Below are 56697 nucleotides of genomic sequence, written 5' to 3' on the forward strand. Positions count from 1 at the left end.
ATCTGTTCTGTGACGGGATTATTACAGCCGTGTTACTCTCCCTGTCTGTTCTGTGACGGGATTATTACAGCCGTGTCACTCTCCCTATCTGTTCTGTGACGGGATTATTACAGCCGTGTTACTCTCCCTATCTGTTCTGTGACGGGATTATTACAGCCGTGTTACTCTCCCTATCTGTTCTGTGACGGGATTATTACAGCCGTGTTACTCTCCCTATCTGTTCTGTGACGGGATTATTACAGCCGTGTTACTCTCCCTATCTGTTCTGTGACGGGATTATTACAGCCGTGTTACTCTCCCTATCTGTTCTGTGACGGGATTATTACAGCCGTGTTACTCTGACCCCTATCTGTTCTGTGACGGGATTATTACAGCCGTGTTACTCTCCCTGTCTGTTCTGTGACGGGATTATTACAGCGTGTTACTCCTCCCCTATCTGTTCTGTGACGGGATTATTACAGCCGTGTTACTCTCCCTATCTGTTCTGTGACGGGATTATTACAGCCGTGTTACTCTCCCTATCTGTTCTGTGACGGGATTATTACAGCCGTGTTACTCTCCCTATCTGTTCTGTGACGGGATTATTACAGCCGTGTTACTCTCCCTATCTGTTCTGTGACGGGATTATTACAGCCGTGTTACTCTCCCTATCTGTTCTGTGACGGGATTATTACAGCCGTGTTACTCTCCCTATCTGTTCTGTGACGGGATTATTACAGCCGTGTTACTCTCCCTATCTGTTCTGTGACGGGATTATTACAGCCGTGTTACTCTCCCTATCTGTTCTGTGACGGGATTATTACAGCCGTGTTACTCTCCCTATCTGTTCTGTGACGGGATTATTACAGCCGTGTTACTCTCCCTATCTGTTCTGTGACGGGATTATTACAGCCGTGTTACTCTCCCTATCTGTTCTGTGACGGGATTATTACAGCCGTGTTACTCTCCCTATCTGTTCTGTGACGGGATTATTACAGCCGTGTTACTCTCCCTATCTGTTCTGTGACGGGATTATTACAGCCGTGTTACTCTCCCTATCTGTTCTGTGACGGGATTATTACAGCCGTGTTACTCTCCCTATCTGTTCTGTGACGGGATTATTACAGCCGTGTTACTCTCCCTATCTGTTCTGTGACGGGATTATTACAGCGTGTTACTCTCCCTATCTGTTCTGTGACGGGATTATTACAGCCGTGTTACTCTCCCTATCTGTTCTGTGACGGGATTATTACAGCCGTGTTACTCTCCCTATCTGTTCTGTGACGGGATTATTACAGCCGTGTTACTCTCCCTATCTGTTCTGTGACGGGATTATTACAGCCGTGTTACTCTCCCTATCTGTTCTGTGACGGGATTATTACAGCCGTGTTACTCTCCCTATCTGTTCTGTGACGGGATTATTACAGCCGTGTTACTCTCCCTATCTGTTCTGTGACGGGATTATTACAGCCGTGTTACTCTCCCTATCTGTTCTGTGACGGGATTATTACAGCCGTGTTACTCTCCCTATCTGTTCTGTGACGGGATTATTACAGCCGTGTTACTCTCCCTATCTGTTCTGTGACGGGATTATTACAGCCGTGTTACTCTCCCTATCTGTTCTGTGACGGGATTATTACAGCCGTGTTACTCTCCCTATCTGTTCTGTGACGGGATTATTACAGCCGTGTTACTCTCCCTATCTGTTCTGTGACGGGATTATTACAGCCGTGTTACTCTCCCTATCTGTTCTGTGACGGGATTATTACAGCCGTGTTACTCTCCCTATCTGTTCTGTGACGGGATTATTACAGCCGTGTTACTCTCCCTATCTGTTCTGTGACGGATTATTACAGCCGTGTTACTCTCCCTATCTGTTCTGTGACGGGATTATTACAGCCGTGTTACTCTCCCTATCTGTTCTGTGACGGGATTATTACAGCCGTGTTACTCTCCCTATCTGTTCTGTGACGGGATTATTACAGCCGTGTTACTCTCCCTATCTGTTCTGTGACGGGATTATTACAGCCGTGTTACTCTCCCTATCTGTTCTGTGACGGGATTATTACAGCCGTGTTACTCTCCCTATCTGTTCTGTGACGGGATTATTACAGCCGTGTTACTCTCCCTATCTGTTCTGTGACGGGATTATTACAGCCGTGTTACTCTCCCTATCTGTTCTGTGACGGGATTATTACAGCCGTGTACTCTCCCTATCTGTTCTGTGACGGGATTATTACAGCCGTGTTACTCTCCCTATCTGTTCTGTGACGGGATTATTACAGCCGTGTTACTCTCCCTATCTGTTCTGTGACGGGATTATTACAGCCGTGTTACTCTCCCTATCTGTTCTGTGACGGGATTATTACAGCCGTGTTACTCTCCCTATCTGTTCTGTGACGGGATTATTACAGCCGTGTTACTCTCCCTGTCTGTTCTGTGACGGGATTATTACAGCGTGTTACTCTCCCTATCTGTTCTGTGACGGGATTATTACAGCCGTGTTACTCTCCCTATCTGTTCTGTGACGGGATTATTACAGCCGTGTTACTCTCCCTATCTGTTCTGTGACGGGATTATTACAGCCGGTGTTACTCTCCCTATCTGTTCTGTGACGGGATTATTACAGCCGTGTTACTCTCCCTATCTGTTCTGTGACGGGATTATTACAGCGTGTTACTCTCCCCTATCTGTTCTGTGACGGGATTATTACAGCCGTGTTACTCTCCCTATCTGTTCTGTGACGGGATTATTACAGCCGTGTTACTCTCCCTATCTGTTCTGTGACGGGATTATTACAGCCGTGTTACTCTCCCTATCTGTTCTGTGACGGGATTATTACAGCCGTGTTACTCTCCCTAGTCTGTTCTGTGACGGGATTATTACAGCCGTGTTACTCTCCCTATCTGTTCTGTGACGGGATTATTACAGCCGTGTTACTCTCCCTATCTGTTCTGTGACGGGATTATTACAGCCGTGTTACTCTCCCTATCTGTTCTGTGACGGGATTATTACAGCCGTGTTACTCTCCCTATCTGTTCTGTGACGGATTATTACAGCCGTGTTACTCTCCCTGTCTGTTCTGTGACGGGATTATTACAGCCGTGTTACTCTCCCTATCTGTTCTGTGACGGGATTATTACAGCCGTGTTACTCTCCCTATCTGTTCTGTGACGGGATTATTACAGCCGTGTTACTCTCCCTATCTGTTCTGTGACGGGATTATTACAGCCGTGTTACTCTCCCTATCTGTTCTGTGACGGGATTATTACAGCCGTGTTACTCTCCCTATCTGTTCTGTGACGGGATTATTACAGCCGTGTTACTCTCCCTATCTGTTCTGTGACGGGATTATTACAGCCGTGTTACTCTCCCTGTCTGTTCTGTGACGGGATTATTACAGCCGTGTTACTCTCCCTATCTGTTCTGTGACGGGATTATTACAGCCGTGTTACTCTCCCTGTCTGTTCTGTGACGGGATTATTACAGCCGTGTTACTCTCCCTGTCTGTTCTGTGACGGGATTATTACAGCCGTGTTACTCTCCCTATCTGTTCTGTGACGGGATTATTACAGCGGTGTTACTCTCCCTATCTGTTCTGTGACGGGATTATTACAGCCGTGTTACTCTCCCTATCTGTTCTGTGACGGGATTATTACAGCCGTGTTACTCTCCCTATCTGTTCTGTGACGGGATTATTACAGCCGTGTTACTCTCCCTATCTGTTCTGTGACAGGATTATTACAGCCGTGTTACTCTCCCTATCTGTTCTGTGACGGGATTATTACAGCCGTGTTACTCTCCCTGTCTGTTCTGTGACGGGATTATTACAGCCGTGTTACTCTCCCTGTCTGTTCTGTGACGGGATTATTACAGCCGTGTTACTCTCCCTGTCTGTTCTGTGACGGGATTATTACAGCCGTGTTACTCTCCCTATCTGTTCTGTGACGGGATTATTACAGCGTGTTACTCTCCCTATCTGTTCTGTGACGGGATTATTACAGCCGTGTTACTCTCCCTATCTGTTCTGTGACGGGATTATTACAGCGGTGTTACTCTCCCTATCTGTTCTGTGACAGGATTATTACAGCCGTGTTACTCTCCCCTATCTGTTCTGTGACGGGATTATTACAGCCGTGTTACTCTCCCTATCTGTTCTGTGACGGGATTATTACAGCCGTGTTACTCTCCCTATCTGTTCTGTGACGGGATTATTACAGCCGTGTTACTCTCCCTATCTGTTCTGTGACGGGATTATTACAGCCGTGTTACTCTCCCTGTCTGTTCTGTGACGGGATTATTACAGCCGTGTTACTCCCCTATCTGTTCTGTGACGGGATTATTACAGCGTGTTACTCTCCCTATCTGTTCTGTGACGGGATTATTACAGCCGTGTTACTCTCCCTATCTGTTCTGTGACGGGATTATTACAGCCGTGTTACTCTCCCTGTCTGTTCTGTGACGGGATTATTACAGCCGTGTTACTCTCCCTATCTGTTCTGTGACGGGATTATTACAGCCGTGTTACTCTCCCTATCTGTTCTGTGACGGGATTATTACAGCCGTGTTACTCTCCCTATCTGTTCTGTGACGGGATTATTACAGCCGTGTTACTCTCCCTATCTGTTCTGTGACAGGGATTATTACAGCGTGTTACTCTCCCTATCTGTTCTGTGACGGGATTATTACAGCCGTGTTACTCTCCCTATCTGTTCTGTGACGGGATTATTACAGCCGTGTTACTCTCCCTATCTGTTCTGTGACGGGATTATTACAGCCGTGTTACTCTCCCTGTCTGTTCTGTGACGGGATTATTACAGCCGTGTTACTCTCCCTATCTGTTCTGTGACGGGATTATTACAGCCGTGTTACTCTCCCTATCTGTTCTGTGACGGGATTATTACAGCCGTGTTACTCTCCCTATCTGTTCTGTGACGGGATTATTACAGGCGTGTTACTCTCCCTATCTGTTCTGTGACGGGATTATTACAGCCGTGTTACTCTCCCTATCTGTTCTGTGACGGATTATTACAGCCGTGTTACTCTCCCTATCTGTTCTGTGACGGGATTATTACAGCCGTGTTACTCTCCCTATCTGTTCTGTGACGGGATTATTACAGCGGTGTTACTCTCCCTATCTGTTCTGTGACGGGATTATTACAGCCGTGTTACTCTCCCTATCTGTTCTGTGACAGGATTATTACAGCCGTGTTACTCTCCCTATCTGTTCTGTGACGGGATTATTACAGCCGTGTTACTCTCCCTGTCTGTTCTGTGACGGGATTATTACAGCCGTGTTACTCTCCCTGTCTGTTCTGTGACGGGATTATTACAGCCGTGTTACTCTCCCTGTCTGTTCTGTGACGGGATTATTACAGCCGTGTTACTCTCCCTATCTGTTCTGTGACGGGATTATTACAGCCGTGTTACTCTCCCTGTCTGTTCTGTGACGGGATTATTACAGCCGTGTTACTCTCCCTATCTGTTCTGTGACGGGATTATTACAGCCGTGTTACTCTCCCTATCTGTTCTGTGACGGGATTATTACAGCCGTGTTACTCTCCCTATCTGTTCTGTGACGGGATTATTACAGCCGTGTTACTCTCCCTGTCTGTTCTGTGACGGGATTATTACAGCCGTGTTACTCTCCCTATCTGTTCTGTGACGGGATTATTACAGCCGTGTTACTCTCCCTATCTGTTCTGTGACGGGATTATTACAGCCGTGTTACTCTCCCTATCTGTTCTGTGACGGGATTATTACAGCCGTGTTACTCTCCCTATCTGTTCTGTGACGGGATTATTACAGCCGTGTTACTCTCCCTGTCTGTTCTGTGACGGGATTATTACAGCCGTGTTACTCTCCCTGTCTGTTCTGTGACGGGATTATTACAGCCGTGTTACTCTCCCTATCTGTTCTGTGACGGGATTATTACAGCCGTGTTACTCTCCCTATCTGTTCTGTGACGGGATTATTACAGCCGTGTTACTCTCCCTATCTGTTCTGTGACGGGATTATTACAGCGGTGTTACTCTCCCTATCTGTTCTGTGACGGGATTATTACAGCCGTGTTACTCTCCCTATCTGTTCTGTGAGGGGATTATTACAGCCGTGTTACTCTCCCCTATCTGTTCTGTGACGGGATATTACAGCCGTGTTACTCTCCCTATCTGTTCTGTGACGGGATTATTACAGCCGTGTTACTCTCCCTATCTGTTCTGTGACGGGATTATTACAGCCGTGTTACTCTCCCTATCTGTTCTGTGACAGGGATTATTACAGCCGTGTTACTCTCCCTATCTGTTCTGTGACGGGATTATTACAGCGGTGTTACTCTCCCCTATCTGTTCTGTGACGGGATTATTACAGCCGTGTTACTCTCCCTATCTGTTCTGTGACGGGATTATTACAGCCGTGTTACTCTCCCTGTCTGTTCTGTGACGGGATTATTACAGCCGTGTTACTCTCCCTATCTGTTCTGTGACGGGATTATTACAGCCGTGTTACTCTCCCTATCTGTTCTGTGACGGGATTATTACAGCCGTGTTACTCTCCCTATCTGTTCTGTGACGGATTATTACAGCCGTGTTACTCTCCCTATCTGTTCTGTGACGGGATTATTACAGCGTGTTACTCTCCCTATCTGTTCTGTGACGGGATTATTACAGCCGTGTTACTCTCCCTATCTGTTCTGTGACGGGATTATTACAGCCGTGTTACTCTCCCTATCTGTTCTGTGACGGGATTATTACAGCCGTGTTACTCTCCCTGTCTGTTCTGTGACGGGATTATTACAGCCGTGTTACTCTCCCTATCTGTTCTGTGACGGGATTATTACAGCCGTGTTACTCTCCCTATCTGTTCTGTGACGGGATTATTACAGCCGTGTTACTCTCCCTATCTGTTCTGTGACGGGATTATTACAGCGTGTTACTCTCCCCATCTGTTCTGTGACGGGATTATTACAGCCGTGTTACTCCCCCTATCTGTTCTGTGACGGGATTATTACAGCCGTGTTACTCTCCCTGTCTGTTCTGTGACGGGATTATTACAGCCGTGTTACTCTCCCTGTCTGTTCTGTGACGGGATTATTACAGCCGTGTTACTCTCCCTTTCTGTTCTGTGACGGGATTATTACAGCCGTGTTACTCTCCCTATCTGTTCTGTGACGGGATTATTACAGCCGTGTTACTCTCCCTGTCTGTTCTGTGACGGGATTATTACAGCCGTGTTACTCTCCCTGTCTGTTCTGTGACGGGATTATTACAGCCGTGTTACTCTCCCTATCTGTTCTGTGACGGGATTATTACTGCCGTGTTACTCTCCCTATCTGTTCTGTGAGGGGATTATTACAGCCGTGTTACTCTCCCTATCTGTTCTGTGACGGGATTATTACAGCCGTGTTACTCTCCCTATCTGTTCTGTGACGGGATTATTACAGCCGTGTTACTCTCCCTATCTGTTCTGTGACGGGATTATTACAGCTCAGGTTACTCTCCCTATCTGTTCTGTGACGGGATTATTACAGCCGTGTTACTCTCCCTATCTGTTCTGTGACGGGATTATTACAGCCGTGTTACTCTCCCTATATGTTCTGTGACGGGATTATTACAGCCGTGTTACTCTCCCTGTCTGTTCTGTGACGGGATTATTACAGCGGTGTTACTCTCCCTATCTGTTCTGTGACGGGATTATTACAGCCGTGTTACTCTCCCCTATCTGTTCTGTGACGGGATTATTACAGCGGTGTTACTCCCCCTATCTGTTCTGTGACGGGATTATTACAGCCGTGTTACTCTCCCTATCTGTTCTGTGACGGGATTATTACAGCCGTGTTACTCTCCCTGTCTGTTCTGTGACGGGATTATTACAGCGGTGTTACTCTCCCTATCTGTTCTGTGACGGGATTATTACAGCCGTGTTACTCTCCCTATCTGTTCTGTGACGGGATTATTACAGCCGTGTTACTCTCCCTATCTGTTCTGTGACGGGATTATTACAGCCGTGTTACTCTCCCTGTCTGTTCTGTGACGGGATTATTACAGCCGTGTTACTCTCCCTATCTGTTCTGTGACGGGATTATTACAGCGGTGTTACTCCCCCTATCTGTTCTGTGACGGGATTATTACAGCCGTGTTACTCTCCCTATCTGTTCTGTGACGGGATTATTACAGCCGTGTTACTCTCCCTATCTGTTCTGTGACGGGATTATTACAGCCGTGTTACTCTCCCTATCTGTTCTGTGACGGGATTATTACAGCCGTGTTACTCTCCCTATCTGTTCTGTGAGGGGATTATTACAGCCGTGTTACTCTCCCTGTCTGTTCTGTGACGGGATTATTACAGCCGTGTTACTCTCCCTATCTGTTCTGTGACGGGATTATTACAGCCGTGTTACTCTCCCTATCTGTTCTGTGACGGGATTATTACAGCCGTGTTACTCTCCCTGTCTGTTCTGTGACGGGATTATTACAGCGGTGTTACTCTCCCTGTCTGTTCTGTGACGGGATTATTACAGCCGTGTTACTCTCCCTATCTGTTCTGTGACGGGATTATTACAGCCGTGTTACTCTCCCTGTCTGTTCTGTGACGGGATTATTACAGCCGTGTTACTCTCCCTATCTGTTCTGTGACGGGATTATTACAGCCGTGTTACTCACCCTATCTGTTCTGTGACGGGATTATTACAGCCGTGTTACTCTCCCTATCTGTTCTGTGACGGGATTATTACAGCCGTGTTACTCTCCCTGTCTGTTCTGTGACGGGATTATTACAGGCGTGTTACTCTCCCCATCTGTTCTGTGACGGGATTATTACAGCCGTGTTACTCTCCCTATCTGTTCTGTGACGGGATTATTACAGCCGTGTTACTCTCCCTATCTGTTCTGTGACGGGATTATTACAGCCGTGTTACTCTCCCTATCTGTTCTGTGACGGGATTATTACAGCCGTGTTACTCTCCCTATCTGATCTGTGACGGGATTATTACAGCCGTGTTACTCTCCCTATCTGATCTGTGACGGGATTATTACAGCCGTGTTACTCTCCCTGTCTGTTCTGTGACGGGATTATTACAGCGGTGTTACTCTCCCTATCTGTTCTGTGACGGGATTATTACAGCCGTGTTACTCTCCCTGTCTGTTCTGTGACGGGATTATTACAGCCGTGTTACTCTCCCTATCTGTTCTGTGACGGGATTATTACAGCCGTGTTACTCTCCCTGTCTGTTCTGTGACGGGATTATTACAGCCGTGTTACTCTCCCTATCTGTTCTGTGACGGGATTATTACAGCCGTGTTACTCTCCCTGTCTGTTCTGTGACGGGATTATTACAGGCGTGTTACTCTCCCTATCTGTTCTGTGACGGGATTATTACAGCCGTGTTACTCCCCCTATCTGTTCTGTGACGGGATTATTACAGCCGTGTTACTCTCCCTATCTGTTCTGTGACGGGATTATTACAGCCATGTTACTCTCCCTATCTGTTCTGTGACGGGATTATTACAGCCGTGTTACTCTCCCTATCTGTTCTGTGACGGGATTATTACAGCCGTGTTACTCTCCCTATCTGTTCTGTGACGGGATTATTACAGCCGTGTTACTCTCCCTATCTGTTCTGTGACGGGATTATTACAGCGGTGTTACTCTCCCTATCTGTTCTGTGACGGGATTATTACAGCCGTGTTACTCTCCCTATCTGTTCTGTGACGGGATTATTACAGCCGTGTTACTCTCCCTATCTGTTCTGTGACGGGATTATTACAGCCGTGTTACTCTCCCTGTCTGTTCTGTGACGGGATTATTACAGCCGTGTTACTCTCCCTATCTGTTCTGTGACGGGATTATTACAGCCGTGTTACTCTCCCTGTCTGTTCTGTGACGGGATTATTACAGGCGTGTTACTCTCCCTATCTGTTCTGTGACGGGATTATTACAGCCGTGTTACTCTCCCTATCTGTTCTGTGACGGGATTATTACAGCGGTGTTACTCCCCCTATCTGTTCTGTGACGGGATTATTACAGCCGTGTTACTCTCCCTATCTGTTCTGTGACGGGATTATTACAGCCGTGTTACTCCCCCTATCTGTTCTGTGACGGGATTATTACAGCCGTGTTACTCTCCCTATCTGTTCTGTGACGGGATTATTACAGCGGTGTTACTCTCCCTGTCTGTTCTGTGACGGGATTATTACAGCCGTGTTACTCTCCCTATCTGTTCTGTGACGGGATTATTACAGCCGTGTTACTCTCCCTGTCTGTTCTGTGACGGGATTATTACAGCCGTGTTACTCTCCCTATCTGTTCTGTGACGGGATTATTACAGCCGTGTTACTCTCCCTATCTGTTCTGTGACGGGATTATTACAGCCGTGTTACTCTCCCTATCTGTTCTGTGACGGGATTATTACAGCCGTGTTACTCTCCCTATCTGTTCTGTGACGGGATTATTACAGCGGTGTTACTCTCCCTGTCTGTTCTGTGACGGGATTATTACAGCCGTGTTACTCTCCCTATCTGTTCTGTGACGGGATTATTACAGCCGTGTTACTCTCCCTGTCTGTTCTGTGACGGGATTATTACAGCCGTGTTACTCTCCCTGTCTGTTCTGTGACGGGATTATTACAGCCGTGTTACTCTCCCTGTCTGTTCTGTGACGGGATTATTACAGCCGTGTTACTCTCCCTGTCTGTTCTGTGACGGGATTATTACAGCCGTGTTACTCTCCCTATCTGTTCTGTGACGGGATTATTACAGCCGTGTTACTCTCCCTATCTGTACTGTGACGGGATTATTACAGCCGTGTTACTCCCCCTATCTGTTCTGTGACGGGATTATTACAGCCGTGTTACTCTCCCTATCTGTTCTGTGACGGGATTGTTACAGCCGTGTTACTCTCCCTATCTGTTCTGTGACGGGATTATTACAGCCGTGTTACTCTCCCTATCTGTTCTGTGACGGGATTATTACAGGGTACATGTCCCTGTTTTAACGAAACGCGTGGGATACTGATGACTGTAAGGGGTGACATTTATACCTCTATTTAGGAACTAATCCACATGCTACACGTTTGGAGGATTTGGGCACACACGACTTTCTGCCCCTCTGTGCCGATTTGAACCACGGAGCCTCCGTACAGACCGTGTGACGCGGTAAGAGTGACGTCACACCAGGAAGCTGAAGCCGTGAGAAGTACAGAGTTCCCACAGCTGCGGTGCTTCCAAACTAATGGCTAACGGGGGGACCGGTGAGCGAGCAGGACAGCGGGTACTGGAGCTTCCACACATTACCGCGCTTTGCTGCTCGGCCAGAGGCGGATCCGTGCCGGTAACATGTGCCGGTAACATGTGCCGAAATTCATGTACTGCCCGAGTTTAATTGATTTTTTGTACGTGCAATAATACCACCTTCATTATTTATTCATTTTTAATATATTGATTTCACTATGAGTCGCGCGCTGTGTTTCCTTCTTTGTGTTTATTAGGGAGGACAGTGTGTGCGTGCGTGTACGTGTGTGCGTGCGTGTACGTGTGTATACGTGCGTGTGTGTGTACGTGTGTGTGTACGTGTGCGTGTGTTTGTGTGTACGTGTGTGTACGTGTATTTGTGTGTGTTTGTGTGTGTGTGTGTGCGTGTGTGTGCACGTGCGTGCGTGTGTGTGTGTGCACGTGTGCGTGTGTGCGCGTGTGTTTGTGTGTGCGTGTGTGCGTGCGTACTGTACGTGCGTACTGTACGTGTGCGTGTGTGCGCGTGCGTGTGTGCGCGTGCGTGCGTACGCTCACCATGACACAGGTGCTGGATGTTGTGGTCTTGGCTCCAGTCTGTCTCATTAAAGCCTGTAACTGCTGCAGCAAAGACCTGGGGGCAGAGAGGTGACATGAGAAACAGATCTGGGGACAGAGAGGTGACATGAGACACAGACCCGGGGACAGAGAGGTGACATGTGACAGACCTGGGGACAGAGAGGTGATGTGAAACACAGACCTGGGGACAGAGAGATGACATGAGACACAGACCCGGGGGCAGAGAGGTGACATGTGACACAGACCTGAGGGAAGAGAGGTGACATGTGACACAGACCTGGGGGCAGAGAGGTGACATGTGACAGACCTGGGGATAGAGAGGTGACATGAGACAGTGACCCGGGGACAGAGAGGTGACATGAGACAGTGACCCGGGGACAGAGAGGTGACATGAGACAGACCCGGGGACAGAGAGGTGACATGTGACACAGACCCGGGGACAGAGAGGTGACATGAGACAGACCTGAGGACAGAGAGGTGACATGAGACAGTGACCCGGGGACAGAGAGGTGACATGAGACAGACCCGGGGACAGAGAGGTGACATGAGACAGACCCGGGGACAGAGAGGTGGCATGAGACAGACCCGGGGACAGAGAGATGACATGAGACACAGACCCGGAGGCAGAGAGGTGACATGTGACACAGACCCGGGGGCAGAGAGGTGACATGAGACACATACCCGGGGACAGAGAGGTGACATGTGACACAGACCCGGGGGCAGAGAGGTGACGTGTGACACAGACCCGGGGACAGAGAGGTGACATGAGACAGACCCGGGGACAGAGAGGTGACATGAGACACAGACCCGGGGGCAGAGAGGTGACATGTGACACAGACCCGGGGACAGAGAGGTGACATGTGACACAGACCCGGGGACAGAGAGGTGACGTGAGACACAGACCCGGGGGCAGAGAGGTGACGTGAGACACAGACCCGGGGACAGAGAGGTGACATGAGACAGACCCGGGGACAGAGAGGTGACATGAGACACAGACCCGGGGACAGAGAGGTGACATGAGACAGACCCGGGGTCAGAGAGGTGACATGAGACAGACCCGGGAACAGAGAGGTGACCTGAGACAGACCCGGGGACAGAGAGGTGACACGTGACACAGACACGGGGACAGAGAGGTGACATGTGACACAGACCCGGGGGCAGAGATGTGACGTGTGACACAGACCCGGGGACAGAGAGGTGACATGAGACAGACCCGGGGACAGAGAGGTGACATGAGACACAGACCCGGGGGCAGAGAGGTGACATGTGACACAGACCCGGGGACAGAGAGGTGACATGTGACACAGACCCGGGGACAGAGAGGTGACGTGAGACACAGACCCGGGGGCAGAGAGGTGACGTGAGACACAGACCCGGGGACAGAGAGGTGACATGAGACAGACCCGGGGACAGAGAGGTGACATGAGACACAGACCCGGGGACAGAGAGGTGACATGAGACAGACCCGGGGTCAGAGAGGTGACATGAGACAGACCCGGGAACAGAGAGGTGACCTGAGACAGACCCGGGGACAGAGAGGTGACACGTGACACAGACACGGGGACAGAGAGGTGACATGTGACACAGACCCGGGGGCAGAGATGTGACATGTGACAGACCCGGGGGCAGAGAGGTGACATGAGACACAGACCCGGGGACAGAGAGGTGACATGTGACACAGACCCGGGGGCAGAGAGGTGACGTGTGACACAGACCCGGGGACAGAGAGGTGACATGAGACAGACCCGGGGACAGAGAGGTGACATGAGACACAGACGCGGGGACAGAGAGGTGACATGAGACAGACCCGGGGACAGAGAGGTGACATGAGACAGACCTGGGGACAGAGAGGTGACATGTGACACAGACCCGGGGGCAGAGATGTGACATGTGACAGACCCGGGGGCAGAGAGGTGACATGAGACACAGACCCGGGGACAGAGAGGTGACATATGACACAGACCCGGGGGCAGAGAGGTGACGTGTGACACAGACCCGGGGACAGAGAGGTGACATGAGACAGACCCGGGGACAGAGAGGTGACGTGAGACACAGACCCGGGGGCAGAGAGGTGACATGAGACACAGACCTGGGGACAGAGAGGTGACATGTGACACAGACCCGGGGGCAGAGAGGTGACATGAGACAGACCCGGGGACAGAGAGGTGACATGAGACAGACCCGGGGACAGAGAGGTGACATGAGACACAGACCCGGGGACAGAGAGGTGACATGAGACAGTGACCCGGGGGCAGAGAGGTGACATGAGACAGACCTGGGGGCAGAGAGGTGACATGTGACACAGACCCGGGGACAGAGAGGTGACACGTGACACAGACCCGGGGACAGAGAGGTGACACGTGACACAGACCTGGGGACAGAGAGGTGACACGTGACACAGACCCGGGGACAGAGAGGTGACACGTGACACAGACCCGGGGACAGAGAGGTGACATGTGAGACAGACCCGGGGACAGAGAGGTGACATGTGACACAGACCCGGGGGCAGAGAGGTGACGTGAGACACAGACCCGGGGGCAGAGAGGTGACATGTGACACAGACCCGGGGACAGAGAGGTGACATGTGACACAGACCCGGGGACAGAGAGGTGACATGTGACACAGACCCGGGGACAGAGAGGTGACATGAGACACAGACCCGGGGACAGAGAGGTGACATGTGACACAGACCCGGGGACAGAGAGGTGACATGTGACACAGACCCGGGGACAGAGAGGTGACATGTGAAACAGACCCGGGGACAGAGAGGTGACGTGAGACACAGACCCGGGGACAGAGAGGTGACCTGTGACACAGACCCGGGGACAGAGAGGTGACGTGAGACACAGACCCGGGGACAGAGAGGTGACGTGTGACACAGACCCGGGGACAGAGAGGTGACGTGTGACACAGACCCGGGGGCAGAGAGGTGACGTGTGACACAGACCCGGGGACAGAGAGGTGACGTGTGACACAGACCCGGGGACAGAGAGGTGACGTGTGACACAGACCCGGGGGCAGAGAGGTGACGTGTGACACAGACCTGGGGACAGAGAGGTGACATAAGACAGACCCGGGGACAGAGAGGTGACATGAGACACAGACCCGGGGACAGAGAGGTGACATGAGACAGACCCGGGGACAGAGAGGTGACATGAGACAGACCCGGGGACAGAGAGGTGACATGAGACAGACCCGGGGACAGAGAGGTGACATGAGACAGACCCGGGGACAGAGAGGTGACATGTGACACAGACCCGGGGACAGAGAGGTGACGTGTGACACAGACCCGGGGGCAGAGAGGTGACGTGTGACACAGACCCGGGGGCAGAGAGGTGACATGAGACAGACCTGGGGACAGAGAGGTGACATGAGACAGACCCGGGGACAGAGAGGTGACATGAGACAGACCCGGGGACAGAGAGGTGACATGAGACAGACCCGGGGACAGAGAGGTGACATGAGACAGACCCGGGGACAGAGAGGTGACATGAGACAGACCCGGGGACAGAGAGGTGACATGAGACAGACCCGGGGACAGAGTGGTGACATGAGACAGACCCAGGGGCAGAGAGGTGACATGAGACAGACCCGGGGACAGAGAGGTGTCATGTGACACAGACCTGGGGACAGAGAGGTGACATGTGACACAGACCCGGGGACAGAGAGGTGACGTGAGACACAGACCCGGGGGCAGAGAGGTGACGTGAGACACAGACCCGGGGACAGAGAGGTGACCTGAGACACAGACCCGGGGACAGAGAGGTGACATGTGACAGACCCGGGGGCAGAGGTGTGACATGTGACACAGACCCGGGGGCAGAGATGTGACATGTGACAGACCCGGGGGCAGAGAGGTGACATGTGACACAGACCCGGGGACAGAGAGGTGACATGTGACACAGACCCGGGGACAGAGAGGTGACATGAGACACAGACCCGGGGACAGAGAGGTGACATGAGACAGACCCGGGGACAGAGGTGACATGAGACAGACCCGGGGACAGAGAGGTGACATTAGACACAGACCCGGGGACAGAGAGGTGACGTGTGACACAGACCCGGGGACAGAGAGGTGACATGAGACAGTGACCCGGGGGCAGAGAGGTGACATGAGACAGACCCGGGGACAGAGAGGTGACATGAGACAGACCCGGGGGCAGAGAGGTGACGTGTGACACAGACCCGGGGACAGAGAGGTGACATGTGACACAGACCCGGGGACAGAGAGGTGACATGAGACAGACCCGGGGACAGAGAGGTGACATGTGACACAGACCCGGGGGCAGAGAGGTGACATGTGACAGACCCGGGGACAGAGAGGTGACATGAGACAGACCCGGGGGCAGAGAGGTGACACAGACCCGGGGACAGAGAGGTGACATGAGACAGTGACCCGGGGACAGAGAGGTGACATGAGACAGTGACCCGGGGGCAGAGAGGTGACATGAGACAGACCCGGGGACAGAGAGGTGACATGAGACAGACCCAGGGGCAGAGAGGTGACACAGACCCGGGGACAGAGAGGTGACACGTGACACAGACCAGGGGACAGAGAGGTGACACGTGACACAGACCCGGGGACAGAGAGGTGACACGTGACACAGACCCGGGGACAGAGAGGTGACATGTGACACAGACCCGGGGACAGAGAGGTGACATGAGACAGACCCGGGGACAGAGAGGTGACATGTGACACAGACCCGGGGACAGAGAGGTGACATGAGACAGACCCGGGGACAGAGAGGTGACATGTGACACAGACCCGGGGGCAGAGAGGTGACGTGTGACACAGACCCGGGGACAGAAAGGTGACATGAGACACAGACCCGGGGACAGAGAGGTGACGTGTGACACAGACCCGGGGACAGAGAGGTGACGTGAGACACAGACCCGGGGACAGAGAGGTGACATGAGACACAGACCCGGGGACAGAGAGGTGACATGTGACACAGACCCGGGGGCAGAGAGGTGACGTGTGACACAGACCCGGGGACAGAGAGGTGACATGAGACAGACCCGGGGACAGAGAGGTGACATGAGACAGACCCGGGGACAGAGAGGTGACATGAGACACAGACCCAGGGACAGAGAGGTGACATGAGACAGTGACCCGGGGACAGAGAGGTGACATGAGACAGACCCGGGGACAGAGAGGTGACATGAGACAGTGACCCGGGGGCAGAGAGGTGACATGAGACAGACCCGGGGACAGAGAGGTTACATGTGACACAGACCCGGGGACAGAGAGGTGACATGTGACACAGACCCGGGGACAGAGAGGTGACGTGAAACACAGACCCGGGGACATAGAGGTGACGTGAGACACAGACCCGGGGACAGAGAGGTGACGTGAGACAGACCCGGGGACAGAGAGGTGACATGAGACAGACCCGGGGGCAGAGAGGTGACATGAGACACAGACCCGGGGACAGAGAGGTGACACGTGACACAGACCCGGGGACAGAGAGGTGACACGTGACACAGACCCGGGGACAGAGAGGTGACATGAGACACAGACCCGGGGACAGAGAGGTGACATGTGACACAGACCCGGGGACAGAGAGGTGACATGTGAGACAGACCCGGGGACAGAGAGGTGACATGAGACAGACCTGGGGACAGAGAGGTGACATGAGACAGACCCGGGGACAGAGAGGTGACATGAGACAGACCTGGGGACAGAGAGGTGACATGAGACAGACCCGGGGACAGAGAGGTGACATGAGACAGACCCGGGGACAGAGAGGTGACATGTGACACAGACCCGGGGACAGAGAGGTGACATGTGACACAGACCCGGGGACAGAGAGGTGACGTGAGACACAGACCCGGGGGCAGAGAGGTGACCTGAGACACAGACCCGGGGGCAGAGAGGTGACATGAGACACAGACCCGGGGACAGAGAGGTGACATGTGACACAGACCCGGGGGCAGAGATGTGACATGTGACAGACCCGGGGACAGAGAGGTGACGTGAGACACAGACCCGGGGACAGAGAGGTGACATGAGACACAGACCCGGGGACAGAGAGGTGACATGTGACACAGACCCGGGGACAGAGAGGTGACATGAGACACAGACCCGGGGACAGAGAGGTGACATGTGACACAGACCAGGGGGCAGAGAGGTGACATGTGACACAGACCCGGGGACCGAGAGGTGACATGAGACACAGACCCGGGGACAGAGAGGTGACATGAGACACAGACCCGGGGACAGAGAGGTGACATGAGACACAGACCCGGGGACAGAGAGGTGACATGTGACACAGACCCGGGGACAGAGAGGTGACATGTGACACAGACCCGGGGACAGAGAGGTGACATGAGACACAGACCCGGGGACAGAGAGGTGACATGTGACACAGACAGGGGGCAGAGAGGTGAAGTGTGACACAGACCCGGGGACAGAGAGGTGACATGAGACACAGACCCGGGGACAGAGAGGTGACATGAGACAGACCCGGGGACAGAGAGGTGACATGAGACAGACCCGGGGACAGAGAGGTGACATTAGACACAGACCCGGGGACAGAGAGGTGACATGAGACAGACCCGGGACAGAGAGGTGACATGAGACAGACCCGGGGGCAGAGAGGTGACATGTGACAGTGACCCGGGGGCAGAGAGGTGACATGTGACAGTGACCCGGGGGCAGAGAGGTGACATGAGACAGACCCGGGGACAGAGAGGTGACATGAGACAGTGACCCGGGGGCAGAGAGGTGACATGAGACAGACCCGGGGACAGAGAGGTGACATGAGACAGTGACCCGGGGGCAGAGAGGTGACATGAGACAGACCCGGGGACAGAGAGGTGACATGAGACACAGACCCGGGGACAGAGAGGTGACATGAGACAGACCCGGGGAAAGAGAGGTGACATGAGACAGTGACCCGGGGGCAGAGAGGTGACATGAGACAGACCCGGGGACAGAGAGGTGACATGAGACAGACCCGGGGACAGAGAGGTGACATGAGACACAGACCCGGGGACAGAGAGGTGACATGAGACAGACCCGGGGACAGAGAGGTGACATGAGACAGACCCGGGGGCAGAGAGGTGACACAGACCCGGGGACAGAGAGGTGACATGTGACACAGACCAGGGGACAGAGAGGTGACACGTGACACAGACCCGGGGACAGAGAGGTGACACGTGACACAGACCCGGGGACAGAGAGGTGACATGTGAGACAGACCCGGGGACAGAGAGGTGACATGTGACACAGACCCGGGGACAGAGAGGTGACGTGAGACACAGACCCGGAACAGAGAGGTGACGTGTGACACAGACCCGGGGACAGAGAGGTGACGAGTGACACAGACCCGGGGGCAGAGAGGTGACATGAGACAGACCCGGGGACAGAGAGGTGACATGAGACACAGACCCAGGGACAGAGAGGTGACATGAGACAGACCCGGGGACAGAGAGGTGACATGAGACAGTGACCCGGGGGCAGAGAGGTGACATGAGACAGACCCGGGGACAGAGAGGTGACATGAGACAGACCCGGGGACAGAGAGGTGACATGAGACACAGACCCGGGGACAGAGAGGTGACATGAGACAGACCCGGGGACAGAGAGGTGACATGTGACACAGACCCGGGGGCAGAGATGTGACATGTGACAGACCCGGGGACAGAGAGGTGACATGTGACAGACCTGGGGACAGAGAGGTGACATGAGACAGACCCGGGGGCAGAGAGGTGACATGAGACACAGACCCGGGGACAGAGAGGTGACATGTGACACAGACCCGGGGGCAGAGAGGTGACGTGTGACACAGACCCGGGGACAGAGAGGTGACATGAGACAGACCCGGGGACAGAGAGGTGACATGTGACACAGACCCGGGGACAGAGAGGTGACATGTGACACAGACCCGGGGACAGAGAGGTGACATGTGACACAGACCCGGGGACAGAGAGGTGACGTGAGACACAGACCCGGGGGCAGAGAGGTGACGTGAGACACAGACCCGGGGACAGAGAGGTGACATGTGACACAGACCCGGGGACAGAGAGGTGACATGTGACACAGACCCGGGGACAGAGAGGTGACATGTGACACAGACCCGGGGGCAGAGATGTGACATGTGACAGACCCGGGGGCAGAGAGGTGACATGAGACACAGACCCGGGGACAGAGAGGTGACATGTGACACAGACCCGGGGGCAGAGAGGTGACGTGTGACACAGACCCGGGGACAGAGAGGTGACATGAGACAGACCCGGGGACAGAGAGGTGACATGAGACACAGACCCGGGGACAGAGAGGTGACATGAGACAGTGACCCGGGGGCAGAGAGGTGACATGAGACAGACCCGGGGACAGAGAGGTGACATGAGACAGACCCGGGGACAGAGAGGTGACATGAGACAGACCCGGGGACAGAGAGGTGACATGAGACACAGACCCGGGGACAGAGAGGTGACATGAGACAGACCCGGGGACAGAGAAGTGACATGAGACAGACCCAGGGGCAGAGAGGTGACACAGACCCGGGGACAGAGAGGTGACATGTGACACAGACCAGGGGACAGAGAGGTGACATGTGACACAGACCCGGGGACAGAGAGGTGACACGTGACACAGACCCGGGGACAGAGAGGTGACATGTGAGACAGACCCGGGGACAGAGAGGTGACATGTGACACAGACCCGGGGACAGAGAGGTGACATGAGACACAGACCCGGAACAGAGAGGAGACGTGTGACACAGACCCAGGGACAGAGGTGACATGTGACACAGACCTGGGGACAGAGGTGACATGTGACACAGACCTGGGGACAGAGAGGTGACATGTGACACAGACCTGGGACAGAGAAGTGACACAGACCCGGGGACAGAGAAGTGACACAGACCAGGGACAGAGAAGTGACATGAGACAGACCCAGGGACAGAGAGGTGACACGTGACACAGACCCGGGGACAGAGAGGTGACAAGTGACACAGACCCGGGGACAGAGAGGTGACACGTGACACAGACCCGGGGACAGAGAGGTGACATGAGACACAGACCCGGGGACAGAGAGGTGACATGTGACACAGACCCGGGGACAGAGAGGTGACATGTGACACAGACCCGGGGACAGAGAGGTGACGTGAGACACAGACCCGGAGGCAGAGAGGTGACGTGTGACACAGACCCGGGGACAGAGAGGTGACATGAGACACAGACCCGGGGACAGAGAGGTGACATGTGACACAGACCTGGGGACAGAGAGGTGACATGAGACACAGACCCGGGGACAGAGAGGTGACATGTGACACAGACCCGGGGACAGAGAGGTGACATGTGACACAGACCAGGGACAGAGAAGTGACATGAGACAGACCCAGGGACAGAGAGGTGACACGTGACACAGACCCGGGGACAGAGAGGTGACATGTGAGACAGACCCGGGGACAGAGAGGTGACATGAGACAGACCTGGGGACAGAGAGGTGACATGTGACACAGACCCGGGGGCAGAGAGGTGACGTGAGACACAGACCCGGGGACAGAGAGGTGACCTGTGACACAGACCTGGGGACAGAGAGGTGACGTGAGACACAGACCCGGGGACAGAGAGGTGACGTGTGACACAGACCCGGGGACAGAGAGGTGACGTGTGACACAGACCCGGGGACAGAGAGGTGACGTGTGACACAGACCCGGGGGCAGAGAGGTGACGTGTGACACAGACCCGGGGACAGAGAGGTGACGTGTGACACAGACCCGGGGACAGAGAGATGACGTGAGACAGACCCGGGGACAGAGAGGTGACATGTGACACAGACCTGGGGACAGAGAGGTGACATGTGACACAGACCTGGGATAGAGAAGTGACATGAGACAGACCCAGGGACAGAGAGGTGACATGTGACACAGACCCGGGGACAGAGAGGTGACACGTGACACAGACCCGGGGACAGAGAGGTGACATGTGACACAGACCCGGGGACAGAGAGGTGACATGTGACACAGACCCGGGGACAGAAAGGTGACATGTGACACAGACCTGGGGACAGAGAGGTGACATGAGACAGTGACCCCGCACAGTGACCCTGACCCACAGTGACCCTGACCCGCAGTGACCCTGACCCGCAGTGACCCTGACCCGCAGTGACCCTGACCCGCAGTGACCCTGACCCGCAGTGACCCCGCACAGTGACCCTCACATGTTTTGCTTCTGCAGCTGTTGGACTTTCTTTTGTAGCTCCTGGTTATGTGCAGTGCAGACAGTGACCCTATAGTGAGAGAGGAGGCACAGCATTACACTATGTATAGCTTTATACACATCAGTGTACTCCCAGCTTTACACAAGAGGCACAGCATTACACTATGTATAGCTTTATACACATCAGTGTACTCCCAGCTTTACACAAGAGGCACAGCATTACACTATGTATAGCTTTATACACATCAGTGTACTCCCAGCTTTACACAAGAGGCACAGCATTACACTATGTATAGCTTTATACACATCAGTGTACTCCCAGCTTTACACAAGAGGCACAGCATTACACTATGTATAGCTTTATACACATCAGTGTACTCCCAGCTTTACACAAGAGGCACAGCACAGTACATGACAGACATTAGGAAAGGAAATCCCTGCCCCAGAGAGCTTACAATCTAAGAGGTCTGATGGGAGAGTTACAGGGAGACCGCAGGTGAGGGAGTAAGTGCTGTAGATAGCAGTGCTTGGCCACAATGACTGTGGGACTGTTAGATATGAGTCCAGGCTATTGATATGCTGCATTTAAAAAGGTGAGTTTTAATGTTTGACTTAAAGGTGGGGAGAGGGGGTGCTCAGCGTTTACGGAGTGTGAGGGTCAGTGAGGGAGAAGGGTTTAAAGCGAGAGAGGATTAGAGGTAAAGGGGGCGGGGAGGAGACCGTTATGGGCAGAGCGCAGGAGATGAGCGGGGGGACAGCGAGAGCAGAGCGGATATATGTAGGGAGGAGCAGATGAATGAAGAGCCGTGAAGGGGAAGGAGGAGAACTTTGTAGGTGATCCGAAACTTGATGGGAAACCAGGAGAGAGATTTAAGGAGGAGGTGAGCAGATACTGTTGTGGGAGAAAAGGAAATTATTCAAGCAGCAGAGTTTGGGATAGATTGCAAAGGAGGAAGTTGTGAAGCAGGGAGCCTGTTAGGAAGTGTGCTACAATAATCCAGGTGGGAGAGGATAAGGGCATGCATTGGAGGTTTTGCAGCAGATTGATAAAGGAAAGGGCGGATCTTGGCAATATTACGGAGGAAGAAGTGACACACAAAAGCCATAGCGTGAATGTGAAAGGAGAATGAAAGGCATGAGTCAAATGTAACTCCTAGGCATGTGCTTTGTGACAGAATAGATGGTAGAACCATTTATGGTGATGGGAAAAGGTGATATTAGGCCAGATTCAGGAGGATATACGAGGAGATCAGTTATAGACATCCACGAGGATATAGCCAAGCGGCAACCCGAGACCTGGGACTGGATTGCAAGAGTGTGGTGTGGTGGATATATATCTGCATAGAAATTATACTTAAAGCCAAAGGATGAGATCACCAGGTGATAGTATGTAGTGAGAGGTCCCAGAACAGAGCCCTGAGGTATACCAACACACAGATCAACAGGAGACGAAGACATGTTAGCAACACAGCTGGAGCATGTGCGATGGGAGAGGTGTGATGGTAACCAGGATAGAGCTGGGTGATGGCTACCAAGAGAGTGTAAAGTATGAAAGAGAAGCGTGATCAACAATATCGAAGGGAGCTGAGAGATCGAGCAGGATTACTAAGTAAGAGGGACCGCGGGAATTTTCTATATGTACATCATTGGTTACATTGGGAAAGGCAGATTGTAAAGGGTCCAGGGGAGCATGTGATTTAAGAACATTGATCACACGGGAGATCACAAGACGTTCTAGCAATTAGGAGGCAACTGGCAGGAGGGATACAGGGTGGTAGTTAGTAAGGCACTGTGAACGCAGCTTCTCAGGGGTACCCCAGGGGCAACAAGAACTGCAGACAGGTTCAGTGAGTATCAAGGAATCTTTATTGCGAGGGCACAAGGAGATGGCACATTAGCAAGCGGCTTCCGCGTGATCTGGGGTGGGGTAATAATACCACCCCCAGTATGTATACCCTCGGTTACAGCAGATAAGGCGGCACTGCCCTATTACAATCTAAAAACCCGACATAGGCTTTATCTGAGCTTGGTTAGCATAAAATACTCCCTCCCATATATTTGTTTTTAGCAAAGTTAAGTTTTAATCTCTCTGGGAAGCACATGATATTCTGAAATAGTCTCAGAGCAAACCTTGCCCACTGGCACATTCCTTCATACAGAACGGGAACAATCACAAAGTGCGTCAGGGTACTGATACATTGTATCGCTATAATTCTGGGCGTACTGCCACAGGCGCAGCCTTGGAACTGCTATCGTCAGCGAAAAGTCACCTTTATCCACAAACACTGACCCCACGTCTGCATAAATCAGAAGAGACTAAATGGATGACCAGTAACCCCAGACCCGCTTTCTTCTGTATAGCCCCTCTGTCCATAACTCTTCCACACCCGGTCAGGGTAAGCCTTCAGAAGCTACTAATAACGCACTCACCTCTCTACATTTATACACGCTCAAATGGGCTGAAGATTTAAATATTATTATTGATAGCGATAACTGGGAGGATATCTGGGAGTATGCAGAAAAAACCTAAATTTGCACCACGACAAAAGAAAATATATGTAAAATTATATTCCACTGGTATCTGGGGGCAGTGACTGGGTAATATGTCAGTGTGTAAGATACACGTATACTCTGGGGGTAGTGACTAGGTAATATGTCAGTATGTAATATACACGTATACTCTGGGGGCAGTGACTGGGTAATATGTCAGTACGTAATATACACGTATACTCTGGGGGCAGTGACTGGGTAATATGTCAGTGTGTAATATACACGTATACTCTGGGGGCAGTGACTGGGTAATATGTCAGTGTGTAATATACACGTATACTCTGGGGGCAGTGACTGGGTAATATGTCAGTGTGTAATATACACGTATACTCTGGGGGCAGTGACTGGGTAATATGTCAGTGTGTAATATACACGTATACTCTGGGGGCAGTGACTGGGTAATATGTCAGTACGTAATATACACGTATACTCTGGGGGTAGTGACTAGGTAATATGTCAGTGTGTAATATACACGTATACTCTGGGGGCAGTGACTGGGTAATATGTCAGTGTGTAATATACACGTATACTCTGGGGGCAGTGACTGGGTAATATGTCAGTGTGTAATATACACGTATACTCTGGGGGTAGTGACTAGGTAATATGTCAGTGTGTAATATACACGTATACTCTGGGGGCAGTGACTGGGTAATATGTCAGTGTGTAATATACACGTATACTCTGGGGGTAGTGACTGGGTAATATGTCAGTGTGTAATATACACGTATACTCTGGGGGTAGTGACTGGGTAATATGTCAGTACGTAATATACACGTATACTCTGGGGGCAGTGACTGGGTAATATGTCAGTGTGTAATATACACGTATACTCTGGGGGCAGTGACTGGGTAATATGTCAGTGTGTAATATACACGTATACTCTGGGGGTAGTGACTAGGTAATATGTCAGTGTGTAATATACACGTATACTCTGGGGGCAGTGACTGGGTAATATGTCAGTGTGTAATATACACGTATACTCTGGGGGCAGTGACTGGGTAATATGTCAGTGTGTAATATACACGTATACTCTGGGGGCAGTGACTGGGTAATATGTCAGTGTGTAATATACACGTATACTCTGGGGGCAGTGACTGGGTAATATGTCAGTGTGTAATATACACGTATACTCTGGGGGCAGTGACTGTGTAATATGTCAGTATGTAATATACACGTATACTCTGGGGGCAGTGACTGGGTAATATGTCAGTATGTAATATACACGTATACTCTGGGGGCAGTGACTGGGTAATATGTCAGTGTGTAATATACACGTATACTCTGGGGGCAGTGACTGGGTAATATGTCAGTGTGTAATATACACGTATACTCTGGGGGCAGTGACTGGGTAATATGTCAGTATGTAATATACACGTATACTCTGGGGGCAGTGACTGGGTAATATGTCAGTATGTAATATACACATATACTCTGGGGGCAGTGACTGGGTAATATGTCAGTGTGTAATATACACGTATACTCTGGGGGCAGTGACTGGGTAATATGTCAGTGTGTAATATACACGTATACTCTGGGGGCAGTGACTGGGTAATATGTCAGTGTGTAATATACACGTATACTCTGGGGGCAGTGACTGGGTAATATGTCAGTGTGTAATATACACGTATACTCTGGGGGCAGTGACTGGGTAATATGTCAGTGTGTAATATACACGTATACTCTGGGGGCAGTGACTGGGTAATATGTCAGTGTGTAATATACACGTATACTCTGGGGGCAGTGACTGTGTAATATGTCAGTATGTAATATACACGTATACTCTGGGGGCAGTGACTGGGTAATATGTCAGTATGTAATATACACGTATACTCTGGGGGCAGTGACTGGGTAATATGTCAGTGTGTAATATACACGTATACTCTGGGGGCAGTGACTGGGTAATATGTCAGTGTGTAATATACACGTATACTCTGGGGGCAGTGACTGGGTAATATGTCAGTATGTAATATACACGTATACTCTGGGGGCAGTGACTGGGTAATATGTCAGTATGTAATATACACATATACTCTGGGGGCAGTGACTGGGTAATATGTCAGTGTGTAATATACACGTATACTCTGGGGGCAGTGACTGGGTAATATGTCAGTGTGTAATATACACGTATACTCTGGGGGCAGTGACTGGGTAATATGTCAGTGTGTAATATACACGTATACTCTGGGGGCAGTGACTGGGTAATATGTCAGTATGTAATATACACGTATACTCTGGGGGCAGTGACTGGGTAATATGTCAGTGTGTAATATACACGTATACTCTGGGGGCAGTGACTGGGTAATATGTCAGTATGTAATATACACGTATACTCTGGGGGCAGTGACTGGGTAATATGTCAGTGTGTAATATACACGTATATTCTGAGGGCAGTGACTGGGTAATATGTCAGTGTGTAATATACACGTATACTCTGGGGGCAGTGACTGGGTAATATGTCAGTACGTAATATACACGTATACTCTGGGGGTAGTGACTGGGTAATATGTCAGTACGTAATATACACGTATACTCTGGGGGCAGTGACTGGGTAATATGTCAGTGTGTAATATACACGTATACTCTGGGGGTAGTGACTGGGTAATATGTCAGTACGTAATATACACGTATACTCTGGGGGCAGTGACTGGGTAATATGTCAGTATGTAATATACACGTATACTCTGGGGGCAGTGACTGGGTAATATGTCAGTGTGTAATATACACGTATATTCTGGGGGCAATGACTGGGTAATATGTCAGTGTGTAATATACACGTATACTCTGGGGGCAGTGACTGGGTAATATGTCAGTGTGTAATATACACGTATACTCTGGGGGCAGTGACTGGGTAATATGTCAGTGTGTAATATACACGTATACTCTGGGGGCAGTGACTGGGTAATATGTCAGTGTGTAATATACACGTATACTCTGGGGGCAGTGACTGGGTAATATGTCAGTGTGTAATATACACGTATACTCTGGGGGCAGTGACTGGGTAATATGTCAGTATGTAATATACACGTATACTCTGGGGGCAGTGACTGGGTAATATGTCAGTATGTAATATACACGTATACTCTGGGGGCAGTGACTGGGTAATATGTCAGTATGTAATATACACGTATACCCTGGGGGCAGTGACTGGGTAATATGTCAGTGTGTAATATACACGTATACTCTGGGGGCAGTGACTGGGTAATATGTCAGTGTGTAATATACACGTATACTCTGGGGGCAGTGACTGGGTAATATGTCAGTACGTAATATACACGTATACTCTGGGGGCAGTGACTGGGTAATATGTCAGTACGTAATATACACGTATACTCTGGGGGCAGTGACTGGGTAATATGTCAGTATGTAATATACACGTATACTCTGGGGGCAGTGACTGGGTAATATGTCAGTATGTAATATACACGTATACTCTGGGGGCAGTGACTGGGTAATATGTCAGTGTGTAATATACACGTATACTCTGGGGGCAGTGACTGGGTAATATGTCAGTGTGTAATATACACGTATACTCTGGGGGCAGTGACTGGGTAATATGTCAGTACGTAATATACACGTATACTCTGGGGGCAGTGACTGGGTAATATGTCAGTGTGTAATATACACGTATACTCTGGGGGCAGTGACTGGGTAATATGTCAGTGTGTAATATACACGTATACTCTGGGGGCAGTGACTGTGTAATATGTCAGTATGTAATATACACGTATACTCTGGGGGCAGTGACTGGGTAATATGTCAGTATGTAATATACACGTATACTCTGGGGGCAGTGACTGGGTAATATGTCAGTGTGTAATATACACGTATACTCTGGGGGCAGTGACTGGGTAATATGTCAGTGTGTAATATACACGTATACTCTGGGGGCAGTGACTGGGTAATATGTCAGTATGTAATATACACGTATACTCTGGGGGCAGTGACTGGGTAATATGTCAGTATGTAATATACACATATACTCTGGGGGCAGTGACTGGGTAATATGTCAGTGTGTAATATACACGTATACTCTGGGGGCAGTGACTGGGTAATATGTCAGTGTGTAATATACACGTATACTCTGGGGGCAGTGACTGGGTAATATGTCAGTGTGTAATATACACGTATACTCTGGGGGCAGTGACTGGGTAATATGTCAGTATGTAATATACACGTATACTCTGGGGGCAGTGACTGGGTAATATGTCAGTGTGTAATATACACGTATACTCTGGGGGCAGTGACTGGGTAATATGTCAGTATGTAATATACACGTATACTCTGGGGGCAGTGACTGGGTAATATGTCAGTGTGTAATATACACGTATATTCTGAGGGCAGTGACTGGGTAATATGTCAGTGTGTAATATACACGTATACTCTGGGGGCAGTGACTGGGTAATATGTCAGTACGTAATATACACGTATACTCTGGGGGTAGTGACTGGGTAATATGTCAGTACGTAATATACACGTATACTCTGGGGGCAGTGACTGGGTAATATGTCAGTGTGTAATATACACGTATACTCTGGGGGTAGTGACTGGGTAATATGTCAGTACGTAATATACACGTATACTCTGGGGGCAGTGACTGGGTAATATGTCAGTATGTAATATACACGTATACTCTGGGGGCAGTGACTGGGTAATATGTCAGTGTGTAATATACACGTATATTCTGGGGGCAATGACTGGGTAATATGTCAGTGTGTAATATACACGTATACTCTGGGGGCAGTGACTGGGTAATATGTCAGTGTGTAATATACACGTATACTCTGGGGGCAGTGACTGGGTAATATGTCAGTGTGTAATATACACGTATACTCTGGGGGCAGTGACTGGGTAATATGTCAGTGTGTAATATACACGTATACTCTGGGGGCAGTGACTGGGTAATATGTCAGTGTGTAATATACACGTATACTCTGGGGGCAGTGACTGGGTAATATGTCAGTATGTAATATACACGTATACTCTGGGGGCAGTGACTGGGTAATATGTCAGTATGTAATATACACGTATACTCTGGGGGCAGTGACTGGGTAATATGTCAGTATGTAATATACACGTATACCCTGGGGGCAGTGACTGGGTAATATGTCAGTGTGTAATATACACGTATACTCTGGGGGCAGTGACTGGGTAATATGTCAGTGTGTAATATACACGTATACTCTGGGGGCAGTGACTGGGTAATATGTCAGTACGTAATATACACGTATACTCTGGGGGCAGTGACTGGGTAATATGTCAGTACGTAATATACACGTATACTCTGGGGGCAGTGACTGGGTAATATGTCAGTATGTAATATACACGTATACTCTGGGGGCAGTGACTGGGTAATATGTCAGTATGTAATATACACGTATACTCTGGGGTCAGTGACTGGGTAATATGTCAGTGTGTAATATACACGTATACTCTGGGGGCAGTGACTGGGTAATATGTCAGTGTGTAATATACACGTATACTCTGGGGGCAGTGACTGGGTAATATGTCAGTACGTAATATACACGTATACTCTGGGGGCAGTGACTGGGTAATATGTCAGTACGTAATATACACGTATACTCTGGGGGCAGTGACTGGGTAATATGTCAGTGTGTAATATACACGTATACTCTGGGGGCAGTGACTGGGTAATATGTCAGTGTGTAATATACACGTATACTCTGGGGGCAGTGACTGGGTAATATGTCAGTGTGTAATATACACGTATACTCTGGGGGCAGTGACTGGGTAATATGTCAGTGTGTAATATACACGTATACTCTGGGGGCAGTGACTGGGTAATATGTCAGTACGTAATATACACGTATACTCTGGGGGCAGTGACTGGGTAATATGTCAGTATGTAATATACACGTATACTCTGGGGGCAGTGACTGGGTAATATGTCAGTATGTAATATACACGTATACTCTGGGGGCAGTGACTGGGTAATATGTCAGTGTGTAATATACACGTATACTCTGGGGGCAGTGACTGGGTAATATGTCAGTATGTAATATACACGTATACTCTGGGGGCAGTGACTGGGTAATATGTCAGTGTGTAATATACACGTATACTCTGGGGGCAGTGACTGGGTAATATGTCAGTGTGTAATATACACGTATACTCTGGGGGCAGTGACTGGGTAATATGTCAGTGTGTAATATACACGTATACTCTGGGGGCAGTGACTGGGTAATATGTCAGTGTGTAATATACACGTATACTCTGGGGGCAGTGACTGGGTAATATGTCAGTGTGTAATATACACGTATACTCTGGGGGCAGTGACTGGGTAATATGTCAGTATGTAATATACACGTATACTCTGGGGGCAGTGACTGGGTAATATGTCATTGTGTAATATACACGTATACTCTGGGGGCAGTGACTGGGTAATATGTCAGTATGTAATATACACGTATATTCTGGGGGCAATGACTCGGTAATATGTCAGTGTGTAATATACACGTATACTCTGGGGGCAATGACTGGGTAATATGTCAGTGTGTAATATACACGTATACTCTGGGGGCAGTGACTGGGTAATATGTCAGTGTGTAATATACACGTATACTCTGGGGGCAGTGACTGGGTAATATGTCAGTGTGTAATATACACGTATACTCTGGGGGCAGTGACTGGGTAATATGTCAGTATGTAATATACACGTATACTCTGGGGGCAGTGACTGGGTATTATGTCAGTATGTAATATACGCGTATACTCTGGGGGCAGTGACTGGGTAATATGTCAGTATGTAATATACACGTATACTCTGGGAGCAGTGACTGGGTAATATGTCAGTGTGTAATATACACGTATACTCTGGGGGCAGTGACTGGGTAATATGTCAGTACGTAATATACACGTATACTCTGGGGGCAGTGACTGGGTAATATGTCAGTATGTAATATACACGTATACTCTGGGGGCAGTGACTGGGTAATATGTCAGTATGTAATATACACGTATACTCTGGGGGCAGTGACTGGGTAATATGTCAGTGTGTAATATACACGTATACTCTGGGGGCAGTGACTGGGTAATATGTCAGTGTGTAATATACACGTATACTCTGGGGGCAGTGACTGGGTAATATGTCAGTATGTAATATACACGTATACTTCGGGGGGCAGTGACTGGGTAATATGTCAGTACGTAATATACACGTATACTCTGGGGGCAGTGACTGGGTAATATGTCAGTACGTAATATACACGTATACTCTGGGGGCAGTGACTGGGTAATATGTCAGTGTGTAATATACACGTATACTCTGGGGGCAGTGACTGGGTAATATGTCAGTGTGTAATATACACGTATACTCTGGGGGCAGTGACTGGGTAATATGTCAGTGTGTAATATACACGTATACTCTGGGGGCAGTGACTGGGTAATACGTCAGTGTGTAATATACATGTATACTCTGGGGGCAGTGACTGGGTAATATGTCAGTACGTAATATACACGTATACTCTGGGGGCAGTGACTGGGTAATATGTCAGTACGTAATATACACGTATACTCTGGGGGCAGTGACTGGGTAATATGTCAGTATGTAATATACACGTATACTCTGGGGGCAGTGACTGGGTAATATGTCAGTGTGTAATATACACGTATACTCTGGGGGCAGTGACTGGGTAATATGTCAGTGTGTAATATACACGTATACTCTGGGGGCAGTGACTGGGTAATATGTCAGTGTGTAATATACACGTATACTCTGGGGGCAGTGACTGGGTAATATGTCAGTACGTAATATACACGTATACTCTGGGGGCAGTGACTGGGTAATATGTCAGTGTGTAATATACACGTATACTCTGGGGGCAGTGACTGGGTAATATGTCAGTGTGTAATATACACGTATACTCTGGGGGCAGTGACTGTGTAATATGTCAGTATGTAATATACACGTATACTCTGGGGGCAGTGACTGGGTAATATGTCAGTGTGTAATATACACGTATACTCTGGGGGCAGTGACTGGGTAATATGTCAGTGTGTAATATACACGTATACTCTGGGGGCAGTGACTGGGTAATATGTCAGTGTGTAATATACACGTATACTCTGGGGGCAGTGACTGGGTAATATGTCAGTATGTAATATACACGTATACTCTGGGGGCAGTGACTGGGTAATATGTCAGTACGTAATATACACGTATACTCTGGGGGCAGTGACTGGGTAATATGTCAGTACGTAATATACACGTATACTCTGGGGGTAGTGACTGGGTAATATGTCAGTACGTAATATACACGTATACTCTGGGGGTAGTGACTGGGTAATATGTCAGTGTGTAATATACACGTATACTCTGGGGGCAGTGACTGGGTAATATGTCAGTATGTAATATACACGTATACTCTGGGGGCAGTGACTGGGTAATATGTCAGTGTGTAATATACACGTATATTCTGGGGGCAATGACTGGGTAATATGTCAGTGTGTAATATACACGTATACTCTGGGGGCAGTGACTGGGTAATATGTCAGTGTGTAATATACACGTATACTCTGGGGGCAGTGACTGGGTAATATGTCAGTGTGTAATATACACGTATACTCTGGGGGCAGTGACTGGGTAATATGTCAGTGTGTAATATACACGTATACTCTGGGGGCAGTGACTGGGTAATATGTCAGTGTGTAATATACACGTATACTCTGGGGGCAGTGACTGGGTAATATGTCAGTATGTAATATACACGTATACTCTGGGGGCAGTGACTGGGTAATATGTCAGTATGTAATATACACGTATACTCTGGGGGCAGTGACTGGGTAATATGTCAGTATGTAATATACACGTATACCCTGGGGGCAGTGACTGGGTAATATGTCAGTGTGTAATATACACGTATACTCTGGGGGCAGTGACTGGGTAATATGTCAGTGTGTAATATACACGTATACTCTGGGGGCAGTGACTGGGTAATATGTCAGTACGTAATATACACGTATACTCTGGGGGCAGTGACTGGGTAATATGTCAGTACGTAATATACACGTATACTCTGGGGGCAGTGACTGGGTAATATGTCAGTATGTAATATACACGTATACTCTGGGGGCAGTGACTGGGTAATATGTCAGTATGTAATATACACGTATACTCTGGGGGCAGTGACTGGGTAATATGTCAGTGTGTAATATACACGTATACTCTGGGGGCAGTGACTGGGTAATATGTCAGTGTGTAATATACACGTATACTCTGGGGGCAGTGACTGGGTAATATGTCAGTACGTAATATACACGTATACTCTGGGGGCAGTGACTGGGTAATATGTCAGTACGTAATATACACGTATACTCTGGGGGCAGTGACTGGGTAATATGTCAGTGTGTAATATACACGTATACTCTGGGGGCAGTGACTGGGTAATATGTCAGTGTGTAATATACACGTATACTCTGGGGGCAGTGACTGGGTAATATGTCAGTGTGTAATATACACGTATACTCTGGGGGCAGTGACTGGGTAATATGTCAGTACGTAATATACACGTATACTCTGGGGGCAGTGACTGGGTAATATGTCAGTATGTAATATACACGTATACTCTGGGGGCAGTGACTGGGTAATATGTCAGTATGTAATATACACGTATACTCTGGGGGCAGTGACTGGGTAATATGTCAGTGTGTAATATACACGTATACTCTGGGGGCAGTGACTGGGTAATATGTCAGTATGTAATATACACGTATACTCTGGGGGCAGTGACTGGGTAATATGTCAGTGTGTAATATACACGTATACTCTGGGGGCAGTGACTGGGTAATATGTCAGTGTGTAATATACACGTATACTCTGGGGGCAGTGACTGGGTAATATGTCAGTGTGTAATATACACGTATACTCTGGGGGCAGTGACTGGGTAATATGTCAGTGTGTAATATACACGTATACTCTGGGGGCAGTGACTGGGTAATATGTCAGTGTGTAATATACACGTATACTCTGGGGGCAGTGACTGGGTAATATGTCAGTATGTAATATACACGTATACTCTGGGGGCAGTGACTGGGTAATATGTCATTGTGTAATATACACGTATACTCTGGGGGCAGTGACTGGGTAATATGTCAGTATGTAATATACACGTATATTCTGGGGGCAATGACTCGGTAATATGTCAGTGTGTAATATACACGTATACTCTGGGGGCAATGACTGGGTAATATGTCAGTGTGTAATATACACGTATACTCTGGGGGCAGTGACTGGGTAATATGTCAGTGTGTAATATACACGTATACTCTGGGGGCAGTGACTGGGTAATATGTCAGTGTGTAATATACACGTATACTCTGGGGGCAGTGACTGGGTAATATGTCAGTATGTAATATACACGTATACTCTGGGGGCAGTGACTGGGTATTATGTCAGTATGTAATATACGCGTATACTCTGGGGGCAGTGACTGGGTAATATGTCAGTATGTAATATACACGTATACTCTGGGAGCAGTGACTGGGTAATATGTCAGTGTGTAATATACACGTATACTCTGGGGGCAGTGACTGGGTAATATGTCAGTACGTAATATACACGTATACTCTGGGGGCAGTGACTGGGTAATATGTCAGTATGTAATATACACGTATACTCTGGGGGCAGTGACTGGGTAATATGTCAGTATGTAATATACACGTATACTCTGGGGGCAGTGACTGGGTAATATGTCAGTGTGTAATATACACGTATACTCTGGGGGCAGTGACTGGGTAATATGTCAGTGTGTAATATACACGTATACTCTGGGGGCAGTGACTGGGTAATATGTCAGTATGTAATATACACGTATACTTCGGGGGGCAGTGACTGGGTAATATGTCAGTACGTAATATACACGTATACTCTGGGGGCAGTGACTGGGTAATATGTCAGTACGTAATATACACGTATACTCTGGGGGCAGTGACTGGGTAATATGTCAGTGTGTAATATACACGTATACTCTGGGGGCAGTGACTGGGTAATATGTCAGTGTGTAATATACACGTATACTCTGGGGGCAGTGACTGGGTAATACGTCAGTGTGTAATATACATGTATACTCTGGGGGCAGTGACTGGGTAATATGTCAGTGTGTAATATACACGTATACTCTGGGGGCAGTGACTGGGTAATATGTCAGTGTGTAATATACACGTATACTCTGGGGGCAGTGACTGGGTAATATGTCAGTACGTAATATACACGTATACTCTGGGGGCAGTGACTGGGTAATATGTCAGTATGTAATATACACGTATACTCTGGGGGCAGTGACAAGGTAATATGTCAGTATGTAATATACGCGTATACTCTGGGGGCAGTGACTGGGTAATATGTCAGTATGTAATATACACGTATACTCTGGGGGCAGTGACTGGGTAATATGTCAGTATGTAATATACACGTATACTCTGGGGGCAGTGACTGGGTAATATGTCAGTGTGTAATATACACGTATACTCTGGGGGCAGTGACTGGGTAATATGTCAGTATGTAATATACACGTATACTCTGGGGGCAGTGACTGGGTAATATGTCAGTGTGTAATATACACGTATACTCTGGGGGCAGTGACTGAGTAATATGTCAGTGTGTAATATACACGTATACTCTGGGGGCAGTGACTGGGTAATATGTCAGTGTGTAATATACACGTATACTCTGGGGGCAGTGACTGGGTAATATTTCAGTGTGTAATATACACGTATACTCTGGGGGCAGTGACTGGGTAATATGTCAGTACGTAATATACACGTATACTCTGGGGGCAGTGACTGGGTAATATGTCAGTATGTAATATACACGTATACTCTGGGGGCAGTGACTGGGTAATATGTCAGTATGTAATATACACGTACACTCTGGGGGCAGTGACTGGGTAATATGTCAGTATGTAATATACACGTATACTCTGGGGGTAGTGACTGGGTAATATGTCAGTGTGTAATATACACTTATACTCTGGGGGCAGTGACTGGGTAATATGTCAGTACGTAATATACACGTATACTCTGGGGGCAGTGACTGGGTAATATGTCAGTACGTAATATACACGTATACTCTGGGGGCAGTGACTGGGTAATATGTCAGTATGTAATATACACGTATACTCTGGGGGTAGTGACTGGGTAATATGTCAGTATGTAATATACACGTATACTCTGGGGGTAGTGACTGGGTAATATGTCAGTGTGTAATATACACATATACTCTGGGGGTAGTGACTGGGTAATATGTCAGTGTGTAATATACACGTATACTCTGGGGGCAGTGACTGGGTAATATGTCAGTGTGTAATATACACGTATACTCTGGGGGTAGTGACTGGGTAATATGTCAGTGTGTAATATACACGTATACTCTGGGGGTAGTGACTGGGTAATATGTCAGTGTGTAATATACACGTATACTCTGGGGGTAGTGACTGGGTAATATGTCAGTGTGTAATATACACGTATACTCTGGGGGCAGTGACTGGGTAATATGTCAGTATGTAATATACACGTATACTCTGGGGGCAGTGACTGGGTAATATGTCATTGTGTAATATACACGTATACTCTGGGGGCAGTGACTGGGTAATATGTCAGTGTGTAATATACACGTATACTCTGGGGGCAGTGACTGGGTAATATGTCATTGTGTAATATACACGTATACTCTGGGGGCAGTGACTGGGTAATATGTCAGTATGTAATATACACGTATACTTCGGGGGGCAGTGACTGGGTAATATGTCAGTGTGTAATATACACATACACTCTGGGGGCAGTGACTGGGTAATATGTCAGTGTGTAATATACACGTATACTCTGGGGGGAGTGACTGGGTAATATGTCAGTACGTAATATACACGTATACTCTGGGGGCAGTGACTGGGTAATATGTCAGTGTGTAATATACACGTATACTCTGGGGGCAGTGACTGGGTAATATGTCAGTGTGTAATATACACGTATACTCTGGGGGCAGTGACTGGGTAATATGTCAGTGTGTAATATACACGTATACTCTGGGGGCAGTGACTGGGTAATATGTCAGTGTGTAATATACACGTATACTCTGGGGGCAGTGACTGGGTAATATGTCAGTGTGTAATATACACGTATACTCTGGGGGCAGTGACTGGGTAATATGTCAGTACGTAATATACACGTATACTCTGGGGGCAGTGACTGGGTAATATGTCAGTATGTAATATACACGTATACTCTGGGGGCAGTGACTGGGTAATATGTCAGTATGTAATATACACGTATACTCTGGGGGCAGTGACTGGGTAATATGTCAGTGTGTAATATACACGTATACTCTGGGGGCAGTGACTGGGTAATATGTCAGTATGTAATATACACGTATACTCTGGGGGCAGTGACTGGGTAATATGTCAGTGTGTAATATACACGTATACTCTGGGGGCAGTGACTGGGTAATATGTCAGTGTGTAATATACACGTATACTCTGGGGGCAGTGACTGGGTAATATGTCAGTGTGTAATATACACGTATACTCTGGGGGCAGTGACTGGGTAATATGTCAGTGTGTAATATACACGTATACTCTGGGGGCAGTGACTGGGTAATATGTCAGTGTGTAATATACACGTATACTCTGGGGGCAGTGACTGGGTAATATGTCAGTATGTAATATACACGTATACTCTGGGGGCAGTGACTGGGTAATATGTCATTGTGTAATATACACGTATACTCTGGGGGCAGTGACTGGGTAATATGTCAGTATGTAATATACACGTATATTCTGGGGGCAATGACTCGGTAATATGTCAGTGTGTAATATACACGTATACTCTGGGGGCAATGACTGGGTAATATGTCAGTGTGTAATATACACGTATACTCTGGGGGCAGTGACTGGGTAATATGTCAGTGTGTAATATACACGTATACTCTGGGGGCAGTGACTGGGTAATATGTCAGTGTGTAATATACACGTATACTCTGGGGGCAGTGACTGGGTAATATGTCAGTATGTAATATACACGTATACTCTGGGGGCAGTGACTGGGTATTATGTCAGTATGTAATATACGCGTATACTCTGGGGGCAGTGACTGGGTAATATGTCAGTATGTAATATACACGTATACTCTGGGAGCAGTGACTGGGTAATATGTCAGTGTGTAATATACACGTATACTCTGGGGGCAGTGACTGGGTAATATGTCAGTACGTAATATACACGTATACTCTGGGGGCAGTGACTGGGTAATATGTCAGTATGTAATATACACGTATACTCTGGGGGCAGTGACTGGGTAATATGTCAGTATGTAATATACACGTATACTCTGGGGGCAGTGACTGGGTAATATGTCAGTGTGTAATATACACGTATACTCTGGGGGCAGTGACTGGGTAATATGTCAGTGTGTAATATACACGTATACTCTGGGGGCAGTGACTGGGTAATATGTCAGTATGTAATATACACGTATACTTCGGGGGGCAGTGACTGGGTAATATGTCAGTACGTAATATACACGTATACTCTGGGGGCAGTGACTGGGTAATATGTCAGTACGTAATATACACGTATACTCTGGGGGCAGTGACTGGGTAATATGTCAGTGTGTAATATACACGTATACTCTGGGGGCAGTGACTGGGTAATATGTCAGTGTGTAATATACACGTATACTCTGGGGGCAGTGACTGGGTAATACGTCAGTGTGTAATATACATGTATACTCTGGGGGCAGTGACTGGGTAATATGTCAGTGTGTAATATACACGTATACTCTGGGGGCAGTGACTGGGTAATATGTCAGTGTGTAATATACACGTATACTCTGGGGGCAGTGACTGGGTAATATGTCAGTACGTAATATACACGTATACTCTGGGGGCAGTGACTGGGTAATATGTCAGTATGTAATATACACGTATACTCTGGGGGCAGTGACAAGGTAATATGTCAGTATGTAATATACGCGTATACTCTGGGGGCAGTGACTGGGTAATATGTCAGTATGTAATATACACGTATACTCTGGGGGCAGTGACTGGGTAATATGTCAGTATGTAATATACACGTATACTCTGGGGGCAGTGACTGGGTAATATGTCAGTGTGTAATATACACGTATACTCTGGGGGCAGTGACTGGGTAATATGTCAGTATGTAATATACACGTATACTCTGGGGGCAGTGACTGGGTAATATGTCAGTGTGTAATATACACGTATACTCTGGGGGCAGTGACTGAGTAATATGTCAGTGTGTAATATACACGTATACTCTGGGGGCAGTGACTGGGTAATATGTCAGTGTGTAATATACACGTATACTCTGGGGGCAGTGACTGGGTAATATTTCAGTGTGTAATATACACGTATACTCTGGGGGCAGTGACTGGGTAATATGTCAGTACGTAATATACACGTATACTCTGGGGGCAGTGACTGGGTAATATGTCAGTATGTAATATACACGTATACTCTGGGGGCAGTGACTGGGTAATATGTCAGTATGTAATATACACGTACACTCTGGGGGCAGTGACTGGGTAATATGTCAGTATGTAATATACACGTATACTCTGGGGGTAGTGACTGGGTAATATGTCAGTGTGTAATATACACTTATACTCTGGGGGCAGTGACTGGGTAATATGTCAGTACGTAATATACACGTATACTCTGGGGGCAGTGACTGGGTAATATGTCAGTACGTAATATACACGTATACTCTGGGGGCAGTGACTGGGTAATATGTCAGTATGTAATATACACGTATACTCTGGGGGTAGTGACTGGGTAATATGTCAGTATGTAATATACACGTATACTCTGGGGGTAGTGACTGGGTAATATGTCAGTGTGTAATATACACATATACTCTGGGGGTAGTGACTGGGTAATATGTCAGTGTGTAATATACACGTATACTCTGGGGGCAGTGACTGGGTAATATGTCAGTGTGTAATATACACGTATACTCTGGGGGTAGTGACTGGGTAATATGTCAGTGTGTAATATACACGTATACTCTGGGGGTAGTGACTGGGTAATATGTCAGTGTGTAATATACACGTATACTCTGGGGGTAGTGACTGGGTAATATGTCAGTGTGTAATATACACGTATACTCTGGGGGCAGTGACTGGGTAATATGTCAGTATGTAATATACACGTATACTCTGGGGGCAGTGACTGGGTAATATGTCATTGTGTAATATACACGTATACTCTGGGGGCAGTGACTGGGTAATATGTCAGTGTGTAATATACACGTATACTCTGGGGGCAGTGACTGGGTAATATGTCATTGTGTAATATACACGTATACTCTGGGGGCAGTGACTGGGTAATATGTCAGTATGTAATATACACGTATACTTCGGGGGGCAGTGACTGGGTAATATGTCAGTGTGTAATATACACATACACTCTGGGGGCAGTGACTGGGTAATATGTCAGTGTGTAATATACACGTATACTCTGGGGGGAGTGACTGGGTAATATGTCAGTACGTAATATACACGTATACTCTGGGGGCAGTGACTGGGTAATATGTCAGTGTGTAATATACACGTATACTCTGGGGGCAGTGACTGGGTAATATGTCAGTGTGTAATATACACGTATACTCTGGGGGCAGTGACTGGGTAATATGTCAGTGTGTAATATACACGTATATTTTGGGGGTAGTGACTAGGTAATATGTCAGTGTGTAATATACACGTATACTCTGGGGGCAGTGACTGGGTAATATGTCAGTGTGTAATATACACGTATACTCTGGGGGCAGTGACTGGGTAATATGTCAGTGTGTAATATACACGTATACTCTGGGGGCAGTGACTGGGTAATATGTCAGTGTGTAATATACACGTATACTCTGGGGGCAGTGACTGGGTAATATGTCAGTGTGTAATATACACGTATACTCTGGGGGCAGTGACTGGGTAATATGTCAGTGTGTAATATACACGTATACTCTGGGGGCAGTGACTGGGTAATATGTCAGTGTGTAATATACACGTATACTCTGGGGGCAGTGACTGGGTAATATGTCAGTGTGTAATATACACGTATACTCTGGGGGCAGTGACTGGGTAATATGTCAGTGTGTAATATACACGTATATTCTGGGGGTAGTGACTAGGTAATATGTCAGTGTGTAATATACACGTATACTCTGGGGGCAGTGACTGGGTAATATGTCAGTGTGTAATATACACGTATACTCTGGGGGCAGTGACTGGGTAATATGTCAGTGTGTAATATACACGTATATTCTGGGGGTAGTGACTAGGTAATATGTCAGTGTGTAATATACACGTATACTCTGGGGGCAGTGACTGGGTAATATGTCAGTGTGTAATATACACGTATACTCTGGGGGCAGTGACTGGGTAATATGTCAGTGTGTAATATACACTTATATTCTGGGGGTAGTGACTGAAGAGATCTCATGATTTGGGAGGGGATGAGATGGAGGCTAGTGGTATAAGTGAACTCAGTGTGGACACACACGGGGACACACAGTGACACACACACACAGTGCCACACACAGTGCCACACACACAGACACACACACACACACACAGTGACAGTGACACACACACACACACACACACAGTGACACACACACACACACAGTGACACACACAGTGACACACACACAGTGACACACAGTGACACACACAGTGACACACACAGTGACACGCACACACACAGTGACACGCACACACACAGTGACACGCACACACACAGTGACACGCACACACACAGTGACACACACAGTGACACGCACACACACAGTGACACGCACACACACAGTGACACGCACACACACAGTGACACGCACACACACAGTGACACACACACACACAGTGACACACACACACACAGTGACACACACACACACAGTGACACACACACACACAGCGACACACACACACAGTGACACGCACACACACAGTGACACGCACACACACAGTGACACGCACACACACAGTGACACACACAGTGACACACACACACAGCGACACACACACACAGCGACACACACACACACACAGCGACACACACACACAGCGACACACACACACACACACAGCGACACACACACACAGTGACACACACAGACACACACACACACAGTGACACACACAGTGACACACACAGCGACACACACAGCGACACACACAGCGACACACACAGCGACACACACGGAAGTGTACACACCTGCTCTCGAGTCCCTCCACATACTCCTTTTTCTTTCTCCGGCTCACTTGCGCCGATTGCTTGTTCCGGATTTTCCTGCGCACGCGTTTCAGCGCTCGCTCCTCTGCCTGCAGCACGCGGGACAGATACTAACGTCAGGCAGTGATCGTGGCGGGGGAGGGGCTGTGGGTTTTGCTAGAATGTAGGGTAGCTATCAGTGAGGGAAGATGTAAGGGAAGTTACCTTGGTGAGGGGCAGAAGTTGGGGTAATGTGACTCCCTCTTTCCCCAGCAGACGAGTCTCCTCCTCAGTTAGTCGCAGTTCCTGGGAAACAGAGAGCAAAGGGTTAATATCTCCCTCTAACCTCACATATACCTGCTGTGTTATAAACACCTCCTCCTGCACACACAGCATGTCCCTCTAACCTCACATATACCTGCTGTGTTATATACACCTCCTCCTCCTGCACACACAGCGTGTCCCTCTAACCTCCATATACCTGCTGTGTTATATACACCTCCTCCTGCACACACAGCGTGTCCCTCTAACCTCACATATACCTGCTGTGTTATATACACCTCCTCCTGCACACACAGCGTGTCCCTCTAACCTCACATATACCTGCTGTGTTATATACACCTCCTCCTCCTGCACACACAGTGTGTCCCTCTAACCTCACATATACCTGCTGTGTTATATACACCTCCTCCTGCACACACAGCGTGTCCCTCTAACCTCACATATACCTGCTGTGTTATATACACCTCCTCCTCCTGCACACACAGCGTGTCCCTCTAACCTCACATATACCTGCTGTGTTATATACACCTCCTCCTCCTGCACACACAGCGTGTCCCTCTAACCTCACATATACCTGCTGTGTTATATACACCTCCTCCTGCACACACAGCGTGTCCCTCTAACCACACATATACCTGCTGTGTTATATACACCTCCTCCTGCACACACAGCGTGTCCCTCTAACCTCACATATACCTGCTGTGTTATATACACCTCCTCCTCCTGCACACACAGCGTGTCCCTCTAACCTCACATATACCTGCTGTGTTATATACGCCTCCTCCTCCTGCACACACAGCGTGTCCCTCTAACCTCACATATACCTGCTGTGTTATATACACCTCCTCCTCCTGCACACACAGCGTGTCCCTCTAACCTCACATATACCTGCTGTGTTATATACACCTCCTCCTCCTGCACACACAGCGTGTCCCTCTAACCTCCATATACCTGCTGTGTTATATACACCTCCTCCTCCTGCACACACAGCGTGTCCCTCTAACCTCACATATACCTGCTGTGTTATATACACCTCCTCCTGCACACACAGCGTGTCCCTCTAACCTCACATATACCTGCTGTGTTATATACACCTCCTCCTGCACACACAGCGTGTCCCTCTAACCTCACATATACCTGCTGTGTTATATACACCTCCTCCTGCACACACAGCGTGTCCCTCTAACCTCACATATACCTGCTGTGTTATATACACCTCCTCCTGCACACAGCGTGTCCCTCTAACCTCACATATACCTGCTGTGTTATATACACCTCCTCCTCCTGCACACACAGCGTGTCCCTCTAACCTCACATATACCTGCTGTGTTATATACACCTCCTCCTCCTGCACACACAGCGTGTCCCTCTAACCTCACATATACCTGCTGTGTTATATACACCTCCTCCTCCTGCACACACAGTGTGTCCCTCTAACCTCACATATACCTGCTGTGTTATATACACCTCCTCCTCCTGCACACACAGCGTGTCCCTCTAACCTCACATATACCTGCTGTGTTATATACACCTCCTCCTCCTGCACACACAGTGTGTCCCTCTAACCTCACATATACCTGCTGTGTTATATACACCTCCTCCTCCTGCACACACAGCGTGTCCCTCTAACCTCACATATACCTGCTGTGTTATATACACCTCCTCCTCCTGCACACACAGCGTGTCCCTCTAACCTCACATATACCTGCTGTGTTATATACACCTCCTCCTCCTGCACACACAGCGTGTCCCTCTAACCTCACATATACCTGCTGTGTTATATACACCTCCTCCTGCACACACAGCGTGTCCCTCTAACCTCACATATACCTGCTGTGTTATATACACCTCCTCCTGCACACACAGTGTGTCCCTCTAACCTCACATATACCTGCTGTGTTATATACACCTCCTCCTCCTGCACACACAGCGTGTCCCTCTAACCTCACATATACCTGCTGTGTTATATACACCTCCTCCTCCTGCACACACAGTGTGTCCCTCTAACCTCACATATACCTGCTGTGTTATATACACCTCCTCCTCCTGCACACACAGCGTGTCCATCTAACCTCACATATACCTGCTGTGTTATATACACCTCCTCCTGCACACACAGCGTGTCCCTCTAACCTCACATATACCTGCTGTGTTATATACACCTCCTCCTCCTGCACACACAGCGTGTCCCTCTAACCTCACATATACCTGCTGTGTTATATACACCTCCTCCTGCACACACAGCGTGTCCCTCTAACCTCACATATACCTGCTGTGTTATATACACCTCCTCCTCCTGCACACACAGCGTGTCCCTCTAACCTCACATATACCTGCTGTGTTATATACACCTCCTCCTCCTGCACACACAGTGTGTCCCTCTAACCTCACATATACCTGCTGTGTTATATACGCCTCCTCCTCCTGCACACACAGCGTGTCCCTCTAACCTCACATATACCTGCTGTGTTATATACACCTCCTCCTCCTGCACACACAGTGTGTCCCTCTAACCTCACATATACCTGCTGTGTTATATACGCCTCCTCCTCCTGCACACACAGCGTGTCCCTCTAACCTCACATATACCTGCTGTGTTATATACACCTCCTCCTGCACACACAGCGTGTCCCTCTAACCTCACATATACCTGCTGTGTTATATACACCTCCTCCTCCTGCACACACAGCGTGTCCCTCTAACCTCACATATACCTGCTGTGTTATATACACCTCCTCCTCCTGCACACACAGCGTGTCCCTCTAACCTCACATATACCTGCTGTGTTATATACACCTCCTCCTCCTGCACACACAGCGTGTCCCTCTAACCTCACATATACCTGCTGTGTTATATACACCTCCTCCTCCTGCACACACAGCGTGTCCCTCTAACCTCACATATACCTGCTGTGTTATATACACCTCCTCCTGCACACACAGCGTGTCCCTCTAACCTCACATATACCTGCTGTGTTATATACACCTCCTCCTCCTGCACACACAGCGTGTCCCTCTAACCTCACATATACCTGCTGTGTTATATACACCTCCTCCTCCTGCACACACAGCGTGTCCCTCTAACCTCACATATACCTGCTGTGTTATATACACCTCCTCCTGCACACACAGCGTGTCCCTCTAACCTCACATATACCTGCTGTGTTATATACACCTCCTCCTCCTGCACACACAGCGTGTCCCTCTAACCTCACATATACCTGCTGTGTTATATACACCTCCTCCTCCTGCACACACAGCGTGTCCCTCTAACCTCACATATACCTGCTGTGTTATATACACCTCCTCCTGCACACACAGCGTGTCCCTCTAACCTCACATATACCTGCTGTGTTATATACACCTCCTCCTCCTGCACACACAGCGTGTCCCTCTAACCTCACATATACCTGCTGTGTTATATACACCTCCTCCTCCTGCACACACAGCGTGTCCCTCTAACCTCACATATACCTGCTGTGTTATATACACCTCCTCCTCCTGCACACACAGCGTGTCCCTCTAACCTCACATATACCTGCTGTGTTATATACACCTCCTCCTCCTGCACACACAGCGTGTCCCTCTAACCTCACATATACCTGCTGTGTTATATACACCTCCTCCTGCACACACAGCGTGTCCCTCTAACCTCACATATACCTGCTGTGTTATATACACCTCCTCCTCCTGCACACACAGCGTGTCCCTCTAACCTCACATATACCTGCTGTGTTATATACACCTCCTCCTCCTGCACACACAGCGTGTCCCTCTAACCTCACATATACCTGCTGTGTTATATACACCTCCTCCTCCTGCACACACAGCGTGTCCCTCTAACCTCACATATACCTGCTGTGTTATATACACCTCCTCCTGCACACACAGCGTGTCCCTCTAACCTCACATATACCTGCTGTGTTATATACACCTCCTCCTCCTGCACACACAGCGTGTCCCTCTAACCTCACATATACCTGCTGTGTTATATACACCTCCTCCTGCACACACAGCGTGTCCCTCTAACCTCACATATACCTGCTGTGTTATATACACCTCCTCCTCCTGCACACACAGCGTGTCCCTCTAACCTCACATATACCTGCTGTGTTATATACACCTCCTCCTGCACACACAGCGTGTCCCTCTAACCTCACATATACCTGCTGTGTTATATACACCTCCTCCTGCACACACAGCGTGTCCCTCTAACCTCACATATACCTGCTGTGTTATATACACCTCCTCCTCCTGCACACACAGCGTGTCCCTCTAACCTCACATATACCTGCTGTGTTATATACACCTCCTCCTGCACACACAGCGTGTCCCTCTAACCTCACATATACCTGCTGTGTTATATACACCTCCTCCTCCTGCACACACAGCGTGTCCCTCTAACCTCACATATACCTGCTGTGTTATATACACCTCCTCCTCCTGCACACACAGCGTGTCCCTCTAACCTCACATATACCTGCTGTGTTATATACACTCCTCCTCCTGCACACACAGCGTGTCCCTCTAACCTCACATATACCTGCTGTGTTATATACACCTCCTCCTGCACACACAGCGTGTCCCTCTAACCTCACATATACCTGCTGTGTTATATACACCTCCTCCTGCACACACAGCGTGTCCCTCTAACCTCACATATACCTGCTGTGTTATATACACCTCCTCCTGCACACACAGCGTGTCCCTCTAACCTCACATATACCTGCTGTGTTATATACACCTCCTCCTCCTGCACACACAGCGTGTCCCTCTAACCTCACATATACCTGCTGTGTTATATACACCTCCTCCTGCACACACAGCGTGTCCCTCTAACCTCACATATACCTGCTGTGTTATATACACCTCCTCCTCCTGCACACACAGCGTGTCCCTCTAACCTCACATATACCTGCTGTGTTATATACACCTCCTCCTCCTGCACACACAGCGTGTCCCTCTAACCTCACATATACCTGCTGTGTTATATACACCTCCTCCTCCTGCACACACAGCGTGTCCCTCTAACCTCACATATACCTGCTGTGTTATATACACCTCCTCCTCCTGCACACACAGCGTGTCCCTCTAACCTCACATATACCTGCTGTGTTATATACACCTCCTCCTCCTGCACACACAGCGTGTCCCTCTAACCTCACATATACCTGCTGTGTTATATACACCTCCTCCTCCTGCACACACAGCGTGTCCCTCTAACCTCACATATACCTGCTGTGTTATATACACCTCCTCCTCCTGCACACACAGCGTGTCCCTCTAACCTCACATATACCTGCTGTGTTATATACACCTCCTCCTCCTGCACACACAGCGTGTCCCTCTAACCTCACATATACCTGCTGTGTTATATACACCTCCTCCTCCTGCACACACAGCGTGTCCCTCTAACCTCACATATACCTGCTGTGTTATATACACCTCCTCCTGCACACACAGCGTGTCCCTCTAACCTCACATATACCTGCTGTGTTATATACACCTCCTCCTCCTGCACACACAGCGTGTCCCTCTAACCTCACATATACCTGCTGTGTTATATACACCTCCTCCTCCTGCACACACAGCGTGTCCCTCTAACCTCACATATACCTGCTGTGTTATATACACCTCCTCCTGCACACACAGCGTGTCCCTCTAACCTCACATATACCTGCTGTGTTATATACACCTCCTCCTCCTGCACACACAGCGTGTCCCTCTAACCTCACATATACCTGCTGTGTTATATACACCTCCTCCTCCTGCACACACAGCGTGTCCCTCTAACCTCACATATACCTGCTGTGTTATATACACCTCCTCCTGCACACACAGCGTGTCCCTCTAACCTCACATATACCTGCTGTGTTATATACACCTCCTCCTCCTGCACACACAGCGTGTCCCTCTAACCTCACATATACCTGCTGTGTTATATACACCTCCTCCTCCTGCACACACAGCGTGTCCCTCTAACCTCACATATACCTGCTGTGTTATATACACCTCCTCCTCCTGCACACACAGCGTGTCCCTCTAACCTCACATATACCTGCTGTGTTATATACACCTCCTCCTCCTGCACACACAGCGTGTCCCTCTAACCTCACATATACCTGCTGTGTTATATACACCTCCTCCTGCACACACAGCGTGTCCCTCTAACCTCACATATACCTGCTGTGTTATATACACCTCCTCCTCCTGCACACACAGCGTGTCCCTCTAACCTCACATATACCTGCTGTGTTATATACACCTCCTCCTCCTGCACACACAGCGTGTCCCTCTAACCTCACATATACCTGCTGTGTTATATACACCTCCTCCTCCTGCACACACAGCGTGTCCCTCTAACCTCACATATACCTGCTGTGTTATATACACCTCCTCCTGCACACACAGCGTGTCCCTCTAACCTCACATATACCTGCTGTGTTATATACACCTCCTCCTCCTGCACACACAGCGTGTCCCTCTAACCTCACATATACCTGCTGTGTTATATACACCTCCTCCTCCTGCACACACAGCGTGTCCCTCTAACCTCACATATACCTGCTGTGTTATATACACCTCCTCCTGCACACACAGCGTGTCCCTCTAACCTCACATATACCTGCTGTGTTATATACACCTCCTCCTCCTGCACACACAGCGTGTCCCTCTAACCTCACATATACCTGCTGTGTTATATACACCTCCTCCTGCACACACAGCGTGTCCCTCTAACCTCACATATACCTGCTGTGTTATATACACCTCCTCCTCCTGCACACACAGCGTGTCCCTCTAACCTCACATATACCTGCTGTGTTATATACACCTCCTCCTCCTGCACACACAGCGTGTCCCTCTAACCTCACATATACCTGCTGTGTTATATACAGTTATATACACCTCCTCCTGCACACACAGCGTGTCCCTCTAACCTCACATATACCTGCTGTGTTATATACACCTCCTCCTGCACACACAGCGTGTCCCTCTAACCTCACATATACCTGCTGTGTTATATACACCTCCTCCTCCTGCACACACAGCGTGTCCCTCTAACCTCACATATACCTGCTGTGTTATATACACCTCCTCCTCCTGCACACACAGCGTGTCCCTCTAACCTCACATATACCTGCTGTGTTATATACACCTCCTCCTCCTGCACACACAGCGTGTCCCTCTAACCTCACATATACCTGCTGTGTTATATACACCTCCTCCTCCTGCACACACAGCGTGTCCCTCTAACCTCACATATACCTGCTGTGTTATATACACCTCCTCCTGCACACACAGCGTGTCCCTCTAACCTCACATATACCTGCTGTGTTATATACACCTCCTCCTCCTGCACACACAGCGTGTCCCTCTAACCTCACATATACCTGCTGTGTTATATACACCTCCTCCTCCTGCACACACAGCGTGTCCCTCTAACCTCACATATACCTGCTGTGTTATATACACCTCCTCCTCCTGCACACACAGCGTGTCCCTCTAACCTCACATATACCTGCTGTGTTATATACACCTCCTCCTCCTGCACACACAGCGTGTCCCTCTAACCTCACATATACCTGCTGTGTTATATACACCTCCTCCTCCTGCACACACAGCGTGTCCCTCTAACCTCACATATACCTGCTGTGTTATATACACCTCCTCCTCCTGCACACACAGCGTGTCCCTCTAACCTCACATATACCTGCTGTGTTATATACACCTCCTCCTGCACACACAGCGTGTCCCTCTAACCTCACATATACCTGCTGTGTTATATACACCTCCTCCTCCTGCACACACAGCGTGTCCCTCTAACCTCACATATACCTGCTGTGTTATATACACCTCCTCCTCCTGCACACACAGCGTGTCCCTCTAACCTCACATATACCTGCTGTGTTATATACACCTCCTCCTCCTGCACACACAGCGTGTCCCTCTAACCTCACATATACCTGCTGTGTTATATACACCTCCTCCTGCACACACAGCGTGTCCCTCTAACCTCACATATACCTGCTGTGTTATATACACCTCCTCCTCCTGCACACACAGCGTGTCCCTCTAACCTCACATATACCTGCTGTGTTATATACACCTCCTCCTCCTGCACACACAGCGTGTCCCTCTAACCTCACATATACCTGCTGTGTTATATACACCTCCTCCTCCTGCACACACAGCGTGTCCCTCTAACCTCACATATACCTGCTGTGTTATATACACCTCCTCCTCCTGCACACACAGCGTGTCCCTCTAACCTCACATATACCTGCTGTGTTATATACACCTCCTCCTCCTGCACACACAGCGTGTCCCTCTAACCTCACATATACCTGCTGTGTTATATACACCTCCTCCTCCTGCACACACAGCGTGTCCCTCTAACCTCACATATACCTGCTGTGTTATATACACCTCCTCCTGCACACACAGCGTGTCCCTCTAACCTCACATATACCTGCTGTGTTATATACACCTCCTCCTCCTGCACACACAGCGTGTCCCTCTAACCTCACATATACCTGCTGTGTTATATACACCTCCTCCTCCTGCACACACAGCGTGTCCCTCTAACCTCACATATACCTGCTGTGTTATATACACCTCCTCCTCCTGCACACACAGCGTGTCCCTCTAACCTCACATATACCTGCTGTGTTATATACACCTCCTCCTCCTGCACACACAGCGTGTCCCTCTAACCTCACATATACCTGCTGTGTTATATACACCTCCTCCTGCACACACAGCGTGTCCCTCTAACCTCACATATACCTGCTGTGTTATATACACCTCCTCCTCCTGCACACAGCGTGTCCCTCTAACCTCACATATACCTGCTGTGTTATATACACCTCCTCCTCCTGCACACACAGCGTGTCCCTCTAACCTCACATATACCTGCTGTGTTATATACACCTCCTCCTGCACACACAGCGTGTCCCTCTAACCTCACATATACCTGCTGTGTTATATACACCTCCTCCTCCTGCACACACAGCGTGTCCCTCTAACCTCACATATACCTGCTGTGTTATATACACCTCCTCCTGCACACACAGCGTGTCCCTCTAACCTCACATATACCTGCTGTGTTATATACACCTCCTCCTCCTGCACACACAGCGTGTCCCTCTAACCTCACATATACCTGCTGTGTTATATACACCTCCTCCTCCTGCACACACAGCGTGTCCCTCTAACCTCACATATACCTGCTGTGTTATATACACCTCCTCCTCCTGCACACACAGCGTGTCCCTCTAACCTCACATATACCTGCTGTGTTATATACACCTCCTCCTCCTGCACACACAGCGTGTCCCTCTAACCTCACATATACCTGCTGTGTTATATACACCTCCTCCTCCTGCACACACAGCGTGTCCCTCTAACCTCACATATACCTGCTGTGTTATATACACCTCCTCCTCCTGCACACACAGCGTGTCCCTCTAACCTCACATATACCTGCTGTGTTATATACACCTCCTCCTCCTGCACACACAGCGTGTCCCTCTAACCTCACATATACCTGCTGTGTTATATACACCTCCTCCTCCTGCACACACAGCGTGTCCCTCTAACCTCACATATACCTGCTGTGTTATATACACCTCCTCCTGCACACACAGCGTGTCCCTCTAACCTCACATATACCTGCTGTGTTATATACACCTCCTCCTCCTGCACACACAGCGTGTCCCTCTAACCTCACATATACCTGCTGTGTTATATACACCTCCTCCTCCTGCACACACAGCGTGTCCCTCTAACCTCACATATACCTGCTGTGTTATATACACCTCCTCCTCCTGCACACACAGCGTGTCCCTCTAACCTCACATATACCTGCTGTGTTATATACACCTCCTCCTCCTGCACACACAGCGTGTCCCTCTAACCTCACATATACCTGCTGTGTTATATACACCTCCTCCTCCTGCACACACAGCGTGTCCCTCTAACCTCACATATACCTGCTGTGTTATATACACCTCCTCCTCCTGCACACACAGCGTGTCCCTCTAACCTCACATATACCTGCTGTGTTATATACACCTCCTCCTCCTGCACACACAGCGTGTCCCTCTAACCTCACATATACCTGCTGTGTTATATACACCTCCTCCTCCTGCACACACAGCGTGTCCCTCTAACCTCACATATACCTGCTGTGTTATATACACCTCCTCCTCCTGCACACACAGCGTGTCCCTCTAACCTCACATATACCTGCTGTGTTATATACACCTCCTCCTCCTGCACACACAGCGTGTCCCTCTAACCTCACATATACCTGCTGTGTTATATACACCTCCTCCTCCTGCACACACAGCGTGTCCCTCTAACCTCACATATACCTGCTGTGTTATATACACCTCCTCCTGCACACACAGCGTGTCCCTCTAACCTCACATATACCTGCTGTGTTATATACACCTCCTCCTCCTGCACACACAGCGTGTCCCTCTAACCTCACATATACCTGCTGTGTTATATACACCTCCTCCTCCTGCACACACAGCGTGTCCCTCTAACCTCACATATACCTGCTGTGTTATATACACCTCCTCCTGCACACACAGCGTGTCCCTCTAACCTCACATATACCTGCTGTGTTATATACACCTCCTCCTCCTGCACACACAGCGTGTCCCTCTAACCTCACATATACCTGCTGTGTTATATACACCTCCTCCTCCTGCACACACAGCGTGTCCCTCTAACCTCACATATACCTGCTGTGTTATATACACCTCCTCCTCCTGCACACACAGCGTGTCCCTCTAACCTCACATATACCTGCTGTGTTATATACACCTCCTCCTCCTGCACACACAGCGTGTCCCTCTAACCTCACATATACCTGCTGTGTTATATACACCTCCTCCTCCTGCACACACAGCGTGTCCCTCTAACCTCACATATACCTGCTGTGTTATATACACCTCCTCCTCCTGCACACACAGCGTGTCCCTCTAACCACATATACCTGCTGTGTTATATACACCTCCTCCTCCTGCACACACAGCGTGTCCCTCTAACCTCACATATACCTGCTGTGTTATATACACCTCCTCCTCCTGCACACACAGCGTGTCCCTCTAACCTCACATATACCTGCTGTGTTATATACACCTCCTCCTCCTGCACACACAGCGTGTCCCTCTAACCTCACATATACCTGCTGTGTTATATACACCTCCTCCTGCACACACAGCGTGTCCCTCTAACCTCACATATACCTGCTGTGTTATATACACCTCCTCCTCCTGCACACACAGCGTGTCCCTCTAACCTCACATATACCTGCTGTGTTATATACACCTCCTCCTGCACACACAGCGTGTCCCTCTAACCTCACATATACCTGCTGTGTTATATACACCTCCTCCTGCACACACAGCGTGTCCCTCTAACCTCACATATACCTGCTGTGTTATATACACCTCCTCCTGCACACACAGCGTGTCCCTCTAACCTCACATATACCTGCTGTGTTATATACACCTCCTCCTCCTGCACACACAGCGTGTCCCTCTAACCTCACATATACCTGCTGTGTTATATACACCTCCTCCTCCTGCACACACAGCGTGTCCCTCTAACCTCACATATACCTGCTGTGTTATATACACCTCCTCCTCCTGCACACACAGCGTGTCCCTCTAACCTCACATATACCTGCTGTGTTATATACACCTCCTCCTCCTGCACACACAGCGTGTCCCTCTAACCTCACATATACCTGCTGTGTTATATACACCTCCTCCTCCTGCACACACAGCGTGTCCCTCTAACCTCACATATACCTGCTGTGTTATATACACCTCCTCCTCCTGCACACAGCGTGTCCCTCTAACCTCACATATACCTGCTGTGTTATATACACCTCCTCCTCCTGCACACACAGCGTGTCCCTCTAACCTCACATATACCTGCTGTGTTATATACACCTCCTCCTCCTGCACACACAGCGTGTCCCTCTAACCTCACATATACCTGCTGTGTTATATACACCTCCTCCTCCTGCACACACAGCGTGTCCCTCTAACCTCACATATACCTGCTGTGTTATATACACCTCCTCCTCCTGCACACACAGCGTGTCCCTCTAACCTCACATATACCTGCTGTGTTATATACACCTCCTCCTCCTGCACACACAGCGTGTCCCTCTAACCTCACATATACCTGCTGTGTTATATACACCTCCTCCTCCTGCACACAGCGTGTCCCTCTAACCTCACATATACCTGCTGTGTTATATACACCTCCTCCTGCACACACAGCGTGTCCCTCTAACCTCACATATACCTGCTGTGTTATATACACCTCCTCCTCCTGCACACACAGCGTGTCCCTCTAACCTCACATATACCTGCTGTGTTATATACACCTCCTCCTCCTGCACACACAGCGTGTCCCTCTAACCTCACATATACCTGCTGTGTTATATACACCTCCTCCTCCTGCACACACAGCGTGTCCCTCTAACCTCACATATACCTGCTGTGTTATATACACCTCCTCCTCCTGCACACACAGCGTGTCCCTCTAACCTCACATATACCTGCTGTGTTATATACACCTCCTCCTGCACACACAGCGTGTCCCTCTAACCTCACATATACCTGCTGTGTTATATACACCTCCTCCTCCTGCACACACAGCGTGTCCCTCTAACCTCACATATACCTGCTGTGTTATATACACCTCCTCCTCCTGCACACACAGCGTGTCCCTCTAACCTCACATATACCTGCTGTGTTATATACACCTCCTCCTCCTGCACACACAGCGTGTCCCTCTAACCTCACATATACCTGCTGTGTTATATACACCTCCTCCTCCTGCACACACAGCGTGTCCCTCTAACCTCACATATACCTGCTGTGTTATATACACCTCCTCCTCCTACACACAGCGTGTCCCTCTAACCTCACATATACCTGCTGTGTTATATACACCTCCTCCTCCTGCACACACAGCGTGTCCCTCTAACCTCACATATACCTGCTGTGTTATATACACCTCCTCCTCCTGCACACACAGCGTGTCCCTCTAACCTCACATATACCTGCTGTGTTATATACACCTCCTCCTCCTGCACACACAGCGTGTCCCTCTAACCTCACATATACCTGCTGTGTTATATACACCTCCTCCTCCTGCACACACAGCGTGTCCCTCTAACCTCACATATACCTGCTGTGTTATATACACCTCCTCCTCTGCACACACAGCGTGTCCCTCTAACCTCACATATACCTGCTGTGTTATATACACCTCCTCCTCCTGCACACACAGCGTGTCCCTCTAACCTCACATATACCTGCTGTGTTATATACACCTCCTCCTCCTGCACACACAGCGTGTCCCTCTAACCTCACATATACCTGCTGTGTTATATACACCTCCTCCTCCTGCACACACAGCGTGTCCCTCTAACCTCACATATACCTGCTGTGTTATATACACCTCCTCCTGCACACACAGCGTGTCCCTCTAACCTCACATATACCTGCTGTGTTATATACACCTCCTCCTGCACACACAGCGTGTCCCTCTAACCTCACATATACCTGCTGTGTTATATACACCTCCTCCTCCTGCACACACAGCGTGTCCCTCTAACCTCACATATACCTGCTGTGTTATATACA

General features: G+C 48.9%; 1 protein-coding gene across 1 annotated transcript; it reads right to left on the reverse strand.

Annotated features, from left to right (window-relative positions):
- Window positions 1–11758: 11758 nt before the first annotated feature.
- Window positions 11759–43145, reverse strand: LOC142477110 (cyclic AMP-responsive element-binding protein 3-like protein 4; the record flags this gene model as incomplete). Its single annotated transcript, XM_075582158.1, has 4 exons — window positions 42960–43145; window positions 42738–42844; window positions 21951–22019; window positions 11759–11834 (listed from the first exon to the last, which is right to left on the reverse strand). Coding segments are annotated over exons 1-4 (423 nt in total), but the record flags the coding sequence as incomplete, so codon positions are not given.
- Between the last annotated feature and the right edge of the window lie 13552 nt (window positions 43146–56697).

The sequence above is a fragment of the Ascaphus truei genome, unplaced genomic scaffold, assembly GCF_040206685.1.
Source record: "Ascaphus truei isolate aAscTru1 unplaced genomic scaffold, aAscTru1.hap1 HAP1_SCAFFOLD_1953, whole genome shotgun sequence".
In the NCBI taxonomy this organism is placed as follows: Eukaryota; Metazoa; Chordata; class Amphibia; order Anura; family Ascaphidae; genus Ascaphus; species Ascaphus truei.